A 72,089-nucleotide genomic window follows, 5' to 3' on the forward strand; every position below is an offset into this window, starting at 1 on the left:
TCTAATGTAGAGCTGGGAAAATAAAATGTTCTTTTCGCATCGAAAATTTTTAATTTTACAGTGGTAACTGGAGAAATTGCACTGCAATTTTTGGGATTGATATTCTCCTGAGTAAGCTTAAACTGCATGTGAGGAGGAAAACCACTGTTTGGGCGCACGGCAGGACCTGGAAGGAAAGGAGCAATGTTTGACTTTTTGGACACAAAATTGGCTGTCATCAAGAGCGGACGCCATGTCACGTTTGGAGGGCACTTTATCTGCCTAAACAGTAGTAACAGAAGAAAATTGAGGGCACTACTGAGATTTCAAAGGGGATCGCTGACACAATTTGAGAAACCAAAGAACAGAAAAGAAGCAGCGTGTATAATGGCCACGATCACCCTTATAAATTAAAAAAAAATAATATTTTAACCCCACAAAATATGTAGAACCAAATTTTATTCAATACAAATAAGACACCAAAACAAGGACAATAAATGAAAAACAAATGGCCATACGAATAAAACACCAGTGGTCCGTGTAGGGACCAAAGTAAGCCTCTTCCAAAGTGCTAGCTATAAATGCAGGAAATGGTAGAATTTAGATCTTGGACTGCATTTATAGTATATCAAAAAACAATATGCTATAAAGTGGTGCTCAAACCCCACTATATACAGGATAATAGCAAAATCACAACTAATTAAATGCACATTTAGAGCTAGCACTTTGGAGGAGGCTTACTTTGGTCCCCACACGGACCACTGGTGTTTTTTCGTATGGCCAATTTGTGGCCTTTTTGTTTTTAATTTATTGTCCTTGTGTTGGTGTCTTATTTGTATTGAACAACATTGGTTCTGCATATGTTGTGGTTACAATATTTTCTTTTTTAATTTATTAGGGTGATCGTGGCCATTATACACACTTTTCTGTTCTTCATTGGTTAAACAGTGGTAACCCCCATTTTGGAAACTAGACCCCTCAAGGAATTTATCTAGATGTGTGGTTAGCATCTTGAGCCCCCAGGTGCTTCACAGAAGTTAACAGCTAAAAAAAAGGTTTCTTTTAGCTCCAAATTTTTTATTTACTCAAGGGTAACAGGAAAAATGGACACCAAAATTTGTTGTGTAATTTCTACTGAGTGAGCCAATACCCAATGTGTGGGTGAAAACTATTTCTGAGGCACAGTGCAAAGCTCAGAAAGGAATAAATGCCATATTTTGCTGGAATGGTTTGAGGGTGCCACGTCATATTGGCAGAGCCCCTGAGGTGCCAGAACAACAGAAACCCCCTATATGTGAACTCACTTTACAAACTACCCTTCCTAGTGAATTCCTCTAGAGGTGCAGTGATCATATTGACACCACATCTGCCTCATAGAAATTTATATTATTGGACGGTGAAGAATGAATTACATTTCTTCCACAAAAATGCTGTTTTAGCCTCAACATTTTTTATTTTTATAAGGGCCAATAGGAAAAAATGGACCTCTCTGTTGTGCAATTTCTTTTAAGCATGCCAATACCCTGCATGTAATTGGGAACGACTTTTGAGGCACAGTGCAAAGCTCAAAAAGGGAAGGAGTGCCGCCATAATATTGTGCAGATTTTACTATTATGGTTTAAGGGTGCCATGACCCACTGGGAACACCTGAGGTGCCAGAACAGCAGAACTCCTCATCAGTGACCACATTTTACATACTACACTTCTTGAATTAATCTAGGGTTACATTGATCATATTGACACCATAGATGTGCCACAGTATTATACCATTGGGCAGGGAAGGAGAAGGGGGGGGGGGGGGGGGGAACAAAAAAAAAAAAAAAAAAAAAAACACACAAAAGTTGTTTTAGCCCCAGATTTTACTTTCACATGGGAAAATTGGTTTAAAAAAAAAAAAACCAGAATTTGACCCACAATGTTTTTGCTGAATGTAGAAATACCCCATATGTGGCTGTACAGTACTGATTAGCCACACAGAATTGTGACAGGGCACGCCCTTTGCTTCTTGGAGCTCAGATTTTCCTAAAATAGTTTGCGGACTCCATATACACAATGGTGGCTTATGCACACTGGGTCTCAGAAGGGAGGGGAACATTTGGAATCACAGAATTCACTGAATTTTTTTTTTTGGGGGGAGGGTGAGGTGCTATTTTGCTTTTCCATAGCCTTTGTGCTACTAGTGATGTGGAAACCCCCAATATCTATTAATAAATGACAGACGTCAGTGGGGACTTGCTTTTTTTGTGGATTGAGTTGAATCTTTTATTGAGAACATTTTTCCCAGCGCTCTACACTCAGCACTTATATCGGGGTTTACATCTAAATCTCCGATTGACATGATTCAGATGAGACCCCCCAAAGAATCTATTCACTAATGCGGCAGGGTATGTGCACACGTAGAAAGATCCTCTGCGGATTTTTCTGCAGCCGATTTGATAAATCCACAGTGCAAAACCGCTGTGGTTTTTCCTGCGGATTTATCATGGTTTCTATTGCGGATTCTGCTGCGGTTTTACATCTGCAGTTTTCTATTGGAGCAGGTGTAAAAACGCTGCGGATTCCGCAAAGAATTGACATGCTGCGGAAAATAAAACGCTTTTCCGTGTGTTTTTTCTGCAGCATGTGCACTGCGGATCTAGTTTTCCATAGGTTTACATTGTACTGTAAACTCATGGGAAACTACTGCAGAAACGCTGCGGATCCGCAGCGTGTGCACATACCCTCACTCTTGACTCTGAAAAGGACACCGCTGAACAGAAGTGTATAAAACTGTGGCTGACAGCACTTTTATGCATGCCTAAAGAGACAGGCACCACCAGTGCCTCCATCTGCTGGAGAAACTAGTCATACCTGTATGCCTCTTGAATGATGCCTTGCTCAGAGTGAAAAAACCAAAACAAACAAAACAGTCGATCTTCCAGGCTTTGGGGCGTAGGCTGTCCGAAAGACAAGATTATCTCTGGGCTTCCTTATACAAGATTTATCTTTCCCTTCAGATGTCCATTTGAAGTCATGCGTGGCTGGAAAAATCCTGCGTCTGCGCTCTTAGTGTGGTCTTCTATGCACTGTGGAGAATTCACTAGGCCCAGAAGATCAGGACTCCGACTCCTGCGCACATCAGAATTGAAGACAGCCACCAAAGAGCGGAACAGTGCAGAGAAGACAGCAAGCAGAATTTACAAGTGCAGGACTTTGGCTGAGCACATTACATAAAAAAACGTACATTGAAGTGAAGGGGCGATCTTGTACAATGAAGACTGGAGGCAGTCTCATTGTCCAGGTAGTGCACACCCCATAGCAGAGAATGTCAAAGCTAAAAAAAAAAAAAAAAAAAAGTGAAAACGCTGTTCATTTTGCAGCATGTCAATTCTGTGTGCGGATTGCGCAGCGGTTTACACCTGCTCCTCAATAGGAATCCGCAGGTGTAAAAATCGCAGGTGGAATCTGCACAAAATCTGCAGTAATTCTGCAGTGTGGATTTACCACAATCAGTGCAGAAAAATCCACACAACATTCTGCAACGGGTGCACATACCCCAAGAACTGATCTTAACAGTAAAAAGGTTAAGATCTAAGAAGTTTCACACAAATCATACTGTAAGGCCATTTTACCATAAAAAAAAAAATGTACACCATGAAAAGGAGATGAAACTGGGTTTTGATGAAGCATGCGTTTGCAGAACCACCTCATAAAGTTCCATTCACTTGTCATGTGCTGCCCCTCACTCAGCCCCTGGAGTCAGTTTTGTGACTTTATACACAACCATGGAAAACAGATCTGTGTACAAGACCCGTGACTCAGCAGGTCCTATTGGATCAGTATTTACACTCCAGAACTGGCCAAACCAGTATTTGGAGGGGAGGGAGTCAGGAAGAGGATCAGAAGGCTTCTGCTATGCATCTGTCTCATGGAGTTGATTAGTGAAACAGTCTTTAAAATAAGAAACAAGTGACCCTCAGCGAGCAGTTATTTAGTGACTGGGGGGGGGGGGCACCATTTCTTCAGAGAAAAGGTTTTAAATTGCAAATTTCACATTTGTTGGGAACACATGATACATTCCTACAAGCATTGACTAGTGTAATGAACTTACACCAACAACATTACTTGGTTGTTCTAGTGACAGATCTGCTTTAACTGCAGCATTGAGGCAGTTTATGGAAATGAGAAGTAAAGATCATGGGATTTCTAGAAATCCCATTGGGAACTGACTAGGCTACCACATATGGAGAGTTGAGACAAATAGCCCAGCATGTTTTATTAAAATTTTATTTGGCCAACACGCTCCAACTTAAATATGATGGAATGCTTTCAGAATTAGACAATTCAAACCTTTAGTGACAAACCCCAAAAATAAAAAAATATAAGTGTGTCATATGTTGCAATCTCAGAGGCTGGGGTCCCATAAGACAGGACAAAACACAAATGGCATTAATTAATTAAAGTACCGGTGGAGGGGCTATATTCACTGGGAGCTTTACCAGGGAGGCCTTCACACTGCATCAAATACTGAAAGCTGCCAAAGACCATTGAAGGGCAGCATGAAAAGGTGCTGGAAGTGAGGAGACATTACTGCAAATACAGCCCCACTTAGTCTCATCCAAGAGTGGCTGAGATTGGGGTGGGAGTGGAGGACAGCCCTTTGTTCAGGTCACCTGCCATGCAGTTTATATTCGTTCCATTTAAAAGGAAAAAACCCACAACACAATACAGGAAGCAACAGAGTGCTGAACTTGCATCAGGGCAAGAAAAAAAAAAAAAATTATAAAAAAAACCCAAACTGTCAAACAAAACACAAGGACAAAGCTCCCTTTACACCCCCCCCCCCCCCAATATACAGATTCAGAAAGTTTCCCTGGATTTTTTTTTCAGAGCACTGACAATACATTCCTAGAAGTTGTTGATCCCCTCCACTTTTAGTGTCTTCTGGTTGTTACAGTATTAAATTTATGATCCTTATAATTCATCCTTCTTGTGTTGGTCGTCATCATCATCATCATCATCTTCCAGATCTGGCTCATCTGCCTCTTCCAGATCGTCAAGATCCTGCAAGTTGTACAAGAGGAACGCATGGTCATTGTGACAACATGCAGAATACACACAAGTCAGACTGTATAGGCAATCTCACCTCATCAGCTGCTCCATCTTGCCCTCCACTTGTCAAGAAGTTTGAAAATCCATCTAACGTTCTCTCGCCATTGTAATCAACCACCTAGTGGAACACATTTTATTAGTCAAACTATATAAACTAGTTAGGGTGTTAAAATCCATGATTCTTTACACTTTGTGTTATGGCAAGAATTAATGAACAACTACCTTTTTATCTGTTCCAGCTGGGAAGTATTTCAGGGTGGGGAAGCTGTGTATCTTCACAGCTTCAATCTCATTGGCGGTGGAATCCATTTTTGCAATGACAATGTTCTTGTGGTCCTTGAACTTCTCCCCCAGTTGGTCCCAGATTGGTGCCAGCTGCTTGCAATGACCACACCAGGGAGCATCTAAATAGAAGGTCAGTATCATAGGCATGTACACCATTATCTTTGGAGGAATTGATTAGGCAGACTGTACTCACAGAACTCAATAAATACACTCTTCTCCTCATTAAAGGCCACTTCTTCAAAGTTTTTCCCAACCAACACTTTAACTGGATTTTTATCCCAGTCATCAGGGACATCTTGGCTCATAAGATGGGGCTATGAAGGGAACAAAGCTCCAAATCAACATGAGTTCTGCATACATCACATCTACCAAAGACCATCGCCAAAGGAAGGGGGGGGGGGGGGCATTTGGGGGTTTAACAGATGAGCAACTATGATTCAAGAGCAGATTTACTTTGACTTTTCCATCCAAGAAACGGTCACAGAAGTCCTTGATCTTATCAGCTGAAAGGTCATCAGTCTCTGGCTTGTATTTGGTCATCTCCTCCTCTAAGGTGATCAATCGAACAGCAGGACATTCTTCCTTTTTCAAGCCAAAGAACTCCAGAATACGTTGGTTGTCAGTATGATCACTATCAATGAAGATGAAGAGTATCTAAGAAAGAAAACACAGCCATTAAACAAATTCTTAAATAGAACAAGGTCTTGATTTGGGCATTGTGTATTCGTGTCCACACATGCATACCTTTCCCTTGAAGCTCGTGGCTGCCTTTTTAAAGTTGTCCAGTTTGTCTTGGTAGTCAGATGCACTCTTTGGCAGGAACAACAGAATGTGTGTCTTAATCTCTCCACCGAAGATCTTTGGTGCAGTCTACAGGAGACATGTAGACAACCATGAGCAAATAAAATCTCATCTCTAGACCAGAAAGTGTGTACCAGATTCTAATAATCAGAAACTGCAGGTCCAGTTTGCAGTCAAATTAAGTATAGACATCTTACTTGTTCAGTAAACTCAATGACTAAAGGCAGCTGGTTGGATTTTATGAAGTTCAAGACGTGTTCCTTTGTCACTTCCCCTTCATAGTTATTCCTGCCTTCATCAAACTGAAGAGATGAAAGATAACTGTTAGAGAACAATGACAGCATTAAGGCAACTTGGCTTCTGTCAATTTTTAAAGTGACCAGTTGATCAAGCAGTTTGAGATGGCAAGAAATGCCAATTTTAGTGACCTGGAGCATGCAACAATAGCAAGCCACTGGGTTTCACCAGCATCCTGCTAGACTATGCAGATATCCATGTGCCTGGCAAGTTTCTAGAAGCCGATTTAGCACATTATGCCAAAAAAAGGGATTTCAGGCAGCGATTGATTTTTCACCTGCTTAGATTTGGTAGATGCAGATATTTTAAGTAAAGTGGTTTCCATTAGATATGGACTCATGCAAGTAATCAGATTGCATTAGTCTAGCAGCCAAGTTAAAGATCACGTGACATCCTCACCTTCTTAAAAAGAATAATATTGTCCTTATCAACGTCATACTTTGAGAATGCAGCATCACTGGAAGTGATACCAAATGGAATATCATCCACAGCATCTGCGGCCTGCAGGAATGCCTTAGCTAGATCAGACTCTTGATTCTGTGCAGAAGAGAAAAAAAGTGAACTGGAGACATGCTAAACAAGATGTATCAACCAACAAATCAGCAAGGCTTCAAATGGCACAATTTTTTTTTTTTTTTTAAAGGGAGCCTGATGGCTGGTCCATGCTGCCTGTTCCAAAAGCTGTATGAATCAGACACTGGTTGAAACCACAGCATTTAAATTAAGAGAAATATGCAGACAAAATGAGTTTAATAGCCACACAGGAGTCTAGTTGAACAGGTGGGTTTCAGCAGCTTGTCCCCGCTTAACAGCCCTGGAGTGACAGGTGTCTCCATGGTGGTGCAGGAGGTCTGTTATAAAAATGCTGTATACAAAAAGTTACACAACTGAGACCGTAGACCAAGTCCTGAACCCATGCCAGCCACAGGATGCAACTGTACATGGATTACAGTAAATCAGTTAGATTTTTGCATGAACAGGTTATTCGACTGCGTTATATGAGCTGAGTGTTTATATAGTGTACACAGAATGACAAAGCCTTGGTGTCTACCCACCACCAAGATATGTTCTCCCCCTGCCTCCCATTATAAGCTATGCATACATGACTGCAGTCTTAAGCCAATTTACAACCATCTGTGCCGCTTGCTAAAGATGGAAGAAATGGTTAATATAGAAATCCAACTGCTATCCCCTCCACCCCCCATTGCAACCCCTTCAGAGCAATTGAAACAAGTGCTTATGGTCACTCCTGGAGGTATGGCCATTTTAATGGTGTAGAAGACGATTTATTCTACAACCTGGATGACCAGACAGAAATCCTCCGACTTGCAACACAAATCACTCCTAAAGATACGCTGGGTGTCAGAGGAAAGAAGTTAAGCTTACCTTAAAGAACCCTACAACTGCAACATCACTGGACTCAACCAAAGCAGCAACAGCTGCATCATCTGCCAAGGTAGTAGCAGCTGGACCAGTGCGTTTCTTCAGCCAATTTATGAAGTCTGCTGCCTCCCTGCCAGCTATAGGGAGAAGGAGAGAGTCACTCACATTGCAAACACCAGCATCTGTAGAGATTCATGCTATCCCAGAAAAAAAAACCCACATGAAAGGAGGAGACTTTACCAGAGTATTCTTTAGGCGATGATTTGTCTCCATTTTTAAAAAACTTAATCGTTGGATACCCTCGAACACCAAACTGTTGTGCCAACTCTGACTCTTCTGTAGCATCTACCTTGGCCAAACGGATTGTTGAACCTTCCTCTTTTAGTTTCTTAGCAGCCTTCTCATATTCTGGAGCAAGAGCTTTGCAATGCCCACACCAAGGAGCATCTGTAATTAAAAAAAAAAAATATATAAAAATTCTTGATCAGCAACACCCAAATCAATGTCATAGGAAAAATGAGCCATCCAAATAGTTCAGATCCCCTTATGAATGGTTTCATTAATGCCACCATGGCAGAGAACCAGAGTTCAGGCAGATCTGCCCACATTAAACACTCATTAAAAGCATTACGGAGAGTAGACATTGCTGGAGATGGATTTATTTTAATGCCTAGTACTAAAAAAGGAAAGACCGCGGTGCACAACAAGTTTGTGTATTCCTAAGGGAAGCAGCATATCGCAGATCACCAGGCCACAAATAGTGCTTGGGCTACAGCATTAGCAGGTTGAGCAGTCAGGGCCCAGTTGCCTACATCTGGGTGGATAGTTTAGACTCCTCTGTGCTGCAAGTTTCCTAAATGGTTTACTTATCTCCCCTACAATCTACACATTTACCTGAACGACCTGCTCCAGGAACAGCTTCAATGGGAAATGGAGTCAAGAAACCTTTACAACCACTTCTGCATACACAGTATCCAAGGTGTTTTACAGCGTAGAGTATTTGGTACCGATCCACTGGATAAGTGAAAAGTGCTAGACCTCAGGGACCACCAGAGTGAGAGGCCCCAATTTCAACACCTCAACTAGTAGTTTTAATGGCACAACATGCACCTCAAGCTTCTACTGTATTTGGCCTCATGTGCACAATGATATTATAGCGCCATACAAGTGCTCAGTTGTACCAAGCAGTAATAGACAAAACAAAAAAAACTCTGCCATTAAGTGATAGGAAAACTTGCAATGTGTTTTTACCAAAACAGCATTGATTCTAGGCAGGATACATTCATTATATGGGTCACACTGCAGACATCAGAAGCACTATAGCTGTTGTGACACTGCAGCTCCCAGTGTGATCCATCAAGTGGAGTACTGCAGATTGGATCCCTGGCCTACAGCTTTAAAGTAGCCCTCTATAAAAGATTCCATGTACATATTAGGCGTCATCTGAGCCCACCAAGTTAGTTTTGCAGCAGCTTCAGCCACAGGTAGCATGTAATCTCTAGATCAATGAATCCTTTGTGCTACTCCAGTATTGACATCCTTTATTACTGTCAGAAACATGGCCTATATCAGGATTCAGGAAGGCTCCCTCAGACCTACTGCCTGTGAGAACCATGTCATTTCATAGTTTACATTCTAGAGCCTAGCCCATGAAATCATGTCAGGTTTCTTTTAGAATATTCAGAGTGGAATCCCACCCCAGAGGAGCACTGCGCAGCCCATTATTTCCATGCAGGGAATAGATGCTGCAGAACACTGCCATGATCTAGCTGCGCAATATCCAGTACAGGAAATGCACTTACATGTCAGCACATTTAAAGGGACTCAGAACCTTCAACCAACTACAGGCAGCCAATCATTTAAATACACAGCCACATGCTTGTTTTTCCTCCACCCACTCTTTAACAGCTCTGGCTTCATAGATAGGTGGAAGGTGTATATAAGTGTTTGGCCAAACCATGGTGCACCTGTACAGTCTTTTTAAACATATCCAATAGCTCGATTCATACAGTACATCTAGGCAATATTTACTTGCTGCGAAGCTAAGAATAGAGCTTCCAGAAATTGTAGTGTTTGTGCACAGACCCTCGGAAATCACACCTAAGCTACAGGATCAGTTTGTATGGATGCAATTGAGCTTAGTGTCCCAACCGTGTAATACTGGGATCTGGCTGGATCATCAAAGAAAATTCTACCACCACACTAATAAGGCAGTAGTCATCTAGTACTAACAAGTCACTGCAGCCATGACAGCAGTCCCAAGTAAGAGGGCAACAGTCACAGAGAAACAAGCCACTCATTTCCTTGGGAAAGTGACAGCTACAGACAAGGAAGCCTGGACGATCAGCAAGTTATTGGGGAGTCACTAGGTGGGCCATAGATCTGTGCCATAGATCCTGCACAGAAGGCCATTCCCACAGCATCACCTTCACAGGTGGAGGCTAGCATGTTCTGGGTACACAGAGCAAAGCCCCCAAACAAGGCTCTAGATGCAGCCCCCCCCCCCCATCAGCCCTGACCCCAGACTAAAGTCCAGACGTCACTCCCAGCGAGCATGACAAGTCGTCTCCCTACTAAGTACACGTCAACCAAACTTCAGGCCCCTCCCTCCACTCCCTGATTGGAGGAAGCTATGGAAGGACTCCGCTGACTGGCTGAGCCCCCCGTCAGTCACTGGCAGGACGTGGACCTGCCGTATCCCGCCCAGGTGTGCCCCCTAGTTAGGGGGTGCTACCCTGCAAGTGACACCCCAGAAACCCGGTACCCCCGCAGCAACCCACGTCCCCCCCCAGAGTGCACGCGGCGCTCCTCAGTCCCCCGGCTCACTCACAGAACTCCACCAGCAAGTAATCGTTCTCCAGCGCCTTGTCAAACGTGTCCTTCTTCAGCACCAGCACGTCGTTTTCTTCGGGGATGTCTGCCCGGGTCACACAGGCACCGAGCAAGGCGGAGACCGCTACAAGTACTGCAGAAGGCAACATGACGGATCCGGTGTACGGGACGTGGCGCTGTGAGGGCCGCTCTCCGCGCATGCGCTTTATATCACCGGCTCTGCTGCTCGTGGTGCGTTCTGACTGGGCCCCTGAACAGGACGTCGGACGTGGGAGGCGGGAAGCTCTGTGATTGGCTGAGAAGGGCGTCAATCATCCGTACGGGGGAGGTTGGACTGGTGAGGTAAACGCGTCGTGTCGCTGTGTGCGACTTGCTGCGGAATCTCTCCTCCCTCAGTCCTCTCCCCTTCCCCCTGCTGTACGGACGTGACCCGGGGAGCATCTGCCCGCAGCCCCCACCTGCCCCCATTCCCGGTCTGACACGTCATGGTACCGCCATAGAGAAGGGCCTGTGTGGAGGTAATAGTGCGGGGCTGTGGCGCCCAACTCTGAGGCCAGGCCCTTCTGCCCAGCGTGCTGTTCCCAATGTTGGCACATTGCCAAGGCCCCAAACAACATGTGGGGGCTCATCCTGGCAAACCCCAGCAATCACTTTGCCATGTCCTGTCCCCCACGTTCATCACCGTGGACCTCACACGGGTTTGGGCAAAATGAAAATGTCACCATGGGTTTGGTGCATAAAACAAACAAGCTTAAAGGGAACCTGTCACCCCGTTTTTTCAGATTGAGATATAAATACTGTTAAATAGGGCCTGCGCTGTGCGTTACTATAGTGTATGTAGTGTACCCCGATTCCCCACCTATGCTGCAAAATATACATTACCAAAGTCGCCGTTTTTGCCTGTCAATCAGGCTGGTCAGGTGGGCGTGGTGACATCGCTGTTTCTTCCCCAGCTTTCCGTTGGTGGCGTAGTGGTGTGCGCATGTCCAAGTGCCGAATCCACTGCGCGCAGGTGAAGAAAAAGCGCGCGATCTGCGCTATTACCCTTGTCATCGGTGGGGGTGGCCATCTTCCTGAGGCCGCGCGTGCGCAGATGGAGTGCTCTGCTGCACGGGGCTTCAGGAAAATGGCCGCGGGATGCCGCGCGTGCGCAGATGGAGATCGCGGCGGCCATTTTCCTGAAGGCGAGATGCAAACTCGGCTTCGGGAAAATGGCCGCCGCGATCTCCATCTGCGCACGCGCGGCATCCCGCGGCCATTTTCCTGAAGCCCCGTGCAGCAGAGCACTCCATCTGCGCACGCGCGGCCTCAGGAAGATGGCCGCCCCCACCGATGACAAGGGTAATAGCGCAGATCGCGCGCTTTTTCTTCACCTGCGCGCAGTGGATTCGGCACTTGGACATGAGCACACCACTACGCCACCAACGGAAAGCTGGGGAAGAAACAGCGATGTCACCACGCCCACCCGACCTGACCAGCCTGATAGGTGAAAACGGCGACTTTGGTAATGTATTTCGCAGCATAGGTGGGGAATCAGGGTACACTACATACACTATTGTAACGCACAGCGCAGGCCCTATTTAACAGTATTTTTATCTCAATCTGAAAAAACGGGGTGACAGATTCCCTTTAAGCAATACTCTCCTACTGTCTGTTAGGGGTCTGGTTCCCGCCTCTGCACAGGGGGAACCTCAAGCCATCTCCACTGGGGTCTCCCATTCTTCTGCCGCAGTGGAGTCTGCGCAGCGGAGACGTCGGTCCCAGCGTTTCGCTCAGTCTGACACTGAGCAAAGGGTTACTGCTGCCTTTTCAGCTTCTGCCATTGTAGCCAGTACTGGTCAGCGGCGAGCAGACGTCTTTGGGACTAAGTCCTACTTTTCCCCTTCTGAGCATTACCAGAGTAAGATCTCTCATTGGAGATCAAGGATCACATGCGCTGGTACTGCAGCAACTCCCATTGGTCCCCTAGGAAGGTCCTGAAGTTGCTCAAGTTCTGTGGCAGCCTCCCATTGGTCCTTCTAGGAAGGTCCTGTATTTGCTGCAGCTATAAAAGGTTCTCATGGCCGCACGACCATGCGGTAGGATCAATCTAAGTTATGTGCTTTGCGCCAGTGTGGTTATGTGTGTCTGTATTCAGGGACCCGGCTGAAATAAGCCCATAGAAAACCGACACCTCCGGTGAGGAGTTTTGTGTGTATGTATTCAGGGTCCCGGCTGAAATAAGCCCCTAGAATACCGGCACCTCCAGTGAGGAGATTGTGTGTTTGCATTACCACTGACTGCTATCAGTTCGGCAGTAAGCTTGTGCTCCTGTGGGTCTAATAAGGTGCAGTGCTTTCCTTTCACGACTACTCTGTGAAGTAACAGCTAGCTTATACCGCCAAATAGTGCCACCATTCAATAGCAGCAGGTTCCTCCTGCACAGTGGACCCCGGGCTGCGAACGCACCAATAATAAACATCTATATTTACTCGTTGCGTTCCGCTAGCCCTAACATAATACTAGCGCGCCAGGGTCTGGCTAGTAAATGGCAGACGATCAGCAGCTGGAGGGCAGGTTGGCGGCTCTAGAACGCACAACCTCAGCTGTGGATGTTACCGCAGTCGCTGTTCAGGTTGCAAGTGTAGCTGCAGCCAGTTTGTCCTCTGCCACTCCTGCTCCGACTTTATCCCGTCTCCCGCTTCCAGAGAAGTTTGCTGGTGACAGTAAGCTATGTCGGGGATTCGTGAGTCAGTGCTCCATACATCTTGAGCTTCTGGCTGCACGTTTTCCTACGGAATGGGTGAAAGTGGGTTTTATCTTTTCCCTTTTGTTGGAGTGGGCAACGCCGCTGTGGGAGCGTGATGATCGTGTGGTGCAGAGTGCTCCTCTCTTCCTGGACTCTCTGAAACAGGTCTTTTTAGGACCTTGTGTCACCCACGATACAGCGCTCCAACTGTTGGCAATAACACAGGGTTCATCCATGGTCAGCCAGTTCGCTGTCCAATTCTGGACTCTGGTCTCAGAGCTGGAGTGGCCGGATAAAGTCCTTATTCCGGTGTTCTGGAAAGACCGCCACTAATCTGCTGTTACCCTGACAAGACTGTGTCATCATTCCGACCTGTGATTGGCTGCCATGGTCAGGTGGTTTCAGCAGTGCATCATCTGTGACTTCAACGGACCACGGCAGGCAATCACTGGTCCCACCGATCCTGGTGACGACTTCCAGCCGGTGTAAATGCAGATCACGGAGCGGCTTGGTGAGCAGAGCTTAGTTCATTTTTTATTTAATCCACAATATCAATTTTGATTTTTCCTGGTCGACCACTTTTAACATCTTCATTGTTAATCTAATCTCCACATCTGCCTCTCATCTTCTGCCTGTAACACCTCTCTCAACCTTTCACAGATCACAAACTCCCACTTACGAATACAGGAACACACTGGACCTGGTCTTCTCCCGGTTCTGCTCCATGCATGACTTTACCAACTTCCACTCTGATCACAACTCCTTTTCCTTCATTATTAAGGTTTTTTCGCCTCACTCAGGACACCCACACTTAAGGAAATCCATCAATACTCAACAACTTATGAAGAATTTGCAGTCCTCATTCTCATGTTCTGACTTAGCTTTCATACTTTATAATAAAACACTGAAAATTGCTCTTGATGAAGCCTCACCCCCTACACGCATAACAACCTGGCACAGACAATGCCAACCCTGGCACATTCTGCAAACGTTTTCTACAGTGGAGTTCTAGGTGTGCCAAGCATCGATAGAGAAAAACTCATTCGGCAGAAGACTTCATCCGCAATAAGTTTATTCTCAAAATACACTAGGTTCCAAATTATTATGCAGATGACATTTTTCTCGGATTTTCCTACATGGTCGGTGCAAATGACAGTCAGTCTAATAAAAGTCATCACCCGTTAGAGTATACATCGAATTTTATTGAAGAAACCTCCCAATGATAACAGTATAATCTCCAAAATGAATAAAAACTCAAAATGTACTGTTCCAAATTATTAGGCACAGTAGAATTTCTATACATTTGATATGTTTTAAAGAACTGAAAATGCTCATTTGTGGAATTTGCAGCATTAGGAGGTCACATTCACTGAACAAAAAAGCTATTTAACTCCAAAACATCCTAACAGGCCAAGTTACATTACATAGGACCCCTTCTTTGATATCACCTTCACAATTCTTGCATTCTTGGGTTTTTGGAGAGTTTCTGCTTGTACGTCTTTGCATGAAGTCAGAATAGCTTCCCAGAGCTGCTGTTTTGATGTGAACTGCCTCCCACTCTCATAGATCTTGTGCTGGATGATACTCCAAAGGTTCTCTATAGGGTTGAGGTCAGGGGAAGATTGTGGCCACACCATGAGTTTATCTCCTTTTATGCCCATAGCAGCCAATGACTCAGAGGTATTTGCAGCATGAGATGGGGCATTGTCATGCATGAAGATGATTTTGCTCCTGAAGGCATGTTTCTGCTTTTAGACCATGGAAGAAAGTTGTCAGAAACGCTATTTACAGAGGTCATTTTCACATCTTCAGGAACCTTAAAGGGCCCCACCAGCTGTTTCCCCATGATTCCGGCCCAAAACATGATTTCTCCACCTCCTTGCTGACGTTGCAGCCTTGTTGCGACATGGTGACCATCCACTAACCATCCACTACTCCATCCATCTGGACCATCCAGGGTTGCTCGACACTCATCAGTAAACAAGAGTGTTTGAAAATTAGTCTTCATGTATGTCTGGGCCCACTGCAACCATTTCTGCTCATGAACACTGTTTAGGGGTGGCCGAATAGTAGGTTTATGCACCACAAGGATCATACACCTTGAGGTTCGAGGGACTCCAGAGGCACCAGCAGCTTCAAATAACTTTGCTGCTTTGTAATGGTATTTTGGCAGCTGCTCTCTTAATCCAATGAATTTGTCTGGCAGAAACCTTCCTCATTATGCCTTTATCTGCATGAACTCTGTCTGTGCTCTGTTTCAGTCACAAATCTCTTCACAGTATGATGATCACAAAGTTTTTGTGAAGTATCTAATTTTTTCATACCTTGTCCAAGGCATTGCACTATTTAACGCTTTTCAGCAGCAGAGAGATCCTTTTTATTTCTCATATTACTTGAAACCTGTGGCCTGCTTAATAATGCGGAACATAATTTTAAGTAGTTTTCCTTTAATTAGAATCACCTGGAAAACTAATTATCACATGTGTTTAAGATTGATTTCAGTTATCTATTGAGCCCTGAGACACAATACCATCCACGAGTTTATTTGAAAAACAAAACAATTAAATCTTTGACACTTAAATCCAATTTGCATAATAATTTAGAACACAGTGTATAGGACTCTGCCCTTCATCTCACCAAACAAGCCTACTTCACCACCCTCATCACATCACTCTCCGACAATCCAAAACAACTCTGAAACTTGTCCCTCCTGCCTTAGCTTTAGACCACGTTACATAGTTATTAAGGTTGAAGGAAGACTATAAGTCCATCTAGTTCAACCCATAGCCTAATCTAACATGCCCTAACATGTTGATCCAGAGGAATGCAAAAAAAACCCATGTGGTAAAAGAGTAAGCTCCACATTGGGGAAAAAAATTCCTTCCCGACTCCACATACGGCAATCAGACTAGTTCCCTGGATCAACGCCCTATCAAGGAATCTAGTGTATATACCCTGTAACATTATACTTTTCCAGAAATGTATCCAGTCCTCTCTTAAATTTAAGTAATGAATCACTCATTACCACATCATACGGCAGAGAGTTCCATAGTCTCACTGCTCTTACAGTAAAGAATCCGCGTCTGTTATTATGCTTAAACCTTTTTTCCTCCAAACGCAGAGGATGACCCCTTGTCCCTGTTTCAGGTCTATGATTAAAAAGATCATCAGAAAGGTCTTTGTACTGTCCCCTCATATATTTATACATTAAAATAAGATCACCCCTTAGTCTTCGTTTTTCCAAACTAAATAGCCTTAAGTGTAATAACCTATCTTGGTATTGCAGACCCCCTAGTCCTCTAATAACCTTGGTTGCTCTTCTCTGCACTCGCTCTAGTTCAGCTATGTCTTTCTTATACACCGGAGACCAGAACTGTGCACAGTATTCCAAGTGTGGTCGAACTAGTGACTTGTGTAGAGGTAAAATTATGTTCTCCTCATGAGCATCTATGCCTCTTTTAATGCATCCCATTATTTTATTTGCCTTTGTAGCAGCTGCCTGACACTGGCCACTGAATATGAGTTTGTCATCCACCCATACACCCAGGTCTTTTTCATTGACGGTTTTGCCCAGAGTTTTAGAATTAAGCACATAATTATACATCTTATTACTTCTACCCAAGTGCATGACCTTAAATTTATCCCCATTAAAGCTCATTTGCCATTTATCAGCCCAAGCTTCTAGTTTACATAAATCATCCTGTAATATAAAATTGTCCTCCTCTGTATTGATTACCCTGCAGAGTTTAGTGTCATCTGCAAATATTGAAATTCTACTCTGAATGCCCCCTACAAGGTCATTAATAAATATGTTAAAAAGAAGAGGGCCCAATACTGACCCCTGTGGTACCCCACTGCTAACCGCTACCCAGTCCGAGTGTGCTCCATTAATAACCACCCTTTGTTTCCTATCCCTGAGCCAGATCTCAACCCACATACACATATTTTCCCCTATCCCCATTATTCTCATTTTATGTATCAACCTTTTGTGTGGCACCGTATCAAAAGCTTTTGAAAAGTCCATATACACTACATCCACTGGGTTCCCTTGGTCCAATCCGGAACTTACCTCTTCATAGAAACTGATCAAATTAGTCTGACATGAACGGTCCCTAGTAAACCCGTGCTGATACTGGGTCATGAGGTTATTCCTCTTCAGATACTCCAGTATAGCATCCCTTAGAACGCTCTCCAGGATTTTACCCACAGTAGAGGTTAAGCTTACTGCCCTATAATTCGAGTTCGGTTTTTGTCCCCTTTTTGAATATTGGCACCACATTTGCTATACGCCAGTCCTGTGGTACAGACCCTGTTATTATGGAGTCTTTAAAGATACAAGCATTCAATATTTCGCCAGTATTTTCCATCAGTATTTGTAAGCCACAATCAGAGGAAAAGTATCATAGAGATTACGTCTCCACTAATGTATTTTTTATCCTCTTCTGGTTTTGGCTTACAAATACTGATCTAAAACCTGAATGTGGGAACATGGCCTTAAAGTGCAGGCCCTTAACCCCTTCAAGTCGCGGCCCTTTTTCGTTTTTGCGTTTTCATTTTTCACTTCCCTCCTTCCCAGAGCCATAACTTTTTTATTTTTCCGTCAATATGGTCATGTGAGGGCTTATTTTTTGCGGGACGAGTTGTACTTTTGAACGACACCATTGGTTTTACCTTGTCTTTTACTAGAAAACGGGAAAAAAATTCCAAGTGCGGTGAAATTGCAAAAATAGTGCAATCCCACACTTGTTTTTTGTTTGGCTTTTTTACTAGGTTCATTAAATGCTAAAACTAACCTGCCATTGTGATTCTCTAGGTCATTACGAGTTCATAGACATCTAACATGTCTAGGTTATTTTTTATCCAAGTGGTGAAAAAAAATTCCAAACTTTGCTTAAAAAAAAAAAAAGTGCCCTTTTCCGATACCCGAAGCGTCTCCATTTTTCGTGATCTGGGGTCAGGTGAGGGCTTATTGTTTGCGTGCCGAGCTGACGTTTTTAATGATACCATTTCGGTGCAGATACGTTCTTTTGATCGCCCGTTATTGCATTTTAATGCAATGTCGCGGCGACCAAAACGTAATTCTGGCGTTTCGGATTTTTTTCTCGCTATGCTGTTTAGCGATCAGGTTAATGCTTTTTTTCTATTGATAGATCGGGCGATTCTGAACGCGGCAATACCAAATACGTGTAGGTTTGTGGTTTTTTTTAATTGTTTTATTTAGGATGGGGCAAAAGGGGGGTGATTTAAACTTTTATATTTTTTATATTTTTTTCATATTTTTAAAAACATTTTTTTATACTTGTTCCATGCTTCAATAGCCTCCATGGGAGGCTAGAAGCTGGCATAGCCTGATCGGCTCTGCTACATAGCAGCGATCATCAGATAGCTGCTATGTAGCAGAAATGCAGGTGTGCTATGAGCGCCGACCACAGGGGGGCGCTCACAGCAGGCCTGCATCAGTAACCATAGAGGTCTCAAGGACCTCTATGGTTACCTTCCTGATGCATCGCCGACCCCCGATCATGTGAAGGGGGTCGGCGATGACATCATTTCCGGCCGCCCGGCCGGAAGCGCCGATTAAATGCCGCTGTCTGTGTTTGACAGCGGCATTTAACAGGTTAATAGCGGCGGGTGAATAGCGATTTCACCCGCCGCTATTGCGCGCACATGTCAGCTGTGCAAAACAGCTGACATGTCGCGACTTTGATGTGGGCTCACCGCCGGAGCCCACATCAAAGGGGGAGACACGACATGCGCCGTGCTATTGGTGCGCATGTCGTGAAAGGGTTAACACCAGCCTCAGAATCTGACAATATGGCCACTTGGTTCAAATAAAAAATTTACCAACAGGAAATTTTCTCCCAATCCTCTAATAGCATGGATCCACTTCCCTCCTTGACTTCAAGTTTATTTTCTTCCTTGAGCCAGTTACAGAAGAAGTTACCAGGCTCCTCACTTCTCGCCCTATTATCTGCATCGGTAAACTTTTTTTCAGGCCCTCTCCCTGTCTGTCACTCCCCCCTTAAATTAAATATTTAAAAGGATCTGTCAGTAGGATCAACCCTCCTAAACTCTATGTAAATGAGCGTTTCGGGACTAAGGGCAGGACACTGATCTGCATGAGACTCTGCCCCCAGAACTTATCGTAAATAAAGGAGCCATTACCAGTGGGAGACATGTAGCTAATACAAAACAGTAGAACTGAACTTTGTCTCCTTACAAACACAACAGCTGCAGCTCTCACAGCTCTGCTGTATGGCAACACTGGCGGCCTGTGAGATGGATGCTGAAGCTCTGAGGCTATGTGCACACGTTGCGGATTGGGGTGCAGAATTTTCCGCACAAAATCTGCATCTCCTGGATACGCAGGTGCAGATTTGTTTCGGAATTGATGCGGATTTTCTGCGTTTTTTACCCCTGCGGATTGCTATAATGGAAGGGGTTAGAAACGCTGCAGTTCCGCACAAAAGAAGTGGCAGCGGTTTTCATGCAAATTTTTCCGCACCATTAGCACAGCTTTTTTTTTTCTATTGATTTACATTGTACTGTAAATCACTTTGCGGAACTGCACCGTTTCTGCGCGGAAAAATCCGCTGCGGATGCGCACTAATTCCGCATCGTGTGCACACAGCCTGAGAGGAACCTACAAATGTGTCACTTAGGGCTCGTTAACACAACCATATTCATTTTCAGTCCGAGTGCTATCCTTTAACCCCTTCAAGACAGAACCCTTTTTTGCTTTTGCGTTTCTGTTTTTCGCTCCCCTTCTTCCCAGAGCCCTAACTTTTTTATTTTTCCTTCAAAATGGCCATGTGAGGTTTTTTTGTTTTGTGGGACAAGTTGTAATTTTGAACAACACCATTGGTTTTACCATATTGTGTACTCAAAAATGGGGAAAAAAATTGTGTGGTGAAATTGCAAAAAAAAGTGCAATTCCACAATGTTTTTTTTGGATTTTTTTTTTACCATGTTCACCAAATGCTAAAACTGACCTGCCATTATGATTCTCCAGGTCATTATGAGTTCATAGACACCAAACATGTCTTTGTTCTTTTTTATTTGTGGTGAAAAAAAAAATCCAAAGTTTGTTAACAAAAAAAATTTGTCATATTCTGAGACCCGTAGCGTCTCCATTTTTCGTGATCTCGGGTTGGATGAAGGCTTACTTTTTGGACGCGGAGCTAACGTTTTTATTGATACCATTTTGGTGCAGATACGATCTTTTGATCGCCCGTTATTGCATTTTAAAGGGAAGGTGCCACCAGTTTTCTTACATTTTGTTTTTTGTGAAATTAAGCTTAAAATAGTAATTAAAATGTATTAATGCAATGTTTGCACTGTTTGCAAACATTTCTATATGAAAAATATTATATATTTTTCTACAAATATACATATTTACCACTAGGGGGAGCATTTTCCGTTTTAGACCTCAAGCAGCTATAGTAAGATTTAGCAGCTCTGCCCCAGGGATATTAGACCACCCAAAAGGGGAGGGAAATGGTGATGTCAGCAGTTACTGCCCCAATTTTGCTTCTAACAGTAAGAATGAAGAGCAGCATCACAGGGCAGCACCATTTTGTGTGTGACTGCCCTGTGATCTGCTATCACCAGCAGTTACTGCATCAGAGGCACAGCTTGTTTACAGAGGAGCAGGACACAGTGTACCCCGCAGCATTTTTTTGTGAATAACATTCTTGCCATTCCCCTTCCCCCACCTTAATCCCTGTCCTGTCAGCTTCCCTGCTCTCTCTCTCCAGGTGTCATCTCCCTCTCTGCAGGCTGTGAGTGCAGCTTACTGGAGATCACAGGGACTGTGTGTGAGGGGGAGGGGGAGACATGGCAGGAGAAACACACAGGGCAGCATGTGAGGAGCAGAGGATGTGTGCCTGCTTGGAGTACAGAGGAGCAGTGAGGGCTTCTTCTGTCCTGTGATAGAGAGCACAGGGCTCTAATAAAATGGCAGCTAGTCACACCTACAGCAGTGAGTTGTGCAGCCCACAGGCATGCCCAGCTCACTGCTAATGCTGCTGCAATGTCACAGATAGGGTCAGCGCCGGTCTATTATCTCCTATGTCCATGGGGTGCCGTAATCTGACACTGATAGTGCCCTGCTACTGCTGCAAAACCAAGATGTCAGCCCCCAGTGCATTCTTTAAACTCATATAACACATGAAATCTGTTTCACATGCATTTCAAACTTGCTTATAGCAGCATGTTATGCTACATTACAGTGATTTATTAATGACCTACAAACGCGGTACCTTCCCTTTAATGCAATATTGCGGCGACCAAAAAAAACATAATTCTGGCGTTTTTAACTCTTATATTTTTTGTATTTTGTATATTTTTAAAACCTTTTTTTTAAACTTTTGGCATGCTTCTGAAGGTGCCATAATCCGATGGGCTCTGCTACATACAGGCGATGATCAGATCACCTGTATGTAGCAAAATTTCTGACTTGATATGAGCGCCGACCATCTGGTGGCGCTCATAGTAAGCCGGCAATGACAACCATATAGGTCAGTAGGAGACCTTTATTTGTCATGCCAACCCATTGGTAACCCACGATCACGTGACGGGGGTCACCGATGGGTGGATTTCCGGCCCAATGGCCGGAAGTGCACGTTAAATGCCGCTGTGACAGTTTGACAGTAGCATTTAACGGGTTAATAGCCGCGGGTGGATCACGATTCCACCCACAGCTGGTCCGGGCACATGTCAGCTGTTCAAAACAGCTGACATGTGTTGGGAAAGATGTGGGCTCACTGCTGGAGCCCACATCAAAGGGGGAGACACGGCATGTGCAGTACATGTATGGCGCATGTCATGAAGGGTTTAAAAAAAACACTTTGTACTCAGGACATTATTATTCAAAGGGGCCCTTAAAATTAACAATTGTTTTCACTGACTGAATCTGTTACGGATCTGCAACACAGGACTAAAGGTACCGTCTCACAGTGGCACTTTGGTCGCTACGACGGCACGATCCGTGATGCTCCAGCGTCGCTCCATTATCGCTCCAGCGTCGTAGACTGCGGTCACACTTCGCAATGCACGGCGCTGGAGCGATAATTTCATGACGTATTTGCGATGTAGAATCAGCAGAGGAGGTGGAGAATATCGTGCACACCTTTGTTACACGATGCGATCATGCCGCCACAGCGGGACACTTGACGACGAAAGAAAGTTTCAAACGATCTGCTACGACGTACGATTCTCAGTGGGGTCCCTGATCGCAGTAGCGTGTCAGACACAGCGAGATCATAAGTATATCGCTGGAACGTCACGGATTGTGCCATCGTAGTGACCAAAGTGCCACTGTGAGACGGTACCCTAAGGTAGAAAGGGGAAAACTGACCCTGCACTATGACTAGGCTGAAACCCTACGATGGAGTGTGCGGCCCATTCCTTGCGAATAGACCCACCGACGATCCTAGGTTAATCTCAAGTGAAGACCTATAGATAAGGGGAAGGGGTTCCCTAAAATAACTAAGGACTGGGTACAAAAACGGGTCACCTCCTAATAGAAAACAAAGAGAAGGCTGCAGAAACCAATAGAAAACAGAAACTAAGGCTAGCAGAACCAGAGGTACCAACACTGCACAAATAACACACAGAAGACAAAGCAAAGCACCAAGCTAGAGCTCAAGCAGATAAACACTGTTGTCCAGCAAGGACTGGGAGGCAGGTGCTGGTTAATAAAGAGTGAAACAAATACCTGACCCAAGACAAACCCAGCACCAGAAGAAAAAGACCAGCAGCCAGAACTCCACAAGAAAATGGCGGATTCTAACAGTACCTCCCCTTTAACAAGGATCCCCCGGATCCTCTAGGCCGGGCCTTATTCGGAAATCTCCTGTGACCCTGTCTGGCCTATGATTCTGCTGTATCCGTCTTTTTATCTTTTTAAGCGTGCATAAAACCACCCCTCTTTTGTGCACTGTTGAACAAAGCCAGATGGAGTCTAGAGTAACACTTCTGCCTCCTAACAGTGAATGAATCCCTCAAAGGTTTCATCTGAATCACATGTTTTGGAGATTTTGATGTAAACCCCAATGGAGTCTGGAGAAATTGCACAACAAACTGTCAGGTGCATTTTTTCCTATTAGCCCTTATAACAATTGAAACTTGGGGCTAAAACAACATTTTAGTTGTAAAAATGTAATTATTCTTACTTCACCTCCCAATGGTATGAAATCCTGTGAAGCACTTGTGGTGTTAACATTCTCACTGCACTACCAGATGAATTCATTGAGAGGTGTAGTTTGTAAAATGGGGTATTTAATGGAGGGTTTCGGCTGTTTCGGCACCTCAAGGCTTTTACCAATGTGACATGGCACCTTGAAACGATGTCAGCAAAATCTGAACTCCAATATGGCGCTCTTTGCCTTCTGAGCTTTGAACTGTGCCTCAAAAGTAGTTTTCAACCACATATGAGATATTGGCATAGTCAGGAAAAATTGTGTAACAAATTGTATGGTCTATCTTCTCTATCCCTCGTGCAAATTAAAAACTTGAGGCCAAAGCAACATTTTAGTAGGAAAAAATTGCAATTTTCCATTGACTCAACCCAATGTTTTACAATTCTGTGAAATGTCTGAGGATTAAAATTGCTCACTACACCCCTAGATAATTCCTCAAGAGTTATAGTTTCCAAAATGGGGTCACTTTCTGTGGGTTTTTGCTGTTTGGCTCTTCAAATGTGACTTGCCATCTGCAATCTATCCTGCCAAAATTACGCTTCATAATTAAATTGGTGCTTCTTCCTTTCCGAGCCCTGCTGTGCACTCAAACATATGGAGTTTCGGTGTACTCTGGAGAAGTCGCATAACATTTTGGGGTCCATTTTCTCCTGTTACCTGTAACGCTAGTCACTTCTCACGGCCAAGCTGTGAGTCAGAGTGGTCAAGGAGTCCAAGGTCAGAAGCCAGGAGGGTACGTCATAAACAGAAGGAAGAGACAAAAGCGTAGTCAGGTAACGTTGCGACGTCAGAGTACTGGGAAGAGCTGAAGGGGTTAAACAGGTGGATGGCCAGAACAAAGTCCAAGGTCAGGCAACAGATCAAGCAAACAGAACTCAAGGCATAGGAGAGCACTAAGCACAGACCTCACAAGATGAATGTAAGGGTTGGTTGGACTCCAAAGGTGAACCCACTGGACGCGACAGCGAACCTCCCTAGGGCGAGTGGACCAGGTGGACCACCCCCTGTACAGGGAGCGTTATGGACAGGGCCAGGGGAGACTACTGCCACGGCAGCTGGTACCCACGGACAGGGAGTCAGAAAGAGCAGGGACATGGAAAGGCAGGAGGGGTGAAAGACACGGAATGAACACGGACTGGCTAGAACGAAGAGGGAATAGAAACACAGACAGGCTGGAATGACGAGGTAACAGAAACACGGACAGGCTGGAATGACGAGGTAACAGGAACACGGACAGGCTGGAGACAAAAAAAGCCAGGAACTGGAAGGGAGCAAAAGAAAAGGACAAGGTAACGGACAAAAGGGCAGAGAAACAGGGAAGCACGGAGCAGAGCAAAAGCTGAGCAGAGAAACGTGGAGCCAAATCACATGAAAGATACAAATGACAGGCACTGTCATGAGGAAGAGGCGAGCAGATAAACAGTGCGGGGAGTTACATTCCGGGTCAGGGTCCTCCAAGATCATAGAGGAGGCTGGAAGGAGCGACCCAGATCAAGATGTGAAGTGTGCGCGTGCGCCGCTGAAGTGAGTGCGCGCGCATCCGACGGGGAGCAGAAGCCGGCTGCGTGAGCAGAGCAGCAGATGCCGAAAGACAAGCAGGAGCATGCCGAGACGCCGCAGACAGGTGAGTATAGCGGGAGTCTGGGGAAGACGGCGGCGTGACAATGAATGTACGTCTGGCAGTGTTCTGGGAAAGTCAGCTCAGTTAAGAAACATGACCATTAACTGGAATAGTAAACACATGAGACAGCAGACGCCTCACAGTCTCAGATTGGATAGTGGAGCTGTCAATCAACGGACAGCTCAGCACGCCCCTGTACCAGATTGGATGGCCAAGCTGTCAATCAAAGTACTGACAGCTTCAGCACACCCCTATACCAGATTGGACAGCCAAGCTGTCAGTAACTGCATCCCAGACACGCTGAGGGGTGGAACCGTGACACTACCATTGTGAAAATGAACAATTTGGGGCTACAGCAACATTTTTGTGGGAAAAAAATTGTTTTTTTTTATTTTCACGGTTCAGGTTTTTAAAATTCTGTGAAGCACCTGTGAATTCAAGGTGCTCACCACACTTCAAGATAAATTCCTTAAGAGGTGTAGTTTCCAAAGCAGCATCACTTGTGGGTAGTTTCCACTGTTTAGGCACATTGGGGGCTCTGCAAACGTGACATGGCATCTTATATTCCTCACCAACCGTTACACCGATGCTTCTACCTTGTGCCAGTCATTACACTTGTTACCCATCCACTTCAGAATCCGGTACAAAACTATTACCCTCATCCACAAAGCACCCCATGGCTCAGCACCACCCTACAGCTCCTCCCTGGTCTCAGTCTACCACCCTACCCGTCCCTCTGCTCCGCTAATGACCTCAGGTTAGCATCCTCAATAATCAGAACCTCCCACTCCTGTCTCCAAGACTTTTCACGTGCTTCGCCAATTCTTTGGAATGCACTACCCAGGTTAATACGATTAATCATTCCCTATTATTACAAACCCTCTCATCCCTTGGCATCGCAGACTTGGCCCTATCCTGGATCTCATCATACCTAACAGACCGGACATTCAGCGTCTCCCACTCACACACCACCTCCTCACCTCGCCCTCTATCTGTCGGAGTCCCACAAGGTTCAGTCCTTGGGCCCTTGCTCTTCTCCATTTACACCTTTGGCCTGGGACAGCTCATAGAATCTCATGGCTTTCAGTATCACCTCTATGCTGACGACACACAGATCTACATCTCTGGACCAGATATCACCTCCCTTCTAACCAGAATCCCTCAATGTCTGTCCACTATTTCATCCTTCTTCTCCGCTAGATTTCTGAAACTTGGACAAAACAGAATTCATCATCTTTCCCCCATCTCACGCGACCCCCCCAACGAACCTATCCATTACAGTAAATGGCTGCCCACTCTCCCCAGTCCCACAAGCTCGCTGCCTCGGGGTAATCCTTGACGCTGATCTCTCCTTCAAACCACATATCCAAGCCCTTTCCACTTCCTGCCGACTGCAACTCAAAAATATTTCACGAATCCGTTCATTCCTCAACCATGAATCTGCAAAAACCCTAGTCCATGCCCTCATCATCTCTCGCCTTGACTACTGCAACCTCCTGCTCTGTGGCCTCCCCGCTAACACTCTCGCACCCCTCCAATCTATTCTAAACTCTGCTGCCCGACTAATCCACCTGTCCCCCCGCTATTCCCCGGCCTCTCCCCTCTGTCAATCCCTTCACTGGCTCCCCATTGCCCAGAGACTCCACTACAAAACCATAACCATGACGTACAAAGCCATCCACAACCTGTCTCCTCCATACATCTGTGACCTCGTCTCCCGGTACTTACCTACCCGCAACCTCCGATCCTCACAAGATCTCCTACTCTACTCCCCTCTTATCTCCTCTTCCCACAATCGTATACAAGATTTCTCTCGCGTATCACCCCTACTCTGGAACCCTCTACCACAACACATCAGACTCTCGCCTACCATCGAAACCTTCAAAAAGAACCTGAAGACCCACCTCTTCAGACAAGCCTACAACCTGCAGCTACCACCGATCGACCAAACCGCTGCATGACCATCTCTACCCTCACCTACTGTATTCTCACCCATCCCTTGTAGATTGTGAGCCCTCGCGGGCAGGGTCCTCATTCCTCCTGTACCAGTTATGACTTGTATTGTTTAAGATTATTGTACTTGTTTTCATTATGTATACCCCTCCTCACATGTAAAGCGCCATGGAATAAATGGCGCTATAACAATAAATAATAATAATAATCCCCAATCTCCACAGTTTTAAGCGTACCCTAAAAACGCATTTGTTCAGACTGGCCTACCACCTCAACGCATTAACCTAACTATCTCTGTGTGGCCCATTCAAAAAACTTAAACCATAATCAGGTTCCACGCATCATGTTCTCATACACTTTATGCAGTTAATAGCCCTCTGTGTCTGTACTGTTACATATTTAGGCTGCTAACTGGTTCATGCAGCTTTACATGAACACCCGATCCTTACACTATTGCTGGTCCGAACAACGAAAGCAATTGTTACCATCCACCTCTCGTGTCTCCCCTTTTTCCTCATAGATTCTAAGCTTGTGAGCAGGGCCCTTACTCCTCCTGGTATCTATTTTGAACTGTGATTATTGTTATGCTGTAATGTCTATTGTTTGTACAAATCCCCTCTATAATTTGAAAAGCGCTGCGGAATATGTTGGCGCTATATAAATAAAATTATTATTATATCTATTCCAACCAATTTTGCACTCCAAAACTCAAGTGGTGCTCCTTGCCTTCCAAGCCCTGGCATGTGCCCAAACAGTAGTTTTCCACCACACATGGGATATCAGCGTATGGACCATACAATTGCACAACAAATTGTATGGTCTATTTTCTCCTGTTACCCTTGTGAAAATGCAAAATTTAGGGCTAAAGTAATATGTTTGTGAGAAAAAGTAAAAAAATGTATTTTTTACTTCCACATTAATTTAATTTCTGTGAAGTACCTGAAGGGTGAATAAACTTCTTGAATGTGGTTTTGAGCACTTTGAGTGGTGCAGTTTTTTAAAATGGTGTCACCTATGGGTATTTTCTGTCATAGGCCACTCAAAGTGACTTCAAATTTGGTGTGGTCCCTAAAATAATGATTTTGTAAAAGTTTGGGAAAAATTAGAAATTGCTGATAAACGTTTAACTCTTTGACCTTCCTAACAAAAGTTTCAAAAATAAATCTGATATAAATTAGACATGTGAAAAATGTTATTTATTAACTTTTTTGTGATATAATTGGTTCAAGGGCATAAAAATTAAAAGTTTGAAAATAGTGACATTTTCAAAAATTTCGCCACAATTCTGATATTTTCACAAATAAAATCAAAAGATATCAGCCTAAATTTACCGCTAAGATAAAGTACAATGTGTCATTAAAAAAATCTCAGAATAATTGGAAACATTCTAGAGTTATTTCCTCATAGAGTGACACTGGTCCGAATTGTAAAATTTGGCCTGGTCAGGAAGGTGAAAACAGGCTAAGGTGCGAAGGGGTTAAAATATTCAAAACCACATTTTTACATTTTCGTAACACTTCTTTTTTCACACAATTGAAATCAATATGTATGTAACATTTAAAGTATTTTTTCCAAGATATTCAATTTTAGTCCATATTTTTGTAGCACAGAACACAATAACAGACGCAACTCTATCTTTATTACCTTTTTTTTTGCAGATTTTAGAAATATCTGATTTGTGGCCATATTAAGCTACTTGACTCAAATAATGGCCAAGGTCCAGCCTGCTGCTTAAAGCTTTATGGTTATGTCTGGACTTCGGAATCCTACTTTGTGGCTAGGCCTGGACTGCTACCTCCTGCTTCAAGTCTATGCCTGTACAACCACCTAATGTGCAAGCTGGCACAAAATCATAACAGACCAACTACCGTAATACCCATAGTATGCTCATAGTTTGGAGTCAGAAAACAGACTGGTCACTAATTCTAGTAAGTAGTAGTGTCAATGGATAGATTAAATAATACAAAAGTCTCACACTCAACTTAAATCTTATCGATTGATGGATTTTATTGGTAGCACTGGAAATGTTTCAGCCCTTATCGAGCTTTCATCAGTCACTACAATGTTTGAAGAAACAAAATGTATACATAAAAAAACAGTGTGTAAACAAAAATAAAAACAACCAAATATATGAAATAAAGTATATACAAATTCTCACAAAATTTTACAATAGCCAAGTAAATATTTCATAAATTCATTAAACGTGTCACGTAGCAGTAAGAACACGCGTATAAATTCTCGCTCGATAGAATTTATGGTGGATAGAGGAAACACACATACCGTGCTGTGCCTTTAAACGTGTATCGATTATATCCTAAATTGGGATGCAGATCGTGCCTGATGCCTATTATAGCATAAGAAAAGGGTTTTGTAGCACTATAGCATGGACTGAGAACAGTGAAGTCCTGATGGAAAGAAATCATACTCACAGTCAAATGACTGCTAAGAGATAAAGTGGTGATTTCGTGTAGTCCACAGAATATCAGAGACAAGGAGAGCTGTAAACAAAGGTAGGGGAGAGAAAAGGTATATAACCGTGTATAATAAGGCTGCATACTATGGTAACATCCTAATGTGTGATTTACCTTGTATAGGTAATGGAAGGAGGTAATAACCTCAGGGGCGGCCAGCCTGAAGAGCAGAGGCTAAAAGGAATATATTAAAAATCAGGGAATAACAAGTCCATAAGGGTCCATATGAAAGGGCTGTGTCAGGGTGCGATGTGACATACCTGGAGGGAACGCTGCCCGAGTGCGTGTGTTGTCCTCTGAGACGCGGAGTCCACCGCTAGTCTGAGGTGTATGTGAAGAACCGCGCTTTTTAAACCCTGCACTAACCCAGTGATGGAGCGCCGAAACCGGAAGTGACGTCAGACGTCCCGGTCAGGGCGGAAGTTAATGGCCGTGCGCTTCACTATGTGGACATGCGTTCCACCAGTAAAGCGCTGTGTTAGATATGCCTAGATTTAACTAATAAAGCTAATAGGCCGTGCTACCAAGAATAGACATAAGCGGTGATATGTCCTAGATGTGTATATGATGTAGGATGAAAATGGTATATTGGATGGGAGGGATATGAGGAAAGGAGGGTAAATGGGAGGAGACTGGACAAAATGAAAGGGAGTATAGCAGAGATAGAAGCTACGGGATAAAGGGGCTCCGTAGAGGGAATAAAACGTGCATACTATATTACCTATGATACCATAGTGTAGCACAAGAGTGCGTGCGTGCTTATGCTGTGTCTGATGATCTACATCGATGGACATACAAAGATGAAGTAAGACAGTGGCAGCAGTGTCATTCATACACAGATACGTTTTCGTGGTGAGTAGTGGCACAGAGAGTGATGCTTCAGGTGGTGATTCGTGATGTGCCACTCACCTCTGGGTGATAGTGTGTCTAACGTATGAATCCAGTATGCTTCACGTCTCTTAAATAAGTGTTCTATCTCCCCCCCTGGATTCATACGTTAGACACACTATCACCCAGGGGTATTAATAGGGATTATGAGCTGTCTGCATTTATATGATGATACTGTATAGAGTTTTTTGCTCTGTCTATATATCATGGATATTAATGTTGTTGGTATATATACTGACTTTAAATTTTGTCTTTTAGAGCCGTCTATACTAACGATGAGTGGCACATCACGAATCACCACCTGAAGCATCACTCTCTGTGCCACTACTCACCACGAAAACGTATCTGTGTATGAATGACACTGCTGCCACTGTCTTACTTCATCTTTGTATGTCCATCGATGTAGATCATCAGACACAGCATAAGCACGCACGCACTCTTGTGCTACACTATGGTATCATAGGTAATATAGTATGCACGTTTTATTCCCTCTACGGAGCCCCTTTATCCCGTAGCTTCTATCTCTGCTATACTCCCTTTCATTTTGTCCAGTCTCCTCCCATTTACCCTCCTTTCCTCATATCCCTCCCATCCAATATACCATTTTCATCCTACATCATATACACATCTAGGACATATCACCGCTTATGTCTATTCTTGGTAGCACGGCCTATTAGCTTTATTAGTTAAATCTAGGCATATCTAACACAGCGCTTTACTGGTGGAACGCATGTCCACATAGTGAAGTGCACGGCCATTAACCCCTTCCCGACCTGTGACACAGCGTATGCGTCATGAAAGTCGGTGCCAATCCGACCTGTGACGCATATGCTGTGTCACAGAAAGATCGCGTCCCTGCAGATCGGGTGAAAGGGTTAACTCCCATTTCACCCGATCTGCAGGGAAAGGGGGAGTGGTAGTTTAGTCCAGGGGGGGTGGCTTCACCCCCTAGTGGCTACGATCGCTCTGATTGGCTGTTGAAAGTGAAACTGCCAATCAGAGCGATTTGTAATATTTCACCTATTATAACGGGTGAAATATTACAATCCAGCCATGGCCGATGCTGCAATATCATCGGCCATGGCTGGAAATACTAATGTGCCCCCACCCCACCGATCGCCCCCCCAGCCCCCCGATCTGTCCGGTACACTGATCCGGCTCCCCTCCGTCCTGTGCTCCGCTCCCCCCCGTGCTCTTGTCCGCTCCCCCCGTGCTTCAATCACCCCCCCGTGCTCCAATCACCCCCCCTGCACTCCGATCCACCCCCCTCCGTGCTCCGTTCCACCCCCCCGTGCTCCGTTCCACCCCCCCCCGTGCTCCGTTCTACCCCCCCGTGCTCCGTTCCACCCCTCCCGCGCTCCGATTCACCCCCCCATGCTCCGATCCCCCCCCCGTGCTCCCCCCCCACCCCATCATACTTACCGATCCTGCCGGGGTCCGTCCGTCTTCTCCCGGGTGCCGCCATCTTCCAAAATGGCGGGCGCATGCGCAGTGCGCCCGCCGAATCTGCCGGCCGGCAGATTCGTTCCAAAGTGCATTTTGATCACTGAGATATAATCTATCTCAGTGATCATAATAAAAAAAATAATAAATGACCCCCCCCCCCCCCTTTGTCACCCCCATAGGTAGGGACAATAAAAAAATAAAGAAATTTTTTTTTTCCACTAATGTTAGAATAGGGTTAGGGTTAGGCGTAGGGGTAGGGTTAGGAGTAGGGTTAGGGTTTCGGTATGTGCACACGTATTCTGGTCCTCTGCGGATTTTTCCGCAGCGGATTTGATAAATCCGCAGTGCTAAACCGCTGCGGATTTACTGCGTTTTTTCTGCGCATTTCACAACTGCGATTTTCTATTTGAGCAGTTGTAAAACCGCTGCGGAATCCGCACAAAGAAGTGACATGCTGCGGAATGTAAACCGCTGCGTTTCCGTGCAGTTCTTCCGCAGCATGTGTACAACGATTTTTGTTTCCCATAGGTTTACATTGAACTGTAAACTCATGGGAAACTGCTGCGGATCCGCGGCGTTTTCCGCAGCGTGTGCACATACCTTTAGAATTAGGCTATGTGCACACGGTGTGGATTTGGCTGCGGATTCGCAGCAGTGTTCCATCAGGTTTACAGTACCATGTAAACATATGGAAACCAAATCCGCTGTGCCCATGGTGCGGAAAATACCGCGCGGAAACGCTGCGTTGTATTTTCCGCAGCATGTCAATTCTTTGTGCGGATTCCGCAGCGTTTTACACCTGTTCCTCAATAGGAATCCGCAGGTGAAATCCGCACAAAAAACACTGGAAATCCGTGGAAAATCCGCAAGTAAAACGCAGTGCCTTTTACCCGCGGATTTTTCAAAAATGATGCTGAAAAATCTCACACGAATCCGCAACGTGGGCACATAGCCTTAGGGTTAGGGTTGGAATTAGGGTTGTGGTTAGGGGTGTGTTGTGGTTAGGGTTAGGGGTGTGTTGGGGTTAGGGTTGTGGTTAGGGGTGTGTTGCGGTTAGGGTTGTGATTAGGGTTATGGCTACAGTTGGGATTAGGGTTAGGGGTGTGGGGGGGTTAGTGTTGGAGTTAGAATTGAGGGGTTACCACTGTTTAGGCACATCAGGGGTCTCCAAACGCAACATGGCGCCACCATTGATTCCAGCCAATCTCGTATTCAAAAAGTCAAATGGTGCTCCCTCACTTCCGAGCCCCGACGTGTGCCCAAACAGTGGTTTACCCCCACATATGGGGTACCAGCATACTCAGGATAAACTGCGCAACAATTACTGGGGTCCAATTTCTCCTGTTACCCTTGTGAAAATAAAAAAATGCTTGCTAAAACATCATTTTTGAGGAAAGAAAAATGATTTATTATTTTCAGGGCTCTACGTTGTAAACGTCTGTGAAGCACCTGGGGGTTCAAAGTGCTCACCACATATCTAGATAAGTTCCTTGGGGGGTCTAGTTTCTAAAATGGGGTCACTTGTGGGGGGTTTCTACTGTTTAGGCACACCAGGGGCTCTGCAAACGCAACGCGACGCCCTCAGACCATTCCATCAAAGTCTGCATTTCAAAAGTCACTACTCCCCTTCTGAGCCCCGACGTGTGCCCAAACAGTGGTTTACCTCCACACATGGGGTATCAGCGTACTCAGGAGAAACTGGACAACAAATATTGGGGTCAAATTTCTCCTGTTACCCTTGGGAAAATTAAAAAATTCTGGGCTAAATAATTATTTTTGAGGAAAGAAAACGTATTTATTATTTTCACGGCTCTGCATTATAAACTTCTGTGAAGCACTTGGGGGTTCAAAGTGCTCACCACACATCTAGATAAGTTCCTTTCGGGGTCTAGTTTCCAAAATGGGGTCACTTGTGGGGGGTTTCTACTGTTTAGCCACATCAGGGGCTTTGCAAACGCAACGTGACGCCCGCAGAGCATTCCATCAAAGTCTGCATTTCAAAACGTCACTACTTCAATTCCGAGCCCCGGCATGTGCCCAAACAGTAGTTTACCCCCACATATGGGGTATCACCGTACTCAGGAGAAACTGGACAACAAATATTGGGGTCAAATTTCTCCTGTTACCCTTGGGAAAATTAAAAAATTCTGGGCTAAATAATTATTTTTGAGGAAAGAAAACGTATTTATTATTTTCACGGCTCTGCATTATAAACTTCTGTGAAGCACTTGGGGGTTCAAAGTGCTCACCACACATCTAGATAAGTTCCTTTCAGGGTCTAGTTTCCAAAATGGGGTCACTTGTGGGGGGTTTCTACTGTTAAGCCACATCAGGGGCTCTGCAAACGCAACGTGACGCCCACAGAGCATTCCATCAAAGTCTGCATTTCAAAACGTCACTACTTCACTTCCGAGCCCCGGCATGTGCCCAAACAGTGGTTTACCCCCACATATGGGGTATCAGCGTACTCAGGAGAAACTGGACAACAACTTTTGGGGTCAAATTTCTCCTGATCTCAGATTTTGAGAAAATAATTTTTTTTTTTATTTTCATGGCTCTGCGTTATAAACTTCTGTGAAGCACTTGGGGGTTCAAAGTCCTCACCACACATCTAGATTAGTTCCTTTGGTGGACTAGTTTCCAAAATGGGGTCATTTCTGGGGGATCTCCAATGTTTAGGCACACAGGGGCTCTCCAAACGTGACATGGTGTCCGCTAATGATTGGAGCTAATTTTCCATTTAAAAAGCCAAATGGCGTGCCTTCCCTTCCGAGCCCTGCCATGCGCCCAAACAGTGGTTTACCCCCACATATGGGGTATCAGCGTACTCAGGACAAACTGGACAACAACATTTGGGGTCCAATTTCTCCTATTACCCTTGGCAAAATAGGAAATTGCAGGCTAAATATCATTTTTGAGGAAAGAAAAATTATTTTTTATTTTCATGGCTCTGCGTTATAAACTTCTGTGAGGCACCTGGGAGTTTAAAGTGCTCAATATTCATCTAGATAAGTTCCTTGGGGGGTCTAGTTTACAAAATGGGGTCACTTGTGGGGGAGCTCCAATGTTTAGGCACACAGGGGCTCTCCAAACGCGACATGGTGTCCGCTAACAATTGGAGCTAATTTTCCATTCAAAAAGTCAAATGGCGCGCCTTCCCTTCCGAGCCCTGCCGAGTGCCCAAACAGTGGTTTACCCCCACATATGAGGTATCGGCGTACTCGGGAGAAATTGCCTAACAAATTTTATGATCCATTTTATCCTATTGCCCATGTGATAATGAAAAAATTGAAGCGAAAAGAATTTTTTTGTGAAAAAAAAGTACTTTTTCATTTTTACAGATCAATTTGTGAAGCACCTGAGGGTTTAAAGTGCTCACTAGGCATCTAAATAAGTTCCTTGGGGGGTCTAGTTTCCAAAATGGGGTCACTTGTGGGGGAGCGCCAATGTTTAGGCACACAGGAGCTTTCCAAACGCGACATGGTGTCCGCTAACGATGGAGATAATTTTTCATTCAAAAAGTCAAATGGCGCTCCTTCCCTTCCGAGCCTTACCATGTGCCCAAACAGTGGTTTACCCCCACATATGAGGTATCAGTGTACTCAGGAGAAATTGCCCAACAAATTTTAGGATCCATTTTATCCTGTTGCCCATGTGAAAATGAAAAAATTGAGGCTAAAATTATTTTTTTGTGAAAAAAAAAGTACTTTTTCATTTTTACGGATCAATTTGTGAAGCACCTGGGGGTTCAAAGTGCTCACTATGCATCTAGATAAGTTCCCTGGGGCGTCTAGTTTCCAAAATGGGGTCACTTGTGGGGGAGCTCCAATTTTTAGGCACACGGGGGCTCTCCAAACGTGACATGGTGTCCGCTAAAGAGTGGAGCCAATTTTTGATTCAAAAAGTCAAATGGTGCTCCTTCCCTTCCAAGCCCTGCCGTGCACCCAAACAGTGGTTTACCCCCACATATGAGGTATCAGCGTACTCAGGACAAATTGGACAACAACTTACGTGGTTCCGTTTCTCCTTTTACCATTGGGAAAATAAAAAAATTGTTGCTAAAAGATCATTTTTGTGACTAAAAAGTTAAATGTTCATTTTTTCCTTCCATGTTGCTTCTGCTGCTGTGAAGCACCTGAAGGGTTAATAAACTTCTGGAATGTGGTTTTGAGTACCTTGAGGGGTGCAGTTTTTAGAATGGTGTCACTTTTGGGTATTTTCAGCCATATACACCCCTCAAACTGACTTCAAATGTGAGGTGGTCCCTAGAAAAATGGTTTTGTAAATTTCGTTGTAAAAATGAGAAATCGCTGGTCAAATTTTAACCCTTATAACTTCCTAGCAAAAAAAAATTTTGTTTCCAAAATTGTGCTGATGTAAAGTATACATGTGAGAAATGTTATTTATGAACTATTTTGTGTCACATAACTCTCTGGTTTAACAGAATAAAAATTCAAAATGTGAAAATTGCGAAATTTTCAAAATTTTCGCCAAATTTCCGTTTTTATCACAAATAAACGCATAATTTATTGACCTAAATTTACCACTAACATGAAGCCCAATATGTCACGAAAAAACAATCTCAGAACCGCTAGGATCCGTTGAAGCGTTCCTGAGTTATTACCTCATAAAGGGACACTGGTCAGAATTGCAAAAAACGGCAAGGTCTTTAAGGTCAAAATAGGCTGGGTCATGAAGGGGTTAACTTCCGCCCTGACCGGGACGTCTGACGTCACTTCCGGTTTCGGCGCTCCATCACTGGGTTAGTGCAGGGTTTAAAAAGCGCGGTTCTTCACATACACCTCAGACTAGCGGTGGACTCCGCGTCTCAGAGGACAACACACGCACTCGGGCAGCGTTCTCTCCAGGTATGTCACATCGCACCCTGACACAGCCCTTTCATATGGACCCTTATGGACTTGTTATTCCCTGATTTTTACTATATTCCTTTTAGCCCCTGCTCTTCAGGCTGGCCGCCCCTGAGGTTATTACCTCCTTCCATTACCTATACAAGGTAAATCACACATTAGGATGTTACCATAGTATGCAGCCTTATTATACACGGTTATATACCTTTTCTCTCCCCTACCTTTGTTTACAGCTCTCCTTGTCTCTGATATTCTGTGGACTACACGAAATCACCACTTTATCTCTTAGCAGTCATTTGACTGTGAGTATGATTTCTTTCCATCAGGACTACACTGTTCTCAGTCCATGCTATAGTGCTACAAAACCCTTTTCTTATGCTATAATAGGCATCAGGCACGATCTGCATCCCAATTTAGGATATAATCGATACACGTTTAAAGGCACAGCACGGTATGTGTGTTTCCTCTATCCACCATAAATTCTATCGAGCGAGAATTTATACGCGTGTTCTTACTGCTACGTGACACGTTTAATGAATTTATGAAATATTTCCTTGGCTATTGTAAAATTTTGTGAGAATTTGTATATACTTTATTTCATATATTTGGTTGTTTTTTGTTTACACACTGTTTTTTTATGTATACATTTTGTTTCTTCAAACATTGTAGTGACTGATGAAAGCTCGATAAGGGCTGAAACGTTTCCAGTGCTACCAATAAAATCCATCAATCAATAAGATTTAAGTTGAGTGCGAGACTTTTGTATTATTTACTGGATGGTTTGGGAACCTAGTCTCTGCACCATAATATAGCAGTGCACATGGTGTTTATTTATGTAATGGATAGATTAAAGTCTCCCTCACAGTTAAACACTTTTTGTGAAGGTTATCCTTTTGGTAAGACTGATCTGATTGTTAGGCCTTACTCCGACTTGCGTAGAAATATGCTGAGTGCAATGCAATAAAAAAAATCACATTGAATAACATTGGTGTGAGTACAAAGTGTTCATCTGCATGTTTTTCCTCATCTGGAATCAGGCTGAGGAAAAAAATTGCTGAACGCTGAGAATAGCTGAGTATATCGGATGAGACTCGCCAATGTAAGTCAGTGGGTGCGAGAAAAAACACAGATAGTACACGGACAATGCATATGCTGGCAGGGTTTTTTCTCACACACATCTGAAGGGAACCAGGAAATTTCATCAGCCAACTACAGTGAATTCACAGCCAGAGCCCTCAGAATAGATAGATAGAATAAATAGATATCCTGTAGATATATAATTTAATAAGCCCCATACATATAATAAACTTGCACCCTTCAGTGCCTTTCATATGGTCTAAAGGGTGTTTAGCTTTGTTTAACCTAATAAATTAATAATTTAAAAAAATGACATGAGGTGCCCCCTGTTTTTGATAACCAACAAAGGTAAAGCAGACAGCTGTGGGCTGATATCAGGCTGGGAAGGTCCACGGTTATTGGCCCCTTCCCTAAAAATACAAGAAGTGACGTATCACGTTAGATGTCAATTCTGGCACTTTGCTCAGCTCTTCCCAAGTAATCTCGTGCGGTGGCACCATCACCATCTATTCCCAACCTGCACAAACTCCTTATCCTGCCAATACTCCAATACTGAGCCACTGCTGCCGTATGTGTCCCTATTACTGCACCTGCTGTGTGGTTCTGTGTGTCCCCTAAATTCTAAAGCAACCCTCTAGAAAATAGTAATGCCTTGTGAAAGTGCCCTAGAAAACAGTACCCACACTTTGCCCCCTAGAAAGTAGTGCCTTCTGTGTGCCCTTTTGAGTGTGAGTTGGTGGCAGCGACTCTCGTGTGCTTCCTCTCTCCTGAACACCGAGCACGTGTCACATGCGGCACCCTGATGTTTTATTAATGCTAATGTAATGTGCGATTCCCTAATATTCATTAATGTATTTGTCATGTACTGTAATGTGATGTATTGTGCTTTAGCTTAGGGATAGATTAGAAAGTAGTGCAGTGCAATAACGGTATTAGAATAGAGGGGGCACATTAGAAATAGAGAATAGGAGAGATAAGAGTGTTAGATACAGGTAGCATAGGGGTTAAGCAGATGGGAGAAGTCACAGTGCAGAGCAGCACAGAGCAATGGGGTATAGGCAGATACTTCCTGGTTCTGTCAGACTCCCGGGCACCTTGCCCAAGGGCAGGACGTGTGAGCAGAGTATTATAGGCTGTGGGGATCAAGCTGTTGCAGTAAGGGGCCCCGGGCTGAGAATCGTGCAGGTGGTCGCCAGCTTATACGAGGGGCGATCCAAAAGTAATGATAATCAATACTAAACACAATGAATATAGTCAAAAAATAAATTTATTTTTCTACATAGTCTCCTAATAAGTCTATACATTTAGTCCATCTCTTTTCTAAACTTAGAATTCCCTTCGAAAAAAAATTCTTAATCTTGACCCTCAAAAAAATCCCCAACAGCGGTTATCACGTCGCTATTGTCGTCAAATTTCTTGCCCAGGAGGTGTTCCTTGAGCCGAGGAAAGAGAAAGAAGTCACTGGGGGCTAGATCTGGTGAATAGGGGGGGTGTTCCACCAGTTCAAAGCCCGCTTCTTGAATGGTAGCCATGGCAACAGCAGCTTTGTGAGCCGGCGCGTTATCTTGGTGAAACAACTCTCCAGCCCGCAGTTTGCCGCGCCTTTTCTCCTTGATATCCTCCCGCAATCTTCTTATTTGTTCTGCGTAGTAGGAGCCCTTAATAGTGGCTCCCTTCTCCAAATAGTCCACCATAATAATTCCTTCAGCATCCCAAAAAACGGACACCATAACCTTCCCTGCTGAGCTTGACACTTTGAATTTCTTCGGCGTCGGTTCGTCGGCTCGTTTCCATGTCATCGATTGTTATTTAGTTTCGGGATCAAAGTGGTGGATCCAGGTCTCGTCCATGGTCAAAAAACATGACAAAAAATTTTCCTTGTCTGCTTGGAACTTTTCGAGATTTGCTATTGAAATGTCAACTCGTTTCTTCTTTTGTTCGTCGGTTAACATTTTTGGCACCGAATGCGCGGAGACCTTTCTCATATGCAATTCTTTTGCAAGGATTCTTTGAATACTGCCATATGAGATCCCTGTGACCTCAGCTACATGCCTGATAGTCACTCTTCGATCTGCCAATACAACTTCTTCAACTTTTTTCACGTTTTCTTCATTGAGGGACGTGGATGGGCGTCCTTCACGATGTTCATTTTCCGTCGATGTTCTTCCCAGCTTAAATTCCTTGGCCCAGAGTGCAACTGTGGAATATGGGTTGAAGAGTCCCCCAATGTTTCCACCAAGTTGCTGTGTATGTCTTTGGTAGTCATTTTTTTCAAGCAGAGGTATTTGATGACAGCTCTGAGCTCGTTTTTTTCCATTTTGATGTTCACTCCTCGGCAGTTCATATTCAAATGAATGTAGCTCCCGGGAATCGTGGTCTATTTAAGTAATTTTTTTTCCTGGACTAGTGGGTACCTAAGAGAGAAGAAAACATTTTATTTTAATTTCTGTGTGCATTAGAAATAACCGATTATCATTACTTTTGTATCGCCCCTCGTATAGACTGTTCCAAGGATCCGAAGCTAGCTGCTGGGATTAGGAGGCAGCCGAGTTGGCGAGCCCGTTAACCGATAACTCGCAGCCGGACCAGGGAAACAGTAGGAAGCTGGTGGGCCTGGAGCACGAGTAGGACGGAGATTTTCCAGAAGAGGGACAGGAATAGTCCAATAGTGGGTCAGAGATTGACCAAGAGTGAGACAGAGGCTGCAAGGATATAGACAGAGATGACAGGAATAATCGAGTCTGCCCGGACGGTAGGGAAAGATAAGAAGATGCCTCTGTGTTTGAACTGTGCTGTCTGTAAGATGAATATGCTGCTGTTTAGTAAATTTCAACTGTCGGAAAAAAACCTCGTCTCTGAAGTGATTTGTGGAGCTCATGAATGGGGAGCCAACATGGCAGCAGCTGAGGGGAATCTGACAAAGCCTGTGAGTGTGCTGTGGTGCATACTGCAGATGCAGTACAAGGGACTTTATTTATCTTTTCATGTACAAGGTGCCGGGGTGCTCACTGACTGTTGCTTAGTGAACTCGCCCACGACTCCCACCCCGTACCACCTTGTTACATAAGTCAGAGTAATCTGAGTTCCCTTATAACAATAAGTGCCCACTTAACATTGAATAATGTCCCGAGTCTCCGCCCCTGTACAGCTCCCCTATACACAATATGATGCTCTCTTATACATAACATGATGCCCCCTCACTGTAATGTACCCCCACACAGTATATTGACCCCTTAGTAGACCCCAAACTGCTTGATGGCCCCAACACTGTGTGATGGCCCCCTCACTGTAATCCCCACACTGTATGATGGCCCCCTCACTGTAATCCCCACACTGTATGATGGCCCCCTAGATAGCCTCCATATAGTATAATGTACCAGACAGTCCTCAATATAGTATAAAGCAATTCCCATAGGCCTGTATAGTATCATGCGCTCTCCATAGTCCTGTATAATATAATGAACTCCCAATAGGCCTGTATAGTATAATGCACTCCCCTTAAGACTTTATAGTATAATGCACTCAGCATAGGCCTGTATAGTATAATGCACTCCCCATAGGCCTGTATAGTATAATGCACTCCCCATAATACTTTATAGTATAATGCACTCCGCATAGGCCTTTATAGTATAATGCCCTCCCCATAGGTCTGTATAGTATAAAGCACTCCCCATAGGCCTGTACAGTATAATGCACTCCCCATAGGGCTATCGTAAAATGCACTCCCCATAGGCCTGTATAGTATAATGCACTCCCCATAATACTTTATAGTATAATGCACTCCGCATAGGCCTTTATAGTATAATGCCCTCCCCATAGGTCTGTATAGTATAAAGCACTCCCCATAGGCCTGTACAGTATAATGCACTCCCCATAGGGCTATCGTAAAATGCACTCCACATAGGCCTGTATAGTATAATGCACTTCCCATAGGCCTGTACTGTATAGTATAATGCACCCAGATAAAAAAAAAATAAATCCAGTACTCACCTCTCCTCTCCTCCTTGTTCCCGTGGTGGTCTGAGCTCCCGCACTTCTCCAGACAGCGGGCATGGAGTACTGATGTCATTGCGACCCCTTTCAGTGTGTGCGTCAGTGACGTCAGACGCTGAGAGGGAGATGATGGGAGAGGGAGCGCAACTCTCCTCTCATCAATGCTGTCAGCTGTATCGACATCTAGCTGATACAGTTGCACTTGCGATGACGGGCGGGGGCCCACTGCTGGCACAGTGCCCCGCACCGCCTCCTCAGGGGCCCCATAGCGGCTGGGCGACAGTGCATGGAGATTGATTCTCCCTGCTCTGCCGCAGAATGTAACTATCGGCGCACTGTGCATACCGATACAGTTACATAGCGTAGCTCCGGGTGGGCCCCCTCAGAGCCTGGGGCGAGCGCCCCCTCTGCCCCCAGTAGCTACGCTACTGGATCATAGCATAATATATGTGTGAGATTCAGTACTATATGTGGTGTGATGATTGTAACATACCATAAGTGATACCAACATTTTTTTTTTTGATTTAAATAGATTTTTATTAACAATATAAAAAAAAAGAGAACAACAGAATGCCATTTACATTGCATTATATCAGATACACATTTTCTTACTTTAATAAACCCCAACATTACCCCAACTACCCCCCTCCCCCATAAGACAGCTCAGTCTCAATCTCCACCCCACCGAGGCATTATCTGCCTCATGTAATTTATCCTCTTCCAGGTCTTAGGAAACACGACGCCTATACTCCTCAATCCAAATCAAGCCAAGGAGACCATATTTTATTAAAGAGTTCTATTTTCCCCCTTTTACTGTACACCCCCTTTTCCAATTTTAGACCATGTTGAACATATTGGAGAAATTCCCTTCTCACAGGTGGTTCCGCGTTTATCCAGTTTCGTGCTATTACTTTCCTGGCCATGTAGAGTAGCCTAGCGATTGCAATCTTCCAAGTATTGTCAACTCCAATTTCTTCCACATATCCCAGCACACATACTATCGGGTCTCTAACAACTCTGCACTTATATGCTGCTTCAACCCGGCTCAAAACCACCACCCAAAAGGCAGCCAGTCTCGGACACGTCCACATCATGTGATATATTCCTGCCTTCTCACTCGCACACCTCGGACACCCAGAATTGGCACGCAATCCCGCTTTGTATAACACTTCCGGAGATTTATATACCCTATGCAAAATGTATAGCTGCGAGAGCCTATATGGTTCACTCAAGGACAGTCGCGGAACCCACTCCATCACCGATTCCCAGGTTTCATTTTCCATCGGCCCCACTTCTCTCTCCCACTTAGCTCTCGCCTTTATAGGGAAATCTAGCAGAAATGTGTGCATAAGGTCCTTATACAGAGTGGAAATAACTCCCCTTGTAGTACCCTCACCACACACATACTCCAACACTATATCATCTTGAACCCTGATATCAGCCTTCTTATTCTGAGCTCTAAAGGCATGTCTCATCTGCGCATACTGATATTCCCCTGTGGATCGCAAACCAAATTCTTCCTGCAATTGGGAAAAGGACTTCAGCTCCTGCTGCTGGATTATCTGGTGAACAAAGCAAATTCCCTTATTCTGCCATTCCATCAATCCTCCCAGGGCCTCAAAATCCTTTAAGTTGTGGTTAGACCATATCGGTGTGAATTTAGTCAACCCTGTAACCCCACGAATCTGCCTTAGTCTATTCCATAATTTACGAATCAGGAACAGGGTTGGGTATATTTTCCCCAGCGCGCCCAATGAGCCATCCTCCAAACACCTGGCCATCGGTCGTCGGTCCGTCACCTCTTCCAATAGCTGTTGTACTGCACTGGATGACGCCCCTCGCGCCCAGCCCTTCAAATGCTGGCTCTGGGCCGCAAGGAAGTATATTTCCGGGTTGGGCAAAGCCAAACCACCATCTTCCTTGGGTCGTTGAAGCGTCTCCAAGCTAATACGTGGATATTGTCTACCCCATATCAAACTTCTAAAGAGGGCATTAATCTGCCTGAACTTCCCCCGAGAGATCCAAATTGGTGCGTTATGCAGAACATAGAGAATTTTGGGCATAAGGACCATTTTAATAAGGTTTACCCTACCGACGACCGATAGATGTAGCTTATTCCAGGCGTCTACCTTTGCCTTGAGTACCCCCATAACAGGAGTCAAATTTCTTTGCAGAAACTCCGCCACCGGCACCGAAATCCATATTCCAAGATATTTAAATTGGGAAACCACCTTCAGCCTCTCATCCCCAACATCCTCACTCACATTCTCTCCTACGTCATCCACTCTAAAAAGAACCGTCTTATCCCAATTAATTGTTAGTCCCGACACAGTACCAAATCTCTCAACAATTTCAACGGCCCCTCTTAGTGAATTGTCTGGATCCTCCAGGAACAGCAAAACATCATCCGCATATAACGCTATTTTTTCCTCTACTTTGCCATACCTAAACCCAGAGACCCCATCCGACTGCCGAATCTTAGCAGCAAGAGGTTCTACAGCCAACGCGAACAGGAGGGGTGACAGCGGGCATCCCTGCCTAGTACCCCTAGCCAGCCCTATAGGACGAGATAGCTCCCCATTTACTCTAATTCTGGCGGATGGTAATGAGTACAACAGCTGTATCCAGGCCACAAACTGCGGGCCAAACCCCATACATTCCAGCACCTGCCAGAGGTACCCCCATTCGACGCTGTCAAACGCCTTGTGTGCATCTAGCGATACAATCACTCTTCGACCACAGTTATCAGACTCTACCTGCAAATTTACATATAACCTCCGCAAATTGATCGCCGTTGATCTATCCGGCATAAAGCCAGATTGGTCCGAATGCACCAGACTCGCAATAACACTAGAGAGGCGGAGAGCCAACACCTTGGCCAGAAGCTTGACATCAATTGTTAGTAAAGAAATTGGGCGGTACGACTCCGGTTTCCCCAAGTCCTTATCCTGCTTTGGAATGACCACTATTATGGCCTCTCTCATAGAGGCTGGCAAGCGCCCACAAGACCTAGCTTCCTCCAATACCATTTTTAATCTAGGAATCAACACTTCTGCCAACCCTTTATAGATCTCAGCGGGTAACCCATCGACCCCAGGCGCCTTCCCATTGGCCATAGACATCAATGCCCGACTCAATTCCTCCTCAGTGATAGGGGCCTCAAGGCTCTCCCTATCTGCCTCACTCAGTCTCGGCAAATCCAGACCTTCCAAGAAAGTCAGTGCATCCTCGACCGATTCACCAACCCGAGAGGAATACAAATCTGCATAGAAGTCCGCAAAGGCTCTCAAAATTTCAGGTGTTTCCGTTATTTTACCTCCACTAGCAGAATCCAAAGAGTGTATATATGAAGAACCTCTCTGAGCAGCAGCCACTACCGACAGCATATGTCCCACTGTTTCTCCCTCCTGATAGAACAATACCCTTTGGAAATCTCGTTTCCTCTCAGCTTTACCTAGCAGAATTTTTTCCAAATGATCTTGTGCGTTTTTCATTCTTTTCTCTGCCTCAGGGGTTCCCAGTGTGGCCATCCCATCCTCTGCTTCCTTCAACTCCTCAACTGCCGCTTTTTCTACCTCTCTCGTCTTCCGCTTACACCTACTAATGTCCCTAAACAGTAGTCCCCTCAGGTACGCCTTCATTGCATCCCAAATTGTAAGAGCGTCGGCGCTTCCATCATTTAAGAGAAAGAATTCCGCCACCTCCCGTCCTATACTTTCCAACTCAATACTCTGTAACCAATTAGGATGAATCTTCCATTCTCTCCCACTTAGCGAGCGAGCCCCCTCCAATCTAACCTCTACTTCAATTGGACTATGGTCCGACAAGGCCCTTGGCAGATATCTCACCTCCCCAACCAGTGTGTCCAAGATCCTGTTACCCAGAGCCATATCGATTCTAGAGAGTGTGGCATGTGCCGGTGAATAACATGAGTACCCTCTCTCCCCCACATGTCTAACCCTCCACAGATCAATCAAACCTATCTCCTGTATATAGGTGCCAAATGTTGTTATGTGTCCCTCCGACCTATTCTGAGTATTTTTATTTTTATCCCAATATTCATCACAGATGTTATTTAGATCTCCGATAATTATTAACGGTGTCGGTCCCCATTTTTCCACTCGCTCCATTACTTCTCTAATCTTCCTGCTAGAGTAGGGAGGCGGAATATACATCGCGGCAACACACAGCATCACTCCATACAGTATACACCGTAATAGTACATACTGTCCCTCCACGTCCACATATACCTTCACCTCCTCATACTGAACTCCCGCTGGAACCAAGATTGAGACTCCTCTTGCATACGTGGAGAAGGTAGAATGATATCCCCTCTGGATCCATCGTCTATTCAAAACATCCACTTTTTCCCTTACCAAATGCGTCTCCAGCAAGCATATCATTGAGGCCCTTTGGTCTCTTGCATATTGCAAACACGCAGCACGTCTAGATTTCTCCCCTAGGCCTCTCACATTCCAGCACAAAATCTTAAAACGGGTCCCCATCACTTGGCTCATCTTCACTATAAGTATCATCAATTTTGAGCTCAGGCTGTCTAACTACCCTCCCCCCCCCCCCCTCCCAACTCCCCCTCCCACCCTTCCCCCCTCACATCTAACCATTCCACCTCTTTCCAAGAGTGGGGCATCATCGCCCATAGCGAACACTCCGTTTGGCATTACCTTCCCAACCCTCCTCCCACCACTGTACATAGCAGGATTTCAGACATTTTGAAAAATAACGTTCTCAAAACATTTTAACTTAGAATTATTTGCACACACAAGAAGCCTGCATACACTTAAAATATGCCGCATACCCTTCCTCCCCCTTTCCCAGCAACCATTACACCATCCCTTTAACTTAATACAATCCAGCTCCCTTCTTCACCACCCATACCCCCTGGTTTGTCAATCACATGACTCTTTTCCAACTGACAGATAAGTAAACAACTTCAGACTCTTCCCACAGTTTCAGTCTCCTTTTCCTTTAAGCTTTTTAGCATTAATATCGATCCACTGGGTAGCGTCCTCCGGCTTCTGGAAAAAATGAATTTTATCAAACGCCACCACCCTCAGTCTTGCTGGGAACATCATGGAATACTGCACACCCAATTCCCTCAGCCGTCTCTTGATACCCGTGAACATCATCCGTTGTTTTTGCACCAGAGTAGAATAGTCTGGGTATATAGCAATCTTTTGGCCTTCAACTGTCAGATCCGTCATGTCTCTAGCCTTCCTCAGTATAATGTCTCTGTCTCTATAGTTTAGAATTTTGGCGAGCATGGTACGGGGATTCGCTCCAGGGACAGGTGGTTTCGGCGGGACCCTATGCGCTCTTTCTACCGCGAACACTTTTGTTAGCGCCATATCTCCAAATGTCTCTAACAGCCATTTTTCAATATATTCCGTTGGATTCCTCCCTTCAGCTTTTTCAGGGATGCCCACTATGCGAATATTATTTCTTCTGGACCTGTTCTCAAGGTCCTCATTTTTCGCAGCCAATTCAGCTATTGCTTGAGTGAACTTTTTCTCTGCTTTTTGCAGCTGCACTATATGATCTTCTGCAGTGCTCACTCTCTCCTCTACCTCCCCCACACGTTTGTCAATCTTCTGCATGGCTGCGTTTATCTGGGCTGTGTCCCCCTTAACCTCCTGTATCTGTATGGTCAGAGATTGTTTACATGAAGAGACTAGCGCAAAAACGTCTCTTAGGGTAGGCTCAGCTTCTGGCGCCATTTCCTCGGGTCCCCCTTCTGCCACCGCCATTTTACTCTCCTTTCTCCCCTGTTGTACCTCATGTTCTCCTGCTGGGCTCTCCTCCTCCTCCTCCTCTTCGGTATCAGCTCCGGCTCCCTCCTCTGCGGCCTCCGCTCTCGCAAACTGCTGGAGCTTTGCCGCTACCTCCATGCGCTTTCTGCATGCGGCGTTCTCCTTGTCTGCCTTTTCCCTCAAGTCGGCGCCATCTTGGATTGCGCCTGCATCCCCGGCTCCCGCGTCCTTCTGCCGTCTCCTGGTCATGTTCGTCGGTTCCAGCGCTACCGAACAGCACCGCCGGCCTCTCCAAGTCTCCCCGCAGCCAGTAAGCCCCCGCAGGGACCAAACAGCAGCGGCTCTGCAGGATTTTACAATATACAGCGGCGGGAGCTCACAGCCGCACGTCCGCTCACATGGACTCTCAGGCCACGCCCCAAGTGATACCAACATTATAGAATAAGAGGACTATCCTTTAACACGTATTGCTGCTATATGTATTTCAACCACTATTTACAATATACACAGGGCCGTATTTAGAGTTTCTCCTGGCCTAGGCACTTTTAGTGCTACCTCCCCCATTGGTGAGTATGACACTATCAGCAGTGACTTTGTCAAAAATCGCTGAGGTGAAAGTAGCCTTTTGCGGCAGATCCAGCAGTTTTTCCGAATCTGCCATGTAACGGATCATTTACAGCAACACTGCGTTTGGCCTTGTTCATTCCCTATGGGACTTGCGGACATGTGCAGCACTTGCGGTATTGCCGTGATCCGGCAAATGCGGTACTTGCAGCAATAGAAAAAAAAACACTGCTAGCAGTGTTTTTTTGTCTCACGACAAGTGCCGCACATGTCCGCAAGTAGCCATCACTACCTGTCCCTGCACCTTGCTAGCTCATCCCTAACCATCCCTCTCTGACCTAAAACTACACTATAAAGCTTTAGAAAAACAATTTACTACCTGACATATTCCTACGATAATGAGAGCTCCAGGCTATGGCGTAGACTGGGACGGGCAGTCTCCAGGTCTCCATTCTCTCTCTGTGCACACCCTCAGTCCCTGCCTCACTGCCTGTGCTGCACTATGCACAGACATCCCTCCACCGGACCCGGTAATTACCCCTCGCAGTAGCATGCCGGCAGAGGTGTAGCTAGGGTTTATGGCACACGGAGAAAAAAATTAATTTTGGCCTAAACCCCCCTCCCTGCCAAGGACATATGGGATTCGCACACTTAGTCATGTAGCCACGAGCTCCTCTCCCTAATACTCTCAATGTTCAGTGAAAAAAAGAGAAGCAGGAAGAGAAGCTCGTTGTCACAGGACCACAAGTATGAAAGTCACATATGAGTGAAGTGTCCAGGTGACAACTACTGGAACCTGCAGAGCTGAATTCTGACATCGCAGGCTTCTGAATTCTCACCACTCATGCACTGCACACTTTTAGGATTCTCCCTTGCCGGTGGACAGTCATGTCAGCACAAGCATGTGATTTGTATACTTCTGACCACATTCCGACTAGACGTGCCCGGCCTCAGTTCATTTTCATTGAGTGAGGCCACACATGTCTAGTCAGCGCGTGACCGCATGTATGTAAAACGCCAGCACGAGAGAATCCTGACAGAGTGCAGTGCGCACTGTGAGAACTCAGAAGTCTGCAGTCACAAAGAATGACTGCAGACTCATTACAAACCTGGACATTCCCTTTAATGCTCCTAACATAAATAAAAACATGAGAGTTAGTATCATAAATAACATTTACGTACAGGTACCTTATAGATGACGTCGTCTCTGCAGCTGTTCTCCTTTTCTTCATCTTGTCCAGATCCCATGATGAATTTTGTCATCCACAGCCATCTCTGCAGACCTCCATCTTCTCCGTTCCTTTGCAGAAAATCTACACATGATGCCCTTAAAGATACAAGTGTCACTATAATGCTCCTGAATAAAAAATTGCCTCTCACTATATTGTCTGCACAAAATATGACCCTCACACTGTCCCTCTTATGGTACATGCTCTTCACACTGACCTCTCCTTTCCATACCGGCCCCCTCTTCACACTGTCCTCTCACATTGTGTCCGCCCTACAGGGCCCAGTATTTATACTGTACTCTGTCATCACACTCCCCCTCCTAGGTATACTGTCCTCTCCTGGCTGTGCCCTTACACTGTCCCCCCATGCTACGCCCCCACTACTCAATTTCTATTCTGTGCCCACTCACTTTTCTCCCCCCATACTGTCTCCTCACACTATTCCCCTCCTTCTTCATACTGTCTCCTCTCACATCCCTCCTGTTCACCACACTGTCTCCTCATATATTTACCCCCTCACTTTCTATACTGCCTGATCACCTGACTCTCCATAATGTGTCTGCACACATCCCATCACCCTCACTCACCATACTCTGTACACATACATTTTTCACATCACTACTCATACTGGGTTCACATACATTCCCCCGTTCGCTCCCCACACTGTCTGCACCCGTCCCCCATACTGTTTCCTCAGACATGCCCCCCATTCCCCAGTACTGTTTCCTCATACTTCCCCCATTCTCCCATACTGTTTTCTCGTATATGCCCCCATACTGTTTCCTCATACATGCCCCCCATTCCCCTATACTGTTTCCTCATACATGCCCCCCATTGCGCCATACTGTTTCCTCATACATGCCCCCCATTCCTCCATACTGTTTTCTCGTACATGCCCCCCATTCCCCTGTACTGTTTCCTCATACATGTCCTCCATTCCCCAGTACTGTTTCCTCATATATGCCTCCATTCCCCAGTACTGTTTCCTCATACATGCCCCCCATTGCCCAGTACTGTTTCCTCATACATGCCCCCCATTCTCCCATACTTTTTTTCCATACATGCCCCCCATTTCCCTGTACTGTTGCCTCATACATGCCCTCCATTCCCCCATATTGTTTCCTCATACATGCCCTCCATTCCCCAGTACTGTTCCCTCATACATGCCCCCCATTCCCCTGTACTGTTTCCCCACCTCCCCCTTTGCTCTTCATTTTGTGTCCTCAAATCTCATCCACACATTAAATCCCCCCATCCCCACTACAAATCTCCCCACACACAATAACCCCATCCCCACTCAAATTCTCCACACATAGTAAATCTCTCCCCCCCCCCACTTAATCTTCAGTGTCTTTTGCTCCACTGGAGCACTTATCACCAGTGTTGGCCTCTGCAGCGCAAGTGAGCGACATCAGCAGCATGATCTGATCACGCTGCTCACGTCGCTCTGACCCGGTAGTCAGAGCCTCAGTTGGACTCACTTCTGAAAGATGCGAGTACAATTGATCCCTGGGCAGGGGCGGACACTTGACAGCTTGGGTCCCCTGTGCAAGAACTGTGTCTGGGCCCCCCTCCTTTTATGGCGACAAAGCAATATATATAGCCACACACACATACATGTGTATATATTACATACCGTATATACTCGAGTAGAAACCGACCCGATCAAAAGCCGAGGCACCTAATTTTGCCACGGAAAACTGGGTAAGCTTATTGACTCGTGTATGCATTGTCCCCTCATTCCTATCCCCCCGTCCTGTCCTGCTCTATGTGGCTCCCCCTATTGTATGCATGGCTCGGCTCCCTCCCTTCCATTTGTATGGATGGCTCTGCTCCCCCCCCAGTCCCATCTTTTATGTGTTAGGGGTCGAGTTCCTGCCTCTGCACAGGGGGAATCTCGGGCCATCTCCGCTGCGGTCTCCAATTCTTCTCCTCCCGCAGTGGAGCCTGCTCAGCGGAGACGGCGATCCCAGCGTCTCGCTCAGTCTGACTCTGTGCTAAGAGTTACTGCTGCATTTCCTGCTTCTGCCATTGAAGTCAGTACTGGGCAGCGGCGAGCAGACGCTTCTGGGACTAAGTCCTGCTTTTCACGTTCTGAGCATGCCCAGAGTAAGATCTCTCAGTAGAGATTGAGGGTCACATGATCAGATACTGCAGCTAAGGTCATTGGTCCTTCTTGGAAGGTCCTGTAAGTGCTAGGTCTAAGTCCTGCTTTGCACACACTGAGCATGCCCAGGGCAAGATCTTTCAGTGGAGATATAGGGTCACATGCTCAGGTATGGCAGTCTCTCATTGGTCCTTCTTGGAAGGTCTTTTACTTGCTGCAGCTATATAAGGCTCGCATGGCCGCACGGCCATGCGCTAGTATCAAATGTGTTTTGGCTTATGCCCGTGGATACTATACCACTCAATTCTTATGTGGTGTGAAGCTGTTAGCATTGGGACTGTACACTCAGGCAGGCAGCTAGCGTCAGTGGGGGCAATTAGCCTGGTTAGGGTATTAGTTATTGTGTACAGCGCGACTCTGTGAGGCAACAGAGTTCGCTACCAGTTCACACGGGGTGAAGCCTAACCCACGTGTGAGCTCAGAGTCCATCCGCCATTACTTAGCAGCAGATATCTCTGCACGGTGGACCCCGGGCTGCGAACGCTCCTTGTAGCTACCTACTCATTACTCGGTGCGTTGCGCTAGCCCTAACACAATACTAGCGCCAGGGTCTGGCTAGTAAATGGCGGACATTCAGCAATCTTTGCGGTATATCCAGCAGCTGGAGGGTAGGTTGGCGGCTCTCGAGAGCTCAACCTAAGCTGTGTATGTTACCGCAGTTGCTGTACAGGCTGCTAGCGTGGCTGCAGCAACCTTGTCCACTGCCACCCCTGTTCCGACATTATCTCGCCTCCCGCTGACAGAAACATTTTCTGGAGATAGCAAATCTTGTAGGGGATTTGTGAGTCAGTGCTCTATTCACCTCGAGCTCCTGGCTGCACGTTTTCCTACAGAGCGGGCTAAGGTGGGATTTATTGTGTCTCTTGTCGGACAGGGCGTTGGAATGGGCTACGCCGCTGTGGGAGCATGGTGATTATGTGGTGCAGAGTGCTCCGCTGTTCCTGAGCACTCTGAAAAAGGTCTTTTTAGGACCTCAAGTCACCCATGACACAGCGCTCCAACTACTGGCACTAACTCGGGGTGAGTCCTTGGTCAGCCATTTTTCCATCCGCTTTCTTACTTAAGCTTCTGAGCTGGAGTGGTCGGATAAAGCCCTTATTCCCATATTTTGGAGGGGCCTGGCTGATCACGTTAAGGACGCTCTGGCCACTAGGGAGATTCCTGCCACCCTGGAGGAGTTAATAACTGTCTCTACTCGAATTGACCTCCGTTTTAACGAGCGGAGGTTAGAGCGAGCCCAGTGTAGGCAGAGGTTTTGGCTGGCTCCCACCTTCGCCAAACCTCTGGAATCTCCGGTCCAGGTTCCTGAGTCACATGAGGCCATGGAAGTGTCACGAGTAGGATCTAAGTCCCGAACCGCTAGTGCACTCAAGGTCTGTCATGTTTGCCAGCAGACAGGACATCTTGCCACCAGATGTTCCCAGCGGTCGAGGAAACGTCAGCGTCTAGTGGTAGTAGGTGGAGGTACACTAGACACGGCGACGTTTGCCTCCAAATTGTCCTTTAAAGGGACAATTACTATAGGCTCATCCTCCCACTCTGTAGAGCTCTGCGTGGATTCTGGGGCGGAGGGCAATTTTATGTCTTCTGCCTTCGCCCAACGGCACGCAATACCCCTGGTTATGCTAGCTCAACCAGTAACAGTACGATTGGTGAATGGGTCGACACTGCCCTCACAGATAACACACCAGACCATCCCTTTTACTCTGTCCATGTCGCCATCCCATCAGGAGATTATATCTCTGCTCGTCATTCCTGAGGGAATTGATGAGGTCCTGTTGGGGATACCTTGGCTACGGTACCACTCTCCTCATATCGAGTGGTCCTCAGGCAGAATTCTGGGATGGGGTGAATTTTGTGGGGGTAGGTGTCAGAGGGAGTGTGTTCAGGTTGCTACTACAGAGGTACCCGCAGATCTATCCTCTCTTCCCAAGCAATATTGGTCTTATGCAGACGTGTTCTCCAAAAAGGCGGCGGAGACCCTTCCGCCCCATCGCCCTTATGACTGTCCTATTGATCTCTTGCCTGGTGCTGAGCCTCCCGGGGGTCGAGTTTATCCGTTATCTCTCCCGGAGACGGAGGCAATGTCTCAGTACATTCAAGAGAATCTGGCAAGAGGGTTCATCAGGAAGTCAGTGTCACCTGCTGGGGCTGGGTTCTTCGTGCAGAAGAAGAATGGAGAACTGTGTCCATGCATAGACTACGGTGGTCTTAACGCCATCACCGTTAAGAATAAGTATCCTTTGCCCCTGATATCTGAGCTCTTCGATAGGCTTCGGGGAGCAAGGGTGTTTACTAAACTAGATCTGCGGGGTGCTTACAACCTGATTCGCATCCGTGAGGGGGACGAATGGAAGACGGCTTTTAACACCAGGGATGGGCACTATGAATATCTGGTGATGCCCTTCGGGCTCTGTAATGCCCCAGCCGTTTTCCAAGACTTTGTGAATGACATCTTCCGTGATATGCTTTCCACCTCGGTCGTAGTCTATCTGGATGATATTCTCATCTACTCTCCAGATATTGACTCCCACCGGAGAGATGTTTGCAAAGTCTTCGACCTCCTACGGGCAAACTCCCTCTATGCCAAGTTGGAGAAGTGTATGTTTGAGCAGGAGTACTTACCTTTCCTCGGCTATATCATCTCCGCCCAGGGATTGGCTATGGATCCTGCCAAACTATAGGCTGTGATGGACTGGCAGGAACCCCATTCTCTTAAAGCGGTGCAGCGCTTTATGGGGTTCATAAATTATTATCGCCAGTTCATTCCGCACTTCTCAACTTTGGTAGCTCCCTTGGTTGCTCTCACCAAGAAGGGGGCAAATCCCAAATTGTGGTCTGAGGAGGTCTCCAAGGCCTTTGTCTCCATAAAGTCACACTTCGCTAGCGCATATGGCTCGTGATGTCGCAGACTATGTTCGGGTGTGTGTCTCTTGCGCCAAGAACAAATTCCCTCGGCAACGGCCAGCTGGTTTGCTTTATCCTCTGCCGGTGGCGGACAGGCCCTGGGAGATGGTCGGGATGGACTTTGTGGTGGGCTTACCCAAGTCTTGTAGTTGCACCATTATCTGGGTGATCACCGACCATTTTTCCAAAATGGTTCATTTGGTGCCTCTTCCACGGCTACCATCTGCACGGGCTCTGGCAGCCTTGTTCATCAAACATATCTTTCGCTTACACGGTATGCCGGACAAGATTGTCAGTGACCGGGGTCCCCAGTTTGCGTCTCAATTCTGGAGGGAGCTTTGTCGTCTACTCAGAATTGAGTTAAATCTCTCTTCGGCTTATCATCCCGAGACGAATGGGTTGGTTGAGAGAGCCAATCAGACTCTGGTCACTTATTTGCGACATTTTGTTTCTGCTAGGCAGGATGACTGGGCATCCTTGTTACCGTGGGCAGAGTTTGCCCTTAACAACGCTGTAGCCGACTCCACCGGTCAGACTCCTTTCCTCCTTAACTACGGCCAGCATCCGCGGGTTCCTGTGCCTATGCCCATGTCCTCTGCTGACTCCAGGGTAGCAGACTGGGCAGTGGAGGCACGAGACATTTGGGACCGCACTCAGGGTGCCATCCGGGCCTCCAAGGAGAGAAAGAGGTCCTCCGCCGATGCACATCGGTGCCCTGCCCCGACCTTTGCTCCTGGCGACTTAGTGTGGCTCTCCGCTCGTAATATCAGGCTGCGTGTTGAGTCCACTAAGTTTGCTCATCGCTACTTGAGTCCCTTCAAGGTCCACGAACAGGTTAATCCTGTGGTCTGCCGTCTGGCCCTTCCTCCACGACTAGGTATCACCGACACCTTTCATGTGTCTCTCCTTAAAGGGACACTGTCACCTGAATTTGGAGGGAACAATCTTCAGCCATGGAGGCGGGGTTTTTGTGTTTTTGATTCACCCTTTCCTTACCCGCTGGCTGCATGCTGGCTGCAATATTGGATTGAAGTTCATTCTCTGTCCTCTGTAGTACACGCCTGCACAAGGTGCAATCTTGCCTTGCACAGGCGTGCACTATGGAGGACAGAGAATGAACTTCAATCCAATATTGCAGCCAGCATGCAGCCAGCGGGTAAGGAAAGGGTGAATCAAACACACAAAAACCCCGCCTCCATGGCTGAAGATTGTTCCCTCCAAATTCAGGTGACAGTGTCCCTTTAAGCCCGTATACATGTCCCGGTTTTCTGAGTCATCTGCGGGACATCGGGTTCGTCTACGGACGATTACGAGGTGAACGCTATTTTGGGGTACAAGGTGGTTCGTGGCAAAAAAATTTATTTGGTGGACTGGAGGGGTTACGGTCCTGAGGATAGATCCTGGGAGCCTGCTGAGCACATTCGGGCTCCGCAGCTCATTGCTGCCTTCGAGCATAGCGAGACCCAAGGAGGGGGGGGCCCTAGGAGGGGGGGTAATGTTAGGGGTCGAGTTCCTGCCTCTGCACAGGGGGAATCTCGGGCCATCTCTGCTGCGGTCTCCCATTCTTCTCCTGCCGCAGTGGAGCCTGCTCAGCGGAGACGGCGATCCCAGCGTCTCGCTCAGTCTGACTCTGTGCTAAGAGTTACTGCTGCATTTCCTGCTTCTGCCATTGAAGTCAGTACTGGGCAGCGGCGAGCAGACGCTTCTGGGACTAAGTCCTGCTTTTCACGTTCTGAGCATGCCCAGAGTAAGATCTCTCAGTAGAGATCGAGGGTCACATGATCAGATACTGCAGCTAAGGTCATTGGTCCTTCTTGGAAGGTCCTTTAAGTGCTAGGTCTAAGTCCTGCTTTGCACACACTGAGCATGCCCAGGGCAAGATCTCTCAGTGGAGATTTAGGGTCACATGCTCAGGTATGGCAGTCTCTCATTGGTCCTTCTTGGAAGGTCTTTTACTTGCAGCTATACAGTTAAGTCCATATATATTTGGACAGAGACAACATTTTTCTAATTTTGGTTATAGACATTACCACAATTAATTTTAAACAAAACAATTCAGATGCAGACTTTCAGCTTTCATTTGAGGGTATCCACATTAAAATTGGATTAAGGGTTTAGGAGTTTCGGCTTCTTAACATGTGCCACCCTGTTTTTAAAGGGACCAAAAGTAATTGGACAATTGACTCCAAGGCTATTTCATGGACAGGTGTGGGCAATCCCTTCGTTATGTCATTCTCAATTAAGCAGATGAAATGCCTGGAGTTGATTTGAGGTGTGGTGCTTGCATTTGGAAGGTTTTGCTGTGAAGTAAACATGCGGTCAAAGGCGCTCTCCATGCAGATGAAACAAGCCATCCTTAAGCTGCGAAAACAGAAAAAAACCATCTGAGAAATTGCTACAATATTAGGAGTGGCAAAATCTACAGTTTGGTACATCCTGAGAAAGAAAGAAAGCACTGGTGAACTCATCAATGCAAAAAGACCTGGGCGCCCACAGAAGACAACAGTGGTGGATGATCACAGAATAATCTCCATGGTGAAGAGAAACCCCTTCACAACAGCCAACCAAGTGAACAACACTCTCCAGGAGGTCGGCGTATCAATATCCAAATCTACCATAAAGAGAAGACTGCATGAAAGTAAATACAGAGGGTTCACTGCATGGTGCAAGCCACTCTTAAGCATGAAGAATAAAAAGGCTAGACTGGACTTTGCTAAAAAAAAATCTAAAAAAGCCAGGACAGTTCTGGAAGAACATTCTTTGGACAGATGAAACCAAGATCAACCTCTACCAGAATGATGGAAAGAGAAAAGTATGGCGAAGGCATGGTACAGCTCATGATCCAAAGCATACCACATCATCTGTAAAACACGGCGGAGGCAGTGTGATGACTTGGACATGCATGGCTGCCAGTGGCACTGGGTCACTCGTATTTATTGATGATGTGACACAGGACAGAAGCAGCCGAATGAATTCTGAGGTATTCAGAGCCATACTGTGTGCTCAGATCCAGCCAAATGCAGCCAAACTGATTGGTCGTCATTTCATACTACAGATGGACAATGACCCAAAACATAAAGCCAAAGCAACCCAGGAGTTTATTAAAGCAAAGAAGTGGAATATTCTTGACTGGCCAGGTCAGTCACTTGATCTCAACCCAATTGAGCATGCATTTCACTTGTTAAAGACTAAACTTCAGACAGAAAGACCCTCAAACAAACAGCAACTGAAAACCACCGCAGTGAAGGCCTGGCAGAGCATCAAAAAGGAGGAAACACAGCGTCTAGTGATGTCCATGAGTTCAATACTTCAGGCAATCAGTGCCAACAAAGGGTTTTCAACCAAGCACTAAAAATGAACATTTTATTTAAAATTATTGAATCTGTCCAATTACTTTTGGTCCCTTTAAAAACAGGGTGGCACATGTTAAGGAGCTGAAACTCCTAAACCCTTCATCCAATTTTAATGTGGATATCCTCAAATGAAAGCTGAAAGTCTGAACTTCAACTGCATCTGAATTGTTTAGTTTAAAATTAATTGTGGTAATGTCTATAACCAAAATTAGAAAAATGTTGTCTCTGTCCAAATATATATGGACCTAACTGTATAACGCTCGCATGGCCGCACGGCCATGCGCTAGTATCAAATGTGTTTTGGCTTATGCCAGTGGATACTATACCACTCAGTTCTTATGTGGTGTGAAGCTGTTAGCATTGGGACTGTACAGGCAGGCAGCTAGCGTCAGTGGGGGCAATTAGCCTAGTTAGGGTATTAGTTATTGTGTACAGCGCGACTCTGTGAGGCAACAGAGTTCCCTACCAGTTCACACGGGGTGAAGCCTAACCCACGTGTGAACTCAGAGTCCATCCGCCATTACTTAGCAGATATCTCTGCACGGTGGACCCCAGGCTGCGAACGCTCCTTGTAGCTACCTACTCATTACTCGGTGCGTTCCGCTAGCCCTAACAGTATGCATGGCTCTTTTCCCCCCAGTCCCATCTTGTATGCATGGCTCTGTTCCCCACCCCCCCCCCCCCCGTCCCATCCTGTATGCATGGCTCTGTCCCCCTCAGTCCCATCTTGTATGCATGGCTTTGTTCCACCGTCCCATCCTATATGCATGGCTCTGTTCCCCCCCAGTCCCATCTTGCATGCATGGCTCTGTCCCCCCCAGTCCCATCCTGTATGCATGGCTCTGTTCCCCCCAGTCCCATCCTGTATGCATGGCTCTGTTCCACTCATTCCCATCTTGTATGCATGGCTCTGTTCCCCCGCCAGTCCCATCTTGTATGCATGGCTCTGTTCCCCCCACAGTCCCATCCAGTATGTATGGCTCTGTTCCACCCAAAGTCCCATCTTGTATGCATGGCTCTGTTCCACTCATTCCCATCTTGTATGCATGGCTCTGTTCCCCCGCCAGTCCCATCTTGTATGCATGGCTCTGTTCCCCCCACAGTCCCATCCAGTATGCATGGCTCTGTTCCACCCCCAGTCCCATCCTGTATGCATGGCTCTGTTCCACTCATTCCCATCTTGTATGCATGGCTCTGTTCCCCCCAGTCCAATCTTGTATGCATGGATCTATTCCCCCGCCAGTCCCATCTTGTATGCATGGCTTTGTTCCACCGTCCCATCCTATATGCATGGCTCTGTTCCCCCCAGTCCCATCTTGCATGCATGGCTCTGTCCCCCCCAGTCCCATCCTGTATGCATGGTTCTGTTCCCCCCAGTCCCATCCTGTATGCATGGCTCTGTTCCCCCATTCCCATCTTGTATGCATGGCTCTGTTCCCCCCCAGTCCCATCTTGTATGCATGGCTCTGTTCCCCCCAGTCCCATCTAGTATGCATGGCCCTGCCCCCCCAGTCCCATCTTGTATGCATGGCTCTGTTCCCCCGCCAGTCCAATCTTGTATGCATGGCTCTGTTCCCCCAGTCCCATCTTGTATGCATGGCTCTGTTCCCCCCCCTCTTGTCCCATCTTGTATGCATGGCTCTGTTCCCCCCCCAGTCCCATCCTGTATGCATGGCTCTGTTCCCCCCCAGTCCCATCTTGTATACATGGCTCTGTTCCCCCCCAGTCCCATCTTGTATGCATGGCTCTGTTCCCCCTCAGTCCCATCTTGTATGCATGGCTCTGTTACCCCCAGTCCCATCTTGTATGCATGGCGCTGTTCCCCCCAGTCCCATCCTCTATGCATGGCTCCGTTCACCCCATTCCCATCTGGTATGCATGGCTCTGTTCCCCCGCCAGTCCCATCTTGTATGCATGGCTCTGTCCCCCCCCCCTCAGTCCCATCCTGTATGCATAGCTCTGTTCCCCCCAGTCCCATCCTGTATGCACGGCTCTGTTCCCCCCCAGTCCCATCTTGTATGCATGGCTCTGTTCCCCCCCAGTCCCATCTTGTATGCATGGCTCTGTTCCCCCCCAGTCCCATCTTGTATGCATGGCTCTGTTTCCCCCCAGTCCCATCTTGTATGCATGGCTCTGTTCCCCCCAGTCCCATCTTGTATGCATGGCTCTGTTCCACTCATTCCCATCTTGTATGCACAGTTCGTGTTATAGGGGTGCTAACCTCCACGAGTAGACAGGAGAACATTAGGTCAATTGTAGGGTGAAAATCCCCCTCCCCTTTCCTATATTTATTCACTTGACCAACAGTACCCTGTCACAACTGTTTAGGACCTCATTTTCGGCTCGCGTTTATTTTTGTGGAACATTAGTATATTTTCATAAGATTTTAAGTACTAACTAATAAAATTAACGTTTTATACATAGTGTAATTTCTGTGATGCTCTCTATGATTAGCAATAGATCTACACAAGCGTCATCTAAAATATTGGGGTTTCAAATGGGTTGACATCATAAATAATTCTACCTATATTCAGATGACATGCTACTTTTCTGTAACCAGCCTAAATCCCTAAAAGAAGCCATGGACATTATAAATAGCTTTGAAAAACTTGCTTTACCTGACCATCCTGTTTGCTAGTAAATGTTACGCTCCATCAAGTAGCCAGACACCACACGATGAGATGGATGTGAAGGCAAGTACTGCCACTAGGGAAAGATAGAAAGCGCAACCCTGAAACTTGCCCTGCACAGCCCTGAGCTCCCTGACGTCCCTAGACGGGTTCTTTCACCGTGTGCAGTGCATGTGTTCCTATCCCTGTCTTTTCCTAGGCACAGCCCGGCTAGTGCATGCAGCAGAAGGAACACTAGTCTGGCTATCAGATAAAGACACAAAAGGGAAACAAATAGGGGTAAATGAAACTTCAATCACTCAACCTGAAGATAGACTACATAAAGGTATAAAGGAAGGGTGAGGCAAACCAAAAGGAAGATAAAGTTAAGGAAGACGCCAGACAAAATTCCAAACAACAATATCCAGAAACGACTCCTAAATGACTTCTATTTCCACGGCTCAGAGCTCCAAACCAATTCCAAGATATACAGTGTAGATGTCAGTGACCCACACATATATATATGCATATATATTGCATACATAGATAGAAGAAAAGCTGGCAATTCATCAGCAGCGTACTGTAAAATTACTGCAGGAGCCGACGGGATAAAAGAAATAGATTACATATAGTAAATACAAATAGAATAAGTAGACGTACAGATGTCTGTGACAAGTACAATCAGTCCAGTGTGTGTGCTGCCTACGGTACATGTATTTAATTAATAAAAAGATTATTTTTCAGAAACAAATGGCGTGGTCTCCTGCATAATTTTCGTAATCAGCAGAGGGAAAGCCGATGACTGGGGGCTGATGTTTATAGCCTGGGAAGGGGGTAATACCCATGGAGCTTCCCAGGCTATTATTATCAGCTCACAACTGTAGCCTTTACTGGCTATTAAAATTGGGGACCCTAAAAAATAACTAATAGCTAATAACATCAGCTCTCAGCCACCCCAGAAAAGGCTCATCTCTATGATGCACCAATTCTGGCACTTAGCCTCGCTCTTCCTACTTGCCCTGTAGCGGTGGCAAGTGGGGTGATAATTGGGGAGGTCGATGTCACCTTTGTATTGTCAGGTGACATCAAGCCCCGAGGTTAGTAATAGAGAGGCATCAATAAGATGCCCCCATTATTAACCCCTTAGTCACATTGTATAAAAACACAGACACCCAAAATAAAGTCCTTTAATTGAAAAAATGACAGACTTCTTTAATAATATTAATCAAACCATACAACCTCGCCCATTCCCCCGATGCCCTTGTTTCTGCAAAACAGTTAAAAAAAACAAACAACAATATTCCTCACCTTTCCACAGAGATGCTGCTAATCCATTTGTCCCATGACAGGTCTAGCTCTGCTACATCTAGATGACAGGCTGCATGGTTGCATGATGCGAACATACAGCCTGTCATCCAGCAGAGAGACTAAACTCTCTGTGAACTCCTATTACCTATCTGAGGGCACCGCGAGCGTGAGAAAGTTCTCCTGCTCGTGGTGCCATCAGACAGATCATGCAAGTTCACAGCCAATGAACTCACTTCACCTTTCTGATGTCAATGCAAGTGGCGTGAGAAACTTTTTTTTTTTGGTGAATAACGGCAATCGCAACACTGGGGATGGTAAAAACTGACCCAAATCAGATTTTCCAACACTAGGGGGTGCTAAACTCTTATTTCTCAGCGCTGTTAAAAAGCGGAGCTGAGGAATAAGTACCCTTAACTGCCCCTGTTAAAAGGCGTATTGGCGGTCGTTAAGGGACTATAAACTTCTAAAGGTCACAAGGCCCTTTCTGTCCCTATGTACTGTGTTATTCAAATTAACTGTTGCCCACAAAAAGGGGAGAGGAGGAAACAAATAGTTGATGATCTGGACAGGTTAGGGCTCTATGGATATTTTAAATAGGCCCACAAGTTCTTGCCTTCAAGGGTCTATGGATGACTGTATAACTCTCCTTATCATTTTCTCCTAGGTTTGCACTTTATAAGTGTAAGAGTAAGTCAACTACATTTTCAAAATATTTTAATGAGGCCTGCAAGTTGTTATCTTCAAGGGTGTAGGGATGACTGAATAACCCTCATAATTTTTGTTTTGGGTTGTCATTATGATTTTAAAAAGAGAAAACACAGTAATTTGACAATAAATGGCTTCATTCAACCGCTAACCATGAGTGGAGAGAAAGTTTTGGTGTTATCATTTATATTCTCTGGAAAAAGGCCAAGAAAGCAAAAATTCTGCCGCGGTATGTCAACTTTTGAGCACAACTGTACAAGTCATTATGCAGGAAAGAATGTTTCTTTCCTTTTTGCTTCCTTTAAACCCCTATTGCTTTTCGATTTTGAATGTTTTATTATCAGTCCTTAAAGTGGAGTAAAAGTGTGACACCATTGTTCTCAGCAGCGATCTGGGAGTCAGAGATGTTTCCAGGGGTCTTCCCCATGCTGTTCTCCTTCCATTCAGAACTTTTTCTATCCATTTTAATATTTTTACTGCCCACCAGACCTCCTTCTAGGGTCTGATGGAAAAATGCTCAGATTTCCCTTTGACTCCCGTCATACTCGTTACTCGAAACGAGCATCTGAACATTAGGAATTGCTCGGTTCATCCCTAGTAACAATACAGATGAAGATTCTCTTGAAGCATAATTTTGTTTCTTTGTTTCTTTGAAGGATCACTTCACTAAGCATTGCCTAACATCCATAAACCCTCACAAATATACTACAGTACTTTAATCAGCTTAATGCCAGCTGCAATGTTCAGTATACATTGGCTCTAGTGTTGTTGCCAAGTTTAACAATGTACGAAGTTCAAAGATCATAGCTTGGAAATGTAGAGCTATGACAGCACTGATGTCAGCAGCTGGCCTCTTGTCGAAAGTAAATATCTGTTATCTTCCATTATTGAAGGCATGATCTACAATAAATTTGTTACTAACTTTCAGGGTATATACCGTGCATAGGCAAGGCTTAACCCTTTAGAGACCGAGCTAATTTGACCTTAATGACCAGGCCAAATTTTAGAAATCTGACCAGTGTCATTTTATGTGCTAATAACTCTGGAACGCTTCAACGGATCCCACTGATTTTGAGATGATTTTTTCATGACCTATTGCACTTCATGATAGTGGTAAAATGTGTTCGATATGATTGCGTTTATTTGTGAAAATATCGCAATTTTGACAAAAATCACAATTTTCAAACTTTCAATCTTTATATCCTTAAACCAGTTAATCATGTGACATGGAAACCTGTATGAAAAGTTTTAAGAAAAACTCAAAAGGTTTCACACATTTGTCAGTTTTGATCAAATCAGGGAGTCGATCGATGGGAGACAAGGGCACACAACAGGTGTCTGTTAGTGTACGGGCTTGTCTGATCTTAGATCTAATTTTTTCAACAAATTTACAAAACCTGTTTTTTATGGAACTATTTATATTTCAATGGACTCTGAAGGGCCTATATGTGGCGCCCCAGGGTACTGGTCATCACAATTACATTGCTTTCCTCACGGGGAGAGTGATGTCACGCTTGGAAGCAATGAATGATATCTCTTTATCAGGTAATCACAATGCACACAACATGTTCACACTCCAGACCATAAAGGGGAGCCCACACCCTGTTTATGGGTGGCTTCCCTATATAAATTCTGATTTGGAGGGGAAAGGGTGAGAGAAAGTGAATTACAGAGAAGAGTGCAGACCGACAGAAGTGTCAGAAGGTCTAAAGGGGCCCTATAGTCCGAGGTACTACAACCCCTGGAGAAAGAGACATACAAAAGGAAAAAACATCGTTCAGTGAGCGTGAAGGAGAGCGAAGCACAGGAGAGTGATATCAGGGGAGACCAGCTGCGAATGAGCTGCCTCCCTCTGAAGCTCAGATAACCGGTAGCCGAAACACAGAGGTTGTAAGGGACTCTACGACTTACAGCAGAGACCGGCAGGACAGCTGCACTGCAAGTTACCTGTCCGCCTCAATACCCAGGAGGCACAGTGATGGATAGAGCCCGGGGCATGATAGAATCCCTGTAAAAAGGCTCGAGTCACCTGCTATACGGGTTTGTGTCCTATCCTATATGGGGGACAGAGAAGAACAGTGAGGACCTTATCAGAAGCCATAGGCAGTAAGGGACTACAACACCACCGCGCTAGAGGAAGGCTTTTAACTCCACCTGGTAAAGGGGACTCTGGATTCACTTCCAAGCCGGCCGGACTCTGCCTGTCCTGTGACCTGGTACCCTGGACTGCGGTTGCCTGAAGCCTACAGTAAACCAGGTAAAGAGACTGCAAACCTGTGTCCTCGTTCTTTACTGCACCGTTCACCATCCTCATCTATACACCGGGAGCCCTGGGGACATACTTCACCAGTGGGAAGTTATACCATCTAGCTGCCATAACATCACCCCAGTGGACCCCTCTAAGCAGCATCGGTCCCCACTGACCGAATACCAAAAGTGGCGTCACGAACAAACTTTATTCCTAATACCCCTTTAAAGACTTTCCCTTTTACATGGGTGCCCATGGCCACAGACCGGGTCGCCACCGTGACATCCCCCTGTGAATACCAGACCCGGTACCGAGTACCCCACGGCTCTGGCTGGTGACTAATCTATATTGGAAATTCCCTAAAAGTGACACCATTTAAAAAAATTGCACTCCTCAAATACTTCAAAGCTGTTGTCAGGACATTTTTTAACCCTTCACATGCTACACATGAATGAATGCAAAGTGGAATGAAAAAAAATTATGTTTGGACAAACGGCAGGGCTCAAAACCAGGGCTGGTTTTAGACAAAGTGGGCTAAAGTTTAAAGTGGGGCACCAAATGCTTACCTATTGCACCATCACACAAAAACATTTCCATTGTAATTGCATGTGCTGAGTTCAAGCCATTAATTAATAGTCATGAGCGAGTATACTTGTTGCTCGGGTTTTCCCGAGCACGCTCGGGTGATCTCCGAATATTTGTTAGTGCTCGGAGATTTAGTTTTCGTTGCCTCAGCTGCATGATTTACAGCTGATAGACAGCTTGAATTCATGTGGGGATTCCCTAGCAACCCCCACATGTCCTCAGGCTGGCTAGCAGCCGTAAATTATGCAGCTGCATCAACAAAAGCTAAATCTCCGAGCACTTACAAATACTCGGAGACCACCAGAGCGTGCTTGGGAAAACCCGAGCAACGAGTATACTCTAACAATATCAAGTTGTTCGGCGCTTGTTTCTTGGCCTGTTTACAGCGTCTGAGGAAGAATGTTGGTGACAGAAGGATCACTAGTATATCAATCTGTCTACATACAGTATCATATTATCAGTAGCACTTCTACAATTCACTCCAGGGGAGAACAATGATTTTTGTTCCTACATAAACAATCCAATCACTCGATGAATAGGCAGCATTTTGCTCACTTAGCATAATGCACCCTATAGTCCTCCATATAGTATAACGTGCCCCATAGTTCTCTGTACAGTATAATGCATACCCCATAGTCCTCCATGTAATATAATGTGTCCCATAATCTTCCATATAGTATTATGTACACCCCATAGTCCACCATATACTATAATGTGCCCCTTAGTCCTCTATATAGCATAATTCATTCCCCATAGTCCTCCATACAGTATTATTTATCCCATAGTCCTCGATAGAGTATATATCAGCCCCGATTTTGTACACACAGTATAATGCACACCCCATAGTTCTCAATAGAGTATAATTCATCCCCAAATGGTATAATGCAGCCCCCATATGGTATAATGCAGCACTTATAGAGTATAAATCAGCCTCATACAGTTTAATGCATCCCCCATGTAGTATAACATAGCCCCATATAGTATAATGCACCCATACATGGTATATTGCAGCCCCTATATAGAATAATGCAACCTCCTTATCGTACGCATAGTGTAATGCACACCCCAGAGTCCTCAATAGAGTATAATTCAGCCCCCAAATGGTATAATGCAGCCACCATATGGTATATTACAGCCCATTGTGAGATATCGCTTACCGCATGTGTTGGGGGACACTCGCTTAGCAATGGGATTCAGTCACACAGGTACGTTTTTCTCACAAAAAACAGTCCATGCAGCTTATTATGCAGTCATAAACTGGGTTATGCACAGTTCATTGTAAACTTCTTAGAACACAATAGGCACCAACCGGTGACATTAAGTTGCAGCTTTAACTCAAATATTTCATATATGGCTTTAGCTTACAGATACTAAACATGCTGGACCTCTCACTTCATCCAGTTACCATGGGTGACCGTACACTGAACAGTTCATCAATGTCCATGGAACACAACAAGCACCAACAGTCTGTTCCACTGGCAGATACTTCTCTGCCATTATGATAGCCCCCTTCCCGGGTGTTACCTTTCTGGAGCTCCTGCTCCACACGCTGACCTCCTGTCAGTCCTCTCTCTCGCAGGGAAGCTGCCGACCTGGGATCACCATCCCGGACAATGCCTTGCTCACTAGGCCACCTGACAGTCCAGATTCTCAGATGGGCTGTAGCTCCCTCAGTGCAGTGCCGTTGCAGACTTTGCATCCACTCCATCCCATGTGCTCTTCAGGAATCCTACTCCCAGGACTTCCAACACAGGTTGTGCTATTCAGGAAGCCTACTCCCAGATCTTCCAACACAGGCCACTCAGTGCGCTATTCAGGAAGTCTGTCCCCACCTGGGACCATCCAACACATAAGTCTAAGTGCGGTGTTCAGGGATCCAATCCAACTCCCAGGATCTCCCAACACACCAGTCTTCAGATCCATTGCCTCACAGTGCGCTATTCAGGGATCCAGTCCACACACAGGACCTCCCAACACACAAGCCGTCCAGGATCTCATGCTCTCCATTACAGAGAACATTCAGGTCCATACACAGGAACCATGTGACCACACCATGGTGACATTATGTAGTTGTAACCACTCCCATAGATGGGAGGTGTGTGTGGCTAGTTTGACCTGCCCAGCTCTCATAACTAGCCCTGTAAGCCTCCCTTCGCAACTGTACAAACACTTGTGGGACTACAGGTCCCAAAACAACAACATTACTTCAGGCATACAGCGCAGACTCCCTCTGCGACACATATCGGCTATTTACAATTCTGCCAGTCACTGTTTCACCATAATTATAACCACAGATACGCCTCCATGCATATCCTGAGGAACACACACAGCGCCCCCTAGCTGTAACAGGGGTCACTGCATATATAGTATAATGCAGCCCCCATAGAGTATAATGCAGAACCCAAATGGTATAATGCAGCACCCATATGGTATAATGCAGCACCCATATGGTATAATGCACCCCTATATAGTACAATGCAAGCTCAATATGGTATAATGCAGCCCCAATATAGTATAATGCAGCCCTTAGAGAGTATAATGCAGCCATATACAGTATAATAATTCACATATTCAATGGAATATGTGAATTATGGATATTTGAAGTGACTTCAGCCTGTTCTAAATAGGACTATGGGAATTATATACAGTATAATGTAGCCCCCATAGACTGTTGAATAATGCACCCCTATATAGTATAATGCAGCCCCCACATGGTATAATGCAGCCCCCATATATTACATATAGCATAGAGCAGACCCCAAGAACCCATAGTCCTCCAGTATTATGGCCACGATGTACCCACTGGTTTAAAAAAATACATATTCACCTCTTCCCGTTCCTTTGATGCCCCGGTCTCTGCCGCTCACCTCCTTAGCAGCTCCACTTCCCGAAACAGCGTGGCGCGATGAAGTGACATCAACGTGCCCGCTGTCTGAAACATGCAAAGAAGAAAAAAGCACCACTGTATGATATGCAAAAACCACTGTAAATATAAAAATACATAACTTTATTGCCACACATAAACAATTAAAACATAATTAAAAACATATATGAGTCTCCTCCATATCCTATATAATTCAAACAATGAACATAAGATACATAATATACAACAATCCAGATTTATGTGTCTCCTGTAAGTAGAAAAGAGTCCAACAATGAATATAGCAGCCCAATAATAGAGTCTGTAGGTCAATGACCATGACTCTGCAGAAGCCTAAATTCTGGTTATCATGTGGAGGTATAGAATAGGCTCCAGAGACAGGGGTATCAAGAAAATAATCAAACGTCAAACCCGACGTAAAATAGCTCTGTCCATCTGTGGCCAAAACAACATTAAATCACAGCCACAGTACAATGAATGGAGAGTTATGTTATAAATGATATAATGCCATACCCAGGGCCAGGGCCGGACTGGCCATCGGGCACTTCTGGCAAATGCCAGAAGGGCCGGTGCCAGTAGTGGGCCGCTTGATCCGCCTCCCCCCGCTTCCGACTCACCCCCCCCGCCGTCGCATTCAACTATACCGGCGTCTATGACGCCAGTACAGTTGAATGCAATGAAGGAGGAGAGAGCGTCTACAGACGCTCCCTCTCCCATCATTCCCCACTCTGCCTCTGACACTGCGGGTGCGCGATGACGTCATATCATCGCCCACCTGCTGTATCCCGGGTAGACTGCAGCCGCTGAGACAGGAGTAAGAAGCAACGCGGGGCACTAGGAGAGGTGAGGAGTGTGTTTTATTTACTGGACTGTGTGGACATTCTCGGGGGGGGGGGGGAGAGGAGGAGCAGAGATGCGGGCTGTGCTGTATACTACTGTGTAGGCTGTGCTGTATACTACTGTGGGCTGTGCTGTATATAGTACTCTGTGGGCTGTGCTGTATATAGTACTGTGTGGGCTGTGCTGTATATACTACTGTGTGGGCTGTGCTGTATATACTACTGTGGGCTGTGCTTTATATAGTACTGTGTGGGTAGTGCTGTATATAGTACTGTGTGGGCTGTGCTGTATATACTACTTTGGGCTGTGCTGTATATACTACTCTGTGGGCTGTGCTGTATATACTACTCTGTGGGCTGTGCTGTATATAGTACTGTGTGGGCTGTGCTGTATATACTACTGTGTGGGCTGTGCTGTATATAGTACTGTGTGAGCTGTGCTGTATATAGTACTGTGTGAGCTGTGCTGTATATAATACTGTGTGGTCTATACTGTATACTACTTTGTGGGCTGTGCTGTATACTACTACGCGGGCTGTGCAGTATACTACGCGTGATGTGCTGTATACTACTGTGTGGGCTGTGCTGTATATACTACTGTGTGGGCTGTGCTGTATATACTACTTTGTGGGCTGTGCTGTATACTACTACACGGGCTGTGCTGTATACTACTGAGTGGGCTGTGCTATATACTACTGTGTGGGCTGTGTTATCCACTACGCGGGCTGTGCTATATTATGCAGGCTGTGCTATATACTGTGCGGGTTGTGCTATATACTATGCGGACTTTGCTATATACTATGGGGAGTACATTATATTCTATGGGGGAGGCCATGTTATGTATTATGTGGCTGTGTTATATACTATTGTGGGAGTATATTATATTCTATGGGGGGCTACATTATATATTATGGGGAGGTTGGCTGTATTATATTCTATAGGGGGTTACATTATACTCTGGGGTATCTGCATTATACTTTGGGGTGGCTGCATTATACTCTGTGGGGTGGCTACATTATACTCTGGGGTGGCTGCATTATACTCTGTGGGGTGGCTGCATTATACTCTGTGGGGTGGTGGCCGCATTATATTATATGTGGGCTGCTTTATACTGTATCGAGGACTATGGGGAATACGTTATACTATATGAAAACTATGGGGTGCATTATACTATGGGAAGTGAATTGTACTACGGGAAGTGAATTGTACTACATGGATGACTATGGCGGTGCATTATACTATATGGAGCACTATGAGGAGTGTATTATGCTATATGGGGGACTATGAGGAGTGTATTATACTATGTGGAGGACTGAGCAGTGTATTTTAACCCCTTTCTGACCTCGGACGGGATAGTACGTCCGAGGTCAGAAGCTCCGCTTTGATGCGGGCTCCGGCGGTGAGCCCGCATCAAAGCCGGGACGTGTCAGCTGTTTTGAACAGCTGACATGTGCCCGTAATAGGCGCGGGCAGAATCGCGATCTGCCCGTGCCTATTAACTAGTTAAATGCCACTGTCAAACGCAGACAGCGGCATTTAACTACCGCATCCCGCCGGGTGGCCGGAAATAACGGCATCGCCGACCCCCATCACATGATCGGAGGTCGTCGATGCTTCAGTATTGTAACCATAGAGGTCCTTGAGACCTCTATGGTTACTGATCCCCGTCAGCTGTGAGCGCCACCCTGTGGTCGGCGCTCACAGCACACCTGATTTTCTGCTACATAGCAGTGAACAGCAGATCGCTGCTATGTAGCAGAGACGATCGTGCTGTGCCTGCTTCTAGCCTCCCATGGAGGCTATTGAAGCATGGCAAAAGTAAAAAAAAAAAAAAGTTAAAAAAAATGTGAAAAAAATATAAAAAATATAAAAGTTTAAATCAACCCCCTTTCGCCCCAATCAAAATAAATCAATAAAAAAAAATCAAATCTACACAAATTTGGTATTGCTGCGTTCAGAATCCCCCGATCTATTAATTAAAAAAAAGCATTAACCTGATCTCTAAACGGCATAGCGAGAAAAAAATTTGAAACGCCAGAATTACGTTTTTTTGGTCGCCGTGACATTGCACTAAAATGCAATAACGGGCGATCAAAAGAACGTATCTGCACCAAAATGCTATCATTAAAAACGTCATCTCGGCACTCAAAAAATAAGCCCTAACCGACCACAGATCATGAAAAATGGAGACGCTACGAGTATCGGAAAATGGCACAATTTTTTTTAATTTTTTTTTAGCAAAGTTTGGAATTTTTTTCCACCACTTAGATAAAAAATAACCTAGTCATGTTAGGTGTCTATGAACTCGTACTGATCTGGAGAATCATAATGCCAGGTCAGTTTTAGCATTTAGTGAACCTAGCAAAAAAGCCAAACAAAAAACAAGTGTGGGACTGCACTTTTTTTGCAATTTCACCGCACTTGGAATTTTTTTCCCGTTTTCTAGTACACGACATGCTAAAACCAATGATGTTGTTCAAAAGAACAACTCGTCCCGCAAAAAATAAGCCCTCACATGGCCAAATTGACGGAAAAATGTTGACTTGCGGACATGTGCAGCACTTGCAGATTTGCCGTGATCCGGCAAATGCGGTACTTGCAGAAATAGAAAAAAACGCTGCTAGCAGTGTTTTTTTGTCTCACCGCAAGTGCCGCACATGTCCACAAGTAGCCATCACTACCTGTCCCTGCACCTTGCTAGCTCATCCCTAACCATCCCTCTCTGACCTAAAACTACTTTAAAATACGATTAGGAGGGTGCTCACTGCTTATAAGCAGGTGCTCTGGAGAAAAAAGTTCAATATAGCCTAAGTAAACTCCGGCACACTACAGGTATAATAAGTTTATCCGTTATTTTATTTGATTTTGTTCCAGAAAACAAGATGGTAGGGTTCCACAGGACAAGAATTTGTAACTTCAGTGACAGATTTATATATTCAACGTTTCGCCTTATAAGCCTTTTTCAAGAAACATCTGTCTTTCTGTAATATACATAAATGAACAAAATATGA

General features: G+C 45.4%; 1 protein-coding gene across 1 annotated transcript; it reads right to left on the bottom strand.

Moving 5' to 3' along the window:
* Positions 1-4,229: 4,229 nt before the first annotated feature.
* Positions 4,230-10,891, bottom strand: P4HB (prolyl 4-hydroxylase subunit beta). Its single transcript, XM_069752534.1, has 11 exons — positions 10,667-10,891; positions 8,077-8,283; positions 7,840-7,973; positions 6,853-6,990; positions 6,354-6,458; positions 6,100-6,225; positions 5,809-6,009; positions 5,549-5,669; positions 5,293-5,474; positions 5,105-5,188; positions 4,230-5,022 (listed from the first exon to the last, which is right to left on the bottom strand). Exons 1-11 carry the CDS (start codon positions 10,866-10,868, stop codon positions 4,933-4,935), a joined length of 1,590 nt encoding a protein of 529 aa, XP_069608635.1. The 5' UTR covers positions 10,869-10,891; the 3' UTR covers positions 4,230-4,932.
* Between the last annotated feature and the right edge of the window lie 61,198 nt (positions 10,892-72,089).

The sequence above is a fragment of the Ranitomeya imitator genome, chromosome 2 (genome assembly GCF_032444005.1).
Source record: "Ranitomeya imitator isolate aRanImi1 chromosome 2, aRanImi1.pri, whole genome shotgun sequence".
Taxonomy (NCBI): Eukaryota; Metazoa; Chordata; class Amphibia; order Anura; family Dendrobatidae; genus Ranitomeya; species Ranitomeya imitator.

Coding starts and splice junctions, on each gene's coding strand:
- P4HB (XM_069752534.1), bottom strand. CDS start 10,868: ATGCGCGGAGAGCGGCCCTCACAGCGCCACGTCCCGTACACCGGATCC. Junction 6,010..6,099: donor CCACGAGCTTCAAGGGAAAG/GTATGCATGTGT, acceptor TTTCTTTCTTAG/ATACTCTTCATCTTCATTGA. Junction 5,023..5,104: donor AAGATGGAGCAGCTGATGAG/GTGAGATTGCCT, acceptor TACAACTTGCAG/GATCTTGACGATCTGGAAGA.